Source organism: Chenopodium album, chromosome 13 (genome assembly GCF_948465745.1).
Source record: "Chenopodium album chromosome 13, dcCheAlbu1.1, whole genome shotgun sequence".
Taxonomy (NCBI): domain Eukaryota; kingdom Viridiplantae; phylum Streptophyta; class Magnoliopsida; order Caryophyllales; family Amaranthaceae; genus Chenopodium; species Chenopodium album.
In genome coordinates, this window is record NC_137846.1 from 50,911,211 (window position 1) to 50,983,299 (window position 72,089).

Consider the following 72,089-nt stretch of genomic DNA (forward strand, 5'->3'; position numbering starts at 1 on the left):
ACCTATATTATTCATATTGACCAGTATTTCAAAATTTTCATTAAAAAAAATTCATCTCTTGTGATTTTTGTTAAAAAACACAATCACTTTTATATTAACCTAATAACCATTATTTTAACAAAGTGACTTTTTTTTTTTTAATTAATTAATTTATTTATTTTTTTTATTAATAAAACGACCATAGTAACTCTACTATTAGTGGTCCACAATAACATAATGTGAATCAGATCTATTTAAGAGTTTGTAATGACACATAGGATACTAATTTAATGTTGGATAGATTTAGATAGAGTTAGGATAAAAATTTAATGTTGGATAGATTTAGATAGACTTTGTAAGATAAAAAGTTTGTTTCTCAATAAAATTTGGATATATTTTTAGGATAAAATTGTTGGTTAAAGTTTTATTTTCAATAATATTTTATAATGTTTAATAAATCTATTTTTAGCCCAAGTTTCCTATATGAAAATCTGACAAAAGTGAGTATATGAAAATTGGAAAATATGAAAATCATGTTCAATTAAAATTAAAAAAATGTTTAATTTTGGATTAAATTGAAAAAAAAAAAACATAATTGATTATAATAAAATATATATTAAAAAAATAATAATAAAACTATTAAACTTAAAAAAAAACACACTTTTAAGTTCATCATATTCAACCATATATTTATCACACCCTAACTCCAGCAATTTCATATATATATATATATATATATATAAAGCATTATTCAAATATTGTCATTTTCCATGTCACCATATGTATTTTTTTTAAGTCCCAAAATATATTACTACGTTACGTATTAATAATCAACAATTACTAAAAATAAATAAATAAATAAATAAATAAAGTTCAAGCTAAAATTAAATACTGGGTAAAGATTGAGAAAACATGTCAATAATATTTACTATTGGTTTAAGATATATGTACATATTGGTATTTTGTATGATGTCAAAAACGATCTACTATAGATAAGAGCTAAATTTAATATACACTCCACATGCCGTCAGTGTTGCTCTATAGATCAGCTTACGGTAGTTTCCTTATTTATTAAGTCAGTTGTAAGTTGTTAATGTATAGGAAACTAGTTAGATTGTTGACCTACATTGGTTAGGAGTCTTCTTATTATAAATAAGGTACTGAATTTTATTATTTAATTTGAGAAGTCAGTGATTTCATATATATTTATGAGCAGGCCCAGGTTGATATCCGTTAGAAACGTCAATTGTTTATCTCCGTGGCAGATTTGTAAATAAATGGTGTTGATTTTCGCGCTGAGCAATAAAATATTATTTTGTCCCACAAAAGTTCTAACGTCCAGCACTTTTGATTCAAAAAGTGCACTTCACTTTGTTAGTGTACCTTTCGTCTACATTAACCAAGCTTAACCCAAGGTAACCGAGGGTGAGTTGTGTCTTCTTCTTCAACTTTCCATTGAATTTCTCTCTCCTCCCTCACAAGTACCCACCATTGCACCATGAAACACGAGCAACTTTAACAACAAGGAGGCAAACCTTAAAGCAAGCACCACAACTAGCACCTCAAAAGGGAAGGAAGGCCAGAAGCAAGTAGTTCGTCATTGAAATTCCAAGCTAAAGGTCCATAACCGCAACTAACACCAACCTTAACCCATCTTTTCCGGCGGCCATTTCGCGGCTTCGCCGCTATATTTAACGAAAACCCTAAGAATACGGGAGAAATTAAGGGTATGGTTAACCCTAAAGGATAGGCGTTTTTCGTTTTCTTGTGATTTCCCTCCTCCATTAAAGTTGCTAGATTTAGAAATTGAAATTCTATGATCAACGACTAATACTAAATTGTGAAACTAAAATTCGATAATTAACTGGGTATTTGACAAAATTCGATGGTGGAGAGGAAACTCAAAAGCCGCTTCAATGGGGTACTATGGCGGGGAGAGAGAGAGAGAGAGAGAGAGAGAGAGAGAGAGAGAGAGAGAGAGAGAGAGAGAGAAAACTCTAGGCTGCTTCAATGGAGTACTATGGCAGCCGCAAGGAGAGAGAAAAAGTGATTTTAGAGGTTGTGAAGAATTATTATTTGTAGATAATTTTATGAAACAGATTATTAAAATTGAAGAACAAGAATTTACCCTGAATTGAAGAACGTACAGTCAAATTGAAGAAGAAGACGCTACGTGTCGCACTGTCGCTGAAAGAAATCAATTGGGTAGGTGAGAGGTTGACAGCAACTAACCATGGTTACCTTTCTCCTCTTAACGCCCATGTAACAGCGTAAGACCGTCCAATAAATGTTGACAACATTACCCTTACTTTTACACGCGAAAAGACAAATTTACTTTGATATAAACATCCCTTGTTTCTATCAGATATTAACTTGGATTTTCTCTATATTTATCTCCCTCCGATCCAAATTAAATAGCATCACTAAGCTACATGGAAGATCTAAGTGATGATTTGATGATCGAAATCTTGATTCGATTGCCGCTGCGAGCAGCTCATCAATGTAAGGTATTCTCGAAGCATTGGCTCTCTTTGATTTCTAAGGCTCACTTCAAGGAACGTTATTGTAGGCATCGTGGTGACGGTAAAAACAACTACTCGTATATACTAATTGGCGCTCTTATACGTCGCCGTGGTGTTAAAACAGATTTAAAATCATAGAAGAGCGACATATAAAAAAATTTATGCCTAACGAAGATGTTAACAACAAGCTCCTTGGAATTGGGTTTCGAAAATCTGCAATGTTCGGTACATGGTTTGTTACATGTGTCCAAAGAATTGCTGTTGATGAACATTGACAAAATTGGTTTTGAACAAAAACTGATGATATATAACGCCTTAACAGAAGAAAAAATCATTCTTCCTCCGTATCCGTTACAACATGATAGAAAAAGCATTAGTCTTTTTAGTGGGTGCTTGTGTAGCGAGGATGAATACAAAGTGGTGGTTGCTTCTTAACCTCCGGTCCCGTTGTATGAATATTATCTGTATCAACCTTTAGATGTATCAGTCTTCTCTTCAAGAAGCAGCAAGTGGACACACTATAAAGTAAATGCCCCTTTCGATCATGTTGTGAGGAGTCCTACTTGGGGTGTTAGAAGTCACTACGCCGTGGATTGCAATGGGAAGCTCCATTGGGTTAGCAAGAAAATCATTATTGTACATGATCCCTTCAAAACTCCTGGATGATTTGACTACATCGACTTTCCTGATCAATTAAAGTTGTTAAAGAAAAATAATACATACTGGATAAGCAATGTTCGGGGCTACATCCGGCTTTATGAGGCCAATAAACCAACTTCTAATTCAACAATTTCATACTGGGATCTAAACGACTACACCAACGGTGTTTGGAGCTGGAGCGTCAACCAACACATTGATCTTACCGCTATTAACTGGCCAACTACTACACAACGACTTGTGATTTTAGGTTTCAATCATTTTGGAGATGTTGTGTATCTTTACTTGGATAATACTCGTTCTTTTTTAGCATTGAACCTAAAGACTAAATCTCTCGATATTCTTACCTAATTCAAACCTCCAGGCATTATGTACTGCTTGAGATTTTTCACTCTTACTCCACCCTCTTGGCCAACAACCTTTTTCACTGCCAAAAACTAGCTAACTTGGATTCATTCCTTTAGTGTTAGTTTTATGTATTGCAAATGCTATACTTCATCTTTAAATCGTCTACTCGTAATGTTTTGCTTCATTATTTTACATTCTTCCTTTGTTATATTTAATTTTAAGATTTGCAAATTAGTCGTATACATTGTGTAAAAACGATGCATACCATATTAAAAATTTTACGCCTAGGTTTGTCTACAATCCACTACGTTAACAAAATAGATCTTGATCATTGATATGCGAGTGATTAATCTAAGCCAATTTGTTAACATCCTCAATAAGTTGATTGAAGTTGCGTGCTAAATAACCTCTGGGAAAGAGGCTATGTTTTTTGAATATTCCTACTGCATCAAAGTATTAAGTGCTACAATCATACATTTAGGATATCATCATTCAGCAAGCAGATAAACCATCAATAATATAATTTTGGTTAGCTAACTATTAGTTACATGGAGCAAACCCTTTAACAAAAAGAAGATTATAACTAATGAATTTTCAATTCCTTTGGCATGTTTGCAAAGAAGAATAGTTGTCACCTAGAAGATGCAGTGTAAGCCAAGACCAACAACATCTGATGACCATGAGAAAACACTCTTCCTAACATCACTATCATTAGAGTATTACTGTATTGTTGAAAACAGGCACGTTGTGTTGCAGTGAGGTGCTTAAAAGAGATTTCTTTTACTGTAGGTGAAATAATAGTAACCAACTCCAATGCATCATGTAGTAGTCGCTCGTCAGTAGAAAGGTTAGATTGAGAGAGTGTTAATGATTCTAGCAATGGTGCACTAGTTAAAAAGCTCCTTAACAAACAGACAAAGGTAGAGTTGAAGGATTTATGTCTTTCGTCAAGTGCAATTACTAGATATATAATGAATCAAATCATGGAGATAATTAAGTTCGTTCTTTTGGGTCGTTATTAACTCATTATCTGTTGCTAGACGTGATCAATGATCTTTGGGCTAGTCAAATAGTCCAAAGCCCAATAGAATGGATCCTATAAGGTCACACAAAAGGGTGCTAGATTGAACAAAAGAAAGAAGCCCATTATTGTGCCTCATGGAGTGGTCGGCCATATGGGTTGTAAAAGGAGAGTATTGTGGGCTTGGTTTGGACTCTAATTATATATATGATGTATAAATAGAGGCTTTGTCTAGGGTTTGTTACAACACACTTAACCAGTCAATTGAGAATTGACTAATAAGCAACCAAACCCTAGCCTCACACAATATCTCTCTTTACTCCCTTCCTCACATCCGTACAACCGTACGGCCCCTAGTGTAAGGTGGCACTTGGTGGTGGTGTTCGTGGTCGGTTTTTTCCTCCCCTCTCCGTAGAAGGTGGTTCGAAGTGTTCATGTCCAACTACCTAGTAGTAGTGGAGGTTCAATCCTATCCTGTGGACTAAGTAGAGGAGCAACGTTTGGGGCTCTATTATCTCCCTGATTGTCAGTCAATCGCTTGTGGAAATCACGCGTCAAAGGTATGTATTATGTGATTCTTTATGTGTCATGCTTGTAGATCCTGTTTAGGTGCGAACGAATATGATTCGTGAAATTCCGCATTAAAGTACCTAAAACCCTACAGTGGTATCAGTTAGCCTCTTGCATTTACGCATATTGATCATAAATCTTTGATGTCCACAAATTTTAATTTAATTAAGAGGGAGAATTATTTAATTATGGTTCAATCTTTATTTTAAATGGAGATTTAAAGTTTTGAAATTGTTTAAATATGATTTAATTGCTCAATTATTTTCTATGCCTTAGCCAAATTATTTTAAACCCTAAAGCCCTAATTAATTTTCGAAAATTTGGTAGTGTTATGAACCCTAATTTTTCGAATTTAATGTGTCAATTTCATATAATTTGATTTATTTTTCATACTTAAAAGTTTGGTGTGATTAATTAATTCATGTAAAAGAGTTTTATGTGAATTAAGGATAAAATTTGATGAAAGCCCCAAATTAATTGAAATAGAGATTTTGGATTAATTTTTTAAATTAGGCATAAAAGAGTTTATGTTTAATTTAATTAGATCACCAAATTAATTTTACAAAAGTTGTGAAATTAATTTATCTAAAAAAAAGGGTTTTGGGAGGGAGCAGCCATGGCTGGGTGGCAGAGCCACCTGCTGGTGGGCCACGGTGACTGCTCCAGTGGTCAGGTGGGGCGGGGGCAGCAGGGATGGCTGCGATAGGGGAGGGGCAGCACGAAGCTGTCGTTCGGGCTGGTGGCGTGGCTGGGCATTCTGCCTGGTTCTGTGGCTGCAGCTGCGCGTGGTTGGGCGGATTGCACCAGTTACGGGGAGGCAGCTTAGGCATTTTTTGGCTTGGTGGTGGCTGGACGATGCAAGTGTTGCACGTCCTAGCTGCTGCGTGGCTGGGCTTGTGGCTTGGCTGCGCAAGCTACTGCTGTTGAGGCTGGGTTTCGGCCTGGTTGTGAGCCTGGCAGCGGCAGCGGCAGTGACCTAGCTGGGCAGCAAGCTCAGCCACGGTCAACCCTTGTTTTTCAAAAAAAAAAAAATTATTTATTTTAATTTTAGATAAAATATGATTTTATCTAAGATAATTTTAAAAGTTAAAAGATAATTTTAATATTAAATGATATTTTCAAATCTTAAAATTTGTTTTTATCTTTGAAAATATATTTTAAAAGGATAATTGAGCAAGATTCCAAAAGATAAAGATTGACTTGATACTATGATTATCCATAATTAGTTAGGTAATTGATTTAATTTTGTGATTGGCTAGTAATTAGGATAGAATTTCCTAATTTTGTTAGGATAATCTTTGAGGATAAATATGATTTATCTTCTTAAGATTAAAATAAGATTTGATTCTATCTCATGGCTAATTTAAAATATATGATATTTTATTGATGGTAATGAATAATATATGATATTATCTAATTGCAGTAATTAAAATATGAGATATTTAGGTGCCGTGTTTCCTTAATTATGAACATTCGATGTTGTAGTTTAGGAAAGCATGATGAGCGATTTATTATGTGGCAATTTTATAATATATGATATTATGTTGCTATATAATGACTAGTATGGCCCAGTAGATTGCTAAATACGATCTGTGCATCGTGATTTTTTTTTGTAATCTAAAGTACGGTCTACGTACCAATAAAGTATTTTTGTAATTTTATTTATTTTATTTAAGTAGTAAATAGAATAGAGTAGAATTACAGGTTGCAGTTAATCTAAGAAGCCCATGAAGTGAAGGCCCAAATGATTGAGGTGGATGAGATCCATGAAGGCTCAAGTGGGAGCATTTCCTTTATTAGTTTTCTTAGGATTAGGGGCCATGCTATATCTTGTTTATGTATTCAGTGTTTTATGCATGTTAGATTTTATTGATGTTTATGATGATGAGCGAGAGTTCACTAAATTAATCATAACATAATAAATCTAAGTCCCGTTAATATTGAGATTGCTTTTCCAATTAGATACCCAACAATCCTTCGATTGTGAGTGATGGGTCGGCCTCAGCAGAGTGTTACTTGTTATCTTGGGTAATTTGGGGTAGATCACGTTCTACGCATTTAATTGGTTATGCTCAACAAGGTTACCTAAAGCGTTTAGAACCTTGAAGCAAAGGGTAATAATTAAGCATGAGATGGTTAATTATTCAACCAAGAGTTACAGGAATCGCAATCAGTAAAGAGTTTACTCACCTTGAAAATGTAATGCTTGACGGTAGGGCCTTAGTCCGGTCAACTATTACACGAATAAAGGATCTTGAAATAACTTAATTCAATTAGGACACATAAAGTGTTGAAGTAACCTATAACTTTAATTTTGGTACTTCAAAGATAAACATAATTGAATTTTGCGTTTATTTATAAGTAATATTTCGTTCTAATTTTATTTTAATATATATAATCTCCTCGATTGAAAATAAAGTTGAGAAACATTCTCAAAAGTTTAAAAGATAATCCATAAACCTATATTCCAATTTTACTAAGATGGTTCTAAAAGGTAAGTTTTAGAAACCAATGTCACATGTTTAAGTTGATTTTATTCAAAATGTTTGAATAAAATATCAACATCATCTTCATTTTGAAAAGTGTTTCAAAGGTTAGAATGAGATGGGAGGTGCAAATCCTCTAAAACACAAGTATAGATGTCCAATAAAGTCTCTTATCTTCAATATGATTGAAAATAAGAAAGTGATTGGAAGTCTCTATGTTCAAAAGTTGATCAAATGACATTATTCTTCATCCATTTCATAGAGTTAAATAGTAGATTAAACTTAAATATGAATAATGAATTAATATACTTAGCAAAATCATGAAAAGTGCTTAAAATTTAAGCAAAGCATCACTTTGAACCTAAGAGAAATGTTCTAAGTGGCTCAAATGGGAAGGGTTTAAGAATATATGAGGATTGCATTAAGAAGTTATAGGCCAAAAAATGCAAATAATTTGCTACTTCTCCAACCTAGAACTACTTACATGCTAAAAGTTGTTATGAACAACAAATGTTTCAAATTAAATGGACCAATTCCAATTGATTAGAAGCAACCTCATACAGATGGAAGGTAAAAGAATGGAAATATTCCATTTAAGAAGTATATTATAGAAATTGATTTAGCATATTACTACTTCTTGGATATGTGATATCATGTTTAGTTCATTTTCATTGAGAATGTGGTAGAACTAAATGAAGAAGTATGGCTAAGGGAGAAATAAATCTACAAGTTTAGAAGCAAAAGTTGCAACTTTACAAGAAGAAGCTTATTTTCACCTTACCTAGTTATTGGTTAGAATTAAGTAAATGTTATTTATTCTTTTCATTATCGAAATACCATTCAATTTTAGTAATGACTAACGTTGAAGATTCAAAAACATGGACTAAATGTTATTCTATGCTTTATTGAGTCTCAATGTGTTTTGAAAAGCTAAATAGGTTTAAAAACTCTATATGGTAGATATAGATAAACCAGTTCTATATATATAAATTGTCTCTTTATGTCAAATGATTAGAATGAAAATGAACATTGCATGCGGAAGATCCAAAGGGATGGACTTTCAATATAATTAGATTGTGAATCCATTGATATATGCAAACATCATTCTAATTTGAAAATTTTGACGAAGTCATCATTTAGAGAAATGATGACATGAACTCAAGGTCGAATACATAACGATGTAAGAAAACCTAAGGTTCAACAATTGGAGATAGACAATGAAACTTCATTTGTGATATGATCACCAGTGCTTAGTTGAAGCATAAGTGTGAAAACTTTTGAAAAGTTCAAAAGTGCAGTATGAAGTTCAGAATCAACTTGACAAGATAATGATTACATTACAATATGATTGTAATCGTGAAAGTTTGAGTCAAGACATTTACTTGGCATTATATATTCAATTTATTGCGATATGATATTGATAATGAGAATTTAAGCCAAAACCTTGATAGACATCCAAGAGTTGTGAAATCGTTTTACAACAAACTCCAAAGGAAAACCTTGTGAAGTGTTTGTGAAAAGGAGCTATCAATCTATATAAGATATATTTTGATAATGGATAAAAATTACCTATCTTCCAACCATTATTCTAGGGATATACTTTTAAGATAAGCTACAAAACTAAACAGAATACATAAGTCAAATCAAATTGTAGCAAAGGCTTCATATGTGATATGGATAAGAAAAGTTCTTATAAAGTCTTTCTTCAAAGCAAGGAATAAAGTTGTATTAAATCGTTTAATGCACGTTTAAGTCCTGTATAGAGCATGGGGTACTACTACACAAGACATACTTAGCACAAAATGTTTGTTGCTCAAGTAGATGCCCTTATGGAAAACATGTCATTTCCAAAAGGTAGTGAGAGTAGTGTAAATCTCGAAAGAGTTCGAGAAAAGCAACAAACAAACATGGTTCAAACCATGGTTGGTTCACCCTATGCTAAACATGCCTCTTCAAAAGGTGAGTGGGAGTATATGAATCTCGAAAGAGTTCGAGAGTCTTGAAAGAGTTCAAGAAAAGTTAATTCGAAATCTTGAAGAAATTCGAGAAATAATCGAATAAAAACAATAATATGAGCATGATTCACCTCATGTTACAAATGACAACGCGTGGTCTCATTAAATGTAATGGGATTAATAACCATGTGTCGAAGGTAGTACATTCCAAGTGCACACCCTCAACTGTATTTTCTCATTGAAGACTAAACAAAATTGTTGTATAAGTTTCAATTGTTGTATAAAAACCCACAATGATGACTAGCATATATAAAACTTAGCAAAGAAATATGATTTCATATTGACTAAGAGTTCTAAAATATTGATTTTGGAACATTATGATTATACAGGTAATAAAGATGATTTGACAAGTTATAACTCCAAGTGGTTTAAAAACCATGGAACTCTTAAATAGATTCTAAGTCTGTGAGAAAGTGTATGACACTTGATTAATTTGCCTAGTTGGGTAAGACTCGTTATAAGCAAAACAGACAACAAAGAAAAATGTTTTCTAACCAAAGCAAAGACTTGTTAAAGGAATTAACAAGTTCATAGTATGATTATGACTACGATGAAACCTTTACATTAGTCATGTTGCCAAGATCTATTAAAGATATTTTAGTGATTTCTACCTTATGAAATTTGGTAGATTATGGATTTCAAAAACATTTTCTTGAAATGGTTCATGAAAGAAGACTTGTATATGATACAATAAGAATAGTTTTGAAAATCTAATAATCCTAAGGATGTATAAGAGGTTCATTTATGGATCAAAGAAAGCATCATGGAGTTAGCATTCTTAATTTTGTGAGTTAATCAAAATTGTTTGATCTTCTCATAAAATGAAGATGTTATGTATACAAGATTTTAGTGGGAGCTATGAAGTCTTCTTGGTCTAGTACAAAGAACAATTATTCATTGCTTGAAGGGTCAAGTAATGGCTAATGCATTTTGTATGAAAACCCTTAAAGAGGAAGATGAGTGCAGTTGGGATTCAAGATCTATTGAGATAGGTCTCGAAGGATGTTTGAGTTTGGTTAAGAAGCTTATATTGATAAGATTCTTATGAGGTTCAGCATTATATTGAAAGAGTTACAATCCTATGTAACATGGCACATTGCTTGATGGTTCAATGCTTTGAGAAAGGTTGATGAAATTAAGGTTTTGAGTGATGCTCCTTATGCATTTTGCAAAAGATGCATCTTGCATGTCATGACCTATACTCGTCTATTTGATTCACATGTTTTAAGAACAAGTGATGATAGATTTCAATCGAAATCCAATGTAACATTGGAATACAATTAGAAATTCCTAATTCCTAGTAAAAGGATGAAAGAAAGTTCTTAGAGTATGGAGATGAATATTATTATTATTAAAATTTAGAAGTTGCAAAATTCATATTTATGAGAATGTCTCATGAATTATACTTACTAAACCCCTTCCATAACAAAGGTATGAGAGTCATACTAAGGTTCTAGGATTGAAGCAAGTTATGTAATTTAAGTTGTATATGTTTTGAGAAAACATATTACATAAGTAATACATTAGCTTGCAGAATTATGTTTATCAATTGAAACAAAGTTTCAATCTTATTTAATCATGATTTTTGATATTAAATAAAATGTCCAAAATAATTATGAATTAATGGGCTCATCAGGTTGATGACCTGGTGAATGAAACCCCACAGGTGAACTAAATTCATACATTATTTAAGTTCCTAGTTCAAAATCATCAAAATGGACACAAATGATTTCAATAAATGGAATAGCATGTAAGATTGATTGGATAGCGCAGTTTCATGGGCTATAGGGGCATAGTGATGCTCGGTCAATTACATGGATATCCATGGATGATGCATGATTGAACTATTGACCTACTTTGAAGTTCAAGTATAGAAATTCCGGATATATTAGTGGATTCCTTTGATATGAGTGGAACATTGATTTCATTCAATGTTTTGTTTGACTATGGTGCATTCAAACGTCTTCCCGTAACTGGAGATTATAAAGGGTGTTTCCTGGTTACTTCAATAGTTGAGTGGGAGCTTTGGTTGCCACAAGATTGGATTGAGTCTACCTATTTAATTAGGAATGTGTCATCGCGACTTGAAGAGGGAGAATTCAGTGAATGCATGGTTGAGCTCAAATGTATTACTTAGTAATAATTTGTTTTGTAATTCTAACTCAGATTTCAAGAAAAGATTTGTAGATTAATATGATCTCGACATGTGATGCAATCATATTATCAAATCGACACATATTGAATTAAGAAATTTGAATATTGCACACTTGTCTCAGACAAGTGGGAGATTGAAGGATTTATGTCTTTCGTCTAGTGCAATTACTAGATATATAATGGATCAAATTATGGAGATAATTAAGTTCGTTCTTTTGGGTCGTCATTAACTCATTATCTGTTGCTAGACGTGATCAATGATCTTTGGGCTAGTCAAATAGTCCAAAGCCCAATAGAATGGATCCTATAAGATCACACAAAATGGTGCTTGATTGAACAAAAGAAAGAAGCCCATTATTGGGCCTCATGGAGTGGCCGGCCATATGGGTTGTAAAGGGAGAGTATTGTGGGCTTGGTTTGGACTCTAATTATACATATGATGTATAAATAGAGGCCTTGCCTAGGGTTTGTTACAACACACTTAACCAATCAATTGAGAATTGAGTAGTAAGCAACCAAACCCTAGCCTCACACAATCTCTCTCCTTAATTACTCCCTTCCTCACATCCATACAACCGTACGGCCCCTAGTGTAAGGTGGCGCATGGTGGTGGTGTGGTGGTGTTCGTGGTTGGTTTTTTCCTCCCCTCTCCGTAGATGGTGGTTCGAAGTGTTCGTGCCCAACTACCTAGCAGTAGTGGAGGTTCAATCTTATCCCGTGGGCTAAGTAGAGGAGCAAGTCTTGGAGCTATATTATCTCCCTGATTGTCACTCAATCGCTTGTGGAAATCACGCGTCAAAGGTATGTATTATGTGATTCTTTATGTGTTATGCTTGTAGATCCTATTTAGGTGCGAACAAATATGATTCGTGAAATTCCGCATTAAAGTACCTAAAACCCTACAAGAGTGTGATCCCTTGTTTAAATAAAAGGTCAGATTTTTGAGATTTGTCATTTTGTGCAGTTTCTCTTCTAGCATTACATCTTTACTCATGTCTAGGATTTTCAGAGTAAGAGTATGGATGTGTTAGAAGTTAATCTAGAAAAATCTAGAGGTGCAATCTAGCTAATGAGTAGTTTAGAAATGTCTAGAATAAGGTAGAAAATTCAAGAGAAGGTTTGTATCTAGAAAAATCAAGAGAAGTTTTGTATCTAGAAAAATATTGTAAAATATCTAAGATATTTGATCTAGAAAAATCTAGATACATGTAATATGAGATAATAGTAGAAAAATCTAGAAATGGGGAAAACACCACTATAAATATGTTATGTGATGTGTATGCGTAAGAAGTGAGCAAATTAAGATAGCTTCTATTGATGTGGTGAGGGAAGTACTTACCGAGATAGTGAGAGACATGAGCTCTCACAAATTAGATATGAGTTGTGTATGTGTGGAGTAAATCTTCACCAAAAATATTGTTGTATAATTTATGATGTAATTTATGAAATCGTAAAATTGTTATATAATATTTGAGTCCATTAAACTTCCACGTGCGTCCAAATTCTATGAAAAACTGGGAAATATCATAAGAAGATTGCTGAGAATTCTATAAAAGTAAAGCTTGCTTTTAAGATAGACTCAACCTTAATATAAGAAAAATATGCCAATTTTTCATAATATAGGTAAAAGATGTGAGATTATGACAATCAAGACATATTAGTTTCCTTGGAATATACTTAGGAGGTAGAAAATAAGATGAAAAATCAAAACTCAACTGAATTAGGGAGGAGGAATGAATGAACAACATTGTATTGTCTGCCCACTCATTTTTTTCTGTAGAGAATGTGTAGAGAAGGATAAACAAGAAAAAATTTGATAACGGATTTATGATCAAAGAACGACACATTTGTGAAGTGAGCATTTGTAGGAAATAGAGAAAGAAATCAGATTTTACATTAGTATAGTAGAAGCTGGTGAGTAGGCTAGGTAATTCCCTCCATCTTGTTGAAAGCATAGAGGTTGACACAGCTTGTGGTAGCTGATCAGAGATGATGAGTGCAAGTAAATCGTCATGAATATCTGATAGATAATAGGTTAATATTATCTTGTAAATATTCTGTAAAAGATATATCTTGTGTAATTAGGTTTCTCATGATTCGTGATTCGGGTATCTTTTCTAAACTGTTTAATTTGAGTTTTCCTCTAATAGGTGTTTACAAAACTAATCATGAGAAACCTAATTACACAAGAGTTTTCCTCAATATATATAGGTGTTTACGAACCTATTAACTTATTATCTATCAATATAATTGATGTGCAACTGAAGAAAAAACAATAGGGAAGCAAGCTAAATTGAGCTGTAGGTGGTTACAACTCCAGTAACAAGATTGATCTTTCCTAGAAAACATCAGTAGAGTTAACCAACCAATATTGAAAACAAGAGTTGCAGTTTTATTAACATGGGAAACTAGAAAACTTTGAGGCTCAAAGGATCCAAGTCTCATCAAACCAATCTTCAATAGAGGGAGATCAGGGTGTTAACCTAGCCAATCAACTTATGTTCTATATACCCAAGTTAGGTTCTTATGACCTCTATATCATATAACTAATATATAAAACTAAACTTTTAGCCAGGCCACGAGATAACGGCACTTGGCATTCCAACTTTATTTTCGCCAAGTGTCGTGCCATGTAGGCGACAATTAATTATAATTATGACACGTAAGATTTATTTGAATATATTTTTTTGTAAAATTATGATAAAAAAGTCTGATAAAAAATTAAAGTTATTTAGAGTTTTATTTTCAATGAAATTTAGATAGATTTAATAGGATAAAAAAGTTATTTTAGAGTTTTGTTTTCAATAGAACCTTTAGCTTAAAATTTTATTTTTACTAATATATCAATATTTCTATGCAAATGACGGATCCATAGACGTATAGAAGGAAAAAATAAAATATTAAAGACACGTGTAATTATATATAACCGTTTTCTTAAGTCTTAACATGCAACCAACCTTTCACTAGATATTCATATAAAATTAAAAGAGATCACAACTTTACTCGACCATTCTTTTTGGTTGTTCATTATTAATACCCATAAACGAAGAAGTATGATTGTCAAGTGATTATTAATCCATGAGTAGAAATTTCATATAACATATACTTCCTCCGTTCTTTTTTTATTGCACCATAAGGGGTTTCACGCTTGCCAATGCATTACTTTGGCTATTAATATCTTTAATTATACTTTTGTAAAAATTATAAAAAAACTGATATTTGAAAAGTAGATTTCAAGACGAATGTAACCAGATCCCACATGACTATATTTTTCCTAATGGATAAATCACTAAAGATGGTCAAAGAAAATTAAGTGAATAGTGTAAAAGTCCTTATGGTGCAATAAAAGAAAAACGGAGGAAGTATATTTTACATACTATGTAAATTGCTTTATTTATTTTAAAAATTGAATAAATAACCCGACATCGCGCGGGGCACAAAACTAGTATACATATATATATTAGGAAGAATAATTTTAAATTAGCCCAAATTAACAATTTTCAAGCTCACATTCATGATTAATTAATTTTTATAATTCAAATTTTAAGACAATTATGCCTCACTAAGGAGAGAAAACCGAGAGCTAAAGCTTGAGACTCAATAATTTGGAAAATGGTCATGTTCGTATGAAAAGGGCCATGCAAAAATTTCGTTCTCGGAAATTTATGAGCTCTTTCTCAAAGAAGCTCGGCAAGCTAAGCTTCTTCGGACATACTTCTTCCAGAACATCAAGTACGTTCTCCTACTCCTTCGAGACAGTAATATAATTATTCCATCTAAGGTTATTGTTTGCTCAATCAATGATTAAATAAGCAATAATCATCAACAAGAGCGAAAAATTACCCTTAAATACACCAATATATCTGGGTGTATATAACAACCTTTGCATTGAATTTGATATACTTGAACAATCTTATCAAATATTTTACCGATCAATATCGAATTGAGGAGCTAGTACAATATAGGTAAAGGGTTAAGAAAGTATGATCATCAACTTATCTACGTACGCCATTTTACCTTTTTATAGCTATAAAAATCTTACATCACATACATAATTTTTCACAAACGTCTCATCAATAAATCTTCATTTGATAAATAATTATTAACAGCCCAATAATGAAACTTTCAAAAAACTTTGCATATGTTATATGCATCATCGTCATAACACTAGCCCTCGCTCAAAGATGCCGTGCACAAAGTTTTCGGTTTTTAACAAGACTATGTCAATTCCCACAATTCTGCTAGGACCGCGGTGGGTGTTGGAAACATACAATGGAATACAACATTGGCGACCTATGCCCAAATTATGGCAACCAAAGGATCGCCGATTGTGCTATGCAGCACTCAGGTGGGCCTTATGGAGAAACTATCGCTGCAAGTAATAGTGCATCCTTGACTGGCACGGCTTCCGTACAACTATGGGTGAATGAGAAGGCCAATTATGACTGATAAATACTTGTGCTCCTAACAAGGTCTGTGGACATATACTCAAGTAGTTTGGAGTAAGTCGGTTCGGCCTGAATGTGCTAGGGTTCAATGTAATAGCGATTGGTATTTTATCACATGTAACTACTATCTATGTTGGCCGGAAACCTTACTAAACTATCCCTGGTGCTTGTTCTACTAATATGTTGTGTGATTTATCTCACTAGAGTATGTGGTATTAATTAGCTCGATCACTGGATCATTATTTTATATTGTCGTAACTATTTATTCCACTGTTAATAAACATGCTCAACTTTTTTAACGTTGTGATGGGCAAGTCATTGTGATCATATGCGAATCATAGCTCAAGTTAAATGTCTTTCAATAAAATCATTGGCTACGATATCATGTTAATTAAGTGTGAAAAAATTGTAAAATTCAGTAGAAACATTTACAATATACAGCAAGTCAGCAACAAGCTTGAAGGCCAAGCTTTAGGAAAATAAACCTAATAACACTACACAATGTGTAAAAGGAAACAACTATCTTACCTAAATGGTAGCGCGCACTTGGATTCATATATAATCCTAACGATTTACACATTTTCAAGAGGGTCGCCTCTGGTTGAGTTCTCTGCCCTAACGATTCCCTGGAAAGAAAATAAGTTGGAATAATTAAACAGTATGTGGGAGAGAACAATTTCTCAAATAATTCAGCATGCTACAAACACAGTAAAAGCATGTATAGCACTTATACGCGAACTGTGAAAGCTCAAAACAACAATGAACATAGCAGGTTGCTACTGATTGTCACGATTTTAGTATAATACAGGGTATATGTCAGTGTATATATGATAATTGTATAGATTCAAGAATAGAACATCGATCCTAGAACATTAGTTATAACATGAATCAAATTGTATAGTTTGAGAACATTAATACAAATTAATTACATCGATATGGATGCAAGTTTATTTTTAATCTAGTAAGCGACATAATTGAGCAAATGACCAAATACAGCATGCATTATCGGGTCATGGTCACAAGATACAAGCCATTATAATCAAAGATAAGTAAGCAATAGTCTGAACCACAAAGAAAGAAGATATACATAATGCATACCCTTGTAAAGAAAATTCCTTTTCGTCTTGTGAGCTTGACCTTCTTTTGTTCCCAAATCTGAATAAGTGCATTCAAAAAAATATATTAATTCAAAATCACACTTATTTTGATTCAATGTCTAAGACAGAAGGTAACTTTTCACGAATCTTAAATAACAGGCCACATTTTTATTCACGCCATTATACAGTAATGTCACACTTTTAATTTACTAAGTTGAATCTCAAACTTAACCACATGAAACCCTTGACTATGTATTCCTATAGTGAAATAAAATTGTTTTTAAACCCGATTCCTTAAAGAGACTCAAAATAATTGAATAATAGGTAAGTTTCAATGAAAAACCTGCCTTGTTCTTTGATCGTGATTCATCTTTTCTGTCCAACTTATCTAAAACTCTGAACAAAATACTCCTGTTAGTTGAAATTCCTACGAGCGAGCACATGACACAGATAAGAATAGCAGCCCACAAGGATTTGTGGTGCACGACAGTGTAGACTCCAGTCATAAACGCCACCAACGTGCCATAAAAAGACTGGATGAGTACTAGCACACTTCGATCAATTAGTAGTTGGGATTCATCTTGATCACAAACCATAGACCATATGAGGCAGAACAATACGAACATGGCACAACACATTGCATATGTGTCTGCGAGTATGAACACTGAAAACGATACCTTCCTTACTAAGATGATTTCTCCTGTGCTTTGGTCAAAGCCTCCAGGGACAGTGAATGCTGCAGCAAATGTAAGGGTTGCTAGAAGGGCTGCCACAACGGACAATGTAGTTCGCATTTCTCCTGCTGATGACCCCAAATTCCTAAGCCGAGGATTGATCCCTACACGTTGAGCCATCTCTTCCTAGAGTGAAAAAACATTGCAACACATTTCAGTTTCGTATATCTAAACAAGAGAGATTAAAATGTATCAGTTAGAGCAGTAATTCAAATAAAGAAAATAACTAGGCGTACCCATTCGTAATATTGATCGCATAGCTCTGCCAGCAATTTCGTGGCAGTTTTATTCCTTCTGTCTCTAATGCTGCGATTAACACCTTTATGGAGTAGTAATTCTGCAAATAGTATATCTTCACGTTCAAGTGCTTTATGCAAAGGTGTTTTTCCGTCGTAATCACGTCTATTTTTCATCTCCCAAAGCAATGGGATTTCTAGAAATTTCTCATACTCTTGGTAAGTGGTCAGCTTGATGTTGTGCAAGGGCGAGTCTTCTTGTTCTATACAGAGCTGCCTAAAATCGTCATAATGCATTATAAATGCTTCAATAGCTTCTAAGTGGCCTCTCCTGCAGAGTTCTATCCAAACATTGGGAGAAATTGCAATTGATGAAGGGTCTTTTATTATCAACAATTTGGTAAGCCATCCAGCACCAAATTCGGATGCTATGTCAATAGGCCTTTTGCCATTTTGGTCGGGTTTGTACATCAGCTGTGGAAATGTCTTCAACAACAACTTCGCAGTTACTTCTGCACAGACATAGATGTTAATATATAAACATAATACAAAAAAACATTATGGTACTCTCAATTCAGATTCTTACCTGTGCAATTAGACAGGACATACATGATTGTCCGGCCATCATGGTTTTCAGTGGGAACGGTATTTAACTGGGTAGAGTCTGCAGCAACATAATCACAAATCTTTTGCACAACTCGATCCATTCCTTTTTCAATGGCGATGAAGAGTCGGCTTTCACCTCTACTAATACGCACATTACATATCCAAGAATCCCTTGATATAATATGCAACACTAGATTTTCTAAATTCTGATACAGTGCCAAGTCAAGAGGTATAATTCCATCTTTATTCTCATATCGCCATTGTGGAGAATCTCGGATTGTACATTTTTCCAGCAGGCTCAATGCAAACTCTTCGTTATCATGTTCAATTGCAATATGTAGAGGAATATCACCATCATCGTTTGCTAAACAGCTTAATTGGTGGAAAGAGTCAATGTCAACCTCTTCCAGCAACAGAATCGGCCACAATTCGCCTCTTTTTGCCCACTCATGGAGCATTGAGGTTCCATTCTCACCAGTAACATGAACAATGTCTGGATGTTTCCTGTACAACAACCTCCAAATTTCTTCTGGTATCACAAACAAATAATACTTCATATTACTATTAGAAAATAAACCTGGTTCAGGAATCAGGATTACTTATATTGTTTACTGTTTAGATGTGTAGCTATTAAAATTTTCAAGGGTAACTTATAATCTACAATTCTACGTATTTGTGTTGGTTTTTCCATTTTAATTTACAAAAACACCTGTACTAGCTTAGCCTAGCATAGTCAATTCTTGCATAATCTCACCTGTACTGTAGGCAACTCTAAATCTCACCTGTGCAATGTGACACGATGTAGAAGACAGTCCGGCCATCATAATTTTCAGTAGAAGTACTAAACTGCGAAAAGTTTTCATCACCAATCAACTCTAAAGCAGCGTTGCAAATTTTGTTCACAACTTCACCCATTTGCTTTTCAGCAGCTATTAAGAGCCGCCTCTGCCATCGACCAATAGGCTCTTTATAAGTCCAAGAATCCTTGGAAATGAAATGCAACACTAGATTCTCCCAACCCTTATCCAGTGCCAAATCAAGAGCAGTAACTTCACATCTATTCTCATATCGCCATAGTGTGGCATCTGAAGCCCTACATTTGTCCACTAGACATAATGCAAACTCTTCATTATCATGTTTAACCGCAACAAGCAGAGGGATATCACCATCAGCGTTTCTTAACAAGCTCAGTTTCTCAAGACTACTAGTGTCAACCTGTTGCAGCAACAGGAGCAGCCGCAGTTTGCCTTCTTTCGCCCACTCATGGAGCACTGAGGTCCCGTCTTCACCAACTAGGAGTAGGAGTTCAGGGTGCTTCTTGTATAGCAACCTCCAGACTTCTTCTGTAATCACATGTAGTTCATATGAAATTCTAACTTTAGATCTATTTATCTATCAATTTGCTATTGTATGATACATTCAAGGAGTCTCAATCCACCTGATAGATGATAATAAGTTACTTCATATGCAAGTAGAAAATTAGGAACAGAATGTAAATTTGTTCAAAATTTACATGTGTAAGTGTTTACTCTATGCCCAAAATTTAACTCCACATAAATAGCAAAAATAATTTAAAATGACACCGTTTATGAAATTTAATATTACTCATTTAAAACTATACGTTGTTAATATTGCATCATCATGTAACGTTTTTTTATATAGATTTACAAATCAAAATCTACATATGAAAAAAGCTCAACTGTAATGTATTCCCTTCGTCCCATATGTATAGTTCCTGTTTGTGTTTTTTCACGGTATTTAAGAAATAAGAGGCAAAAGTGGATGAAATACACTAAAAGAGGAAAAAAAAGTTAGACAAAATACAAAATAAGTGGATAATTTAAAGAAGAAAAGGTGAAAAGTTCAATTATAAAGTTAGAGAGAGAAAGTGGAAAAAAAATACAAAGCACGTAGATACTTTATGGGTAAATTAGGAATTTTAATGAATAAAGTTAAAAAAAATGAGGGCATAATGATCTTTACATACTATCCAAAAATAAAAACTAGAACAACATTTTGGATCTCGAATATAGGAAAACAGGAACTAAATTATGGGACGGAGGGAGTAACTATCTTACCCTTCAATGTTTATAACTAGGCTTTATTTGCACGTGATGCATGCATGAACATATGAATATCAATACTGATATAAATAATATATAAAACTAAGTACTACTCTGTATAATTTTATTCTATTAGGTAATAATTATTGTTTTGTAGATGAAAAATTCGATTAATGGAGGATTGGAGGGAGTAATCTATAATCTATAATCTCTAATCTCTAATTAGTATTTAAAAACACAAACCATAAATTTTTCACATGACACATGATCACAAGTCATTCATTACCCCATATGCCACATGTCACCTCTTTTAATATTTTTGGTTAAGTTTTTATGCATTTTATAACTTGCAAATTCAAGGAAGAAAATGAATTGTTTCATTTCCACCATAATTAGTACACATTGCATAAACATATGAATTATAATAAAATTGTCTTTTCATCTCCTACACTAAAAATATAACTTAAACTAATATAACATTTCATATCCCACAATCTTCATGTATATACTGTATGACTAACCAAATTCCTTCGTCTTCTTTCACAGTTCTAGTCTGACTATTTTTTTCTTTTAAGTTTTAGCAATGAAACAATTAATTCGTATATTATATCAAAAGTTTCAACTTTAGAAAAGCATACCTATAAATGTAAATAATTAATCCAAGTAATAACCCGTGCATCAAACGAATCAAAAGGCTAGTTTTACTATAATAGAGAAATCATTAATTGATTTTACGTGTTTATTGATTTGTTAACTGCATTGATTGTGAATCTGATGAAATACGAGGAATGATTGAAGATTATAGAGTAAATCATGACATAATCTTATAAGATCAATTGATTGAAGATTAAAATCAATTGATTGAACCAATTAAAGGCATAATTGATTAATGTTAATACACAAATTCTTTAACGTCTTTTTAGTATAAGCCAAGAGGGGTATTAAAGTATTTTTAAAGGGACACTACAGCCTCCTCTTATATAATAGAGATTATCATCTTTTGTAGAATCTTGATTATGCGACCCAACTTAAGAAAAACATAAAAAGAGAAATGTGATCATAAAAGGAATGAAGAAACCAATAATTTTCAAAATTTGAAACTTAAAAACTTTTTTTAAAAAAATAATCCAAGTTTTTAAAACACTTAATATGGAGGAGAAAGATTGTTAAGAGTATAATTTAGTGGGCCATGAGATTATAATAAGGAGTTAGTACAACTTTTGACATAGAATACTTTTCAATTATAGTGTTGCAACTATTGTGACATTTTTATTTTAGGGACGTGTTGCAAGTATAAAGAAACGGAGGAAGTAGTAGATATTGATAGGGAGAGTGACAATTGCCTACGGGCCAATTGTGGGCATTTTTGAAGCTAGTTGACGACAATTTTTTTTTGGCATTGTTCCAATAAAATTCAAATAGAAAAGAAGCGTTCATACTAAACAGTAAACAGCAATCATACAGTAATATGAAAATGACAAGTAGAAGAAAACTCACTCACCTGAGCATTTAGAAGCAACATGGAAAGGGTTGAAACCGTGGCGGCCGCTAAGACTATAACAGCAATCAGATCTCAAAATATTCAGAGCAACATTGTTGAACCCATAAGAAATCGCGAGGAAGAGGGGACTGTTCCCATAATTATCAACTATACTACATAGCAATTTCAAATCCATTAACAATATCTCTAATCCACATCTCTCTTCATTAAATTCAAGGAACATGTGCAACGGAGTTCTCCCATCTTTAGCGCGTGTTAACCATGGTTTTCCACCAGGAGGATATTGTACCACAACATGATGAAGACCAGATGATGACAACGACGATGAAGGTTTTTTTATAAACGCTAAGCATTAGCTGGAGCAACTCAAAATTGCCCCATATTGCTGCTAAATGAAGAGGGTTCCACTTCCTATAGCTTTCTTGTTGGGAGAGGAGGTTATGCAACTCTCGAGTCGACAGTATCTGAACTGCTCTGACGAATGGTGTACTCATAATGCCACGCGTGGCTAAGTGGAAGATGTTATTACCGTTATGATCTGAGGCCAGGATGAAGTGGGTGGGTTTAGCTGATACATATTTTCCAAGGAACTTCACATCACCTCTACTAGCTGCTTCCTTCAACTCCCGGTCTAAAATCATGAAGGACGACGAAGTTCCCAGCTAGATAGACAACTGCAACTGGTGTGCTGATCAACAGAGTTCAGCAATCAGCAGTATCTTAGTGTGTTAGAACATTGACAGTTTTTCGCAGTCGTTATTGACTTGAGAAGCTCACGAAGTTGCTGGGAAATATTATATATGTGGGGTCATCCATGTCAAAAACATTCTAGAATAAATATAAAATCTAAAAACATTCTCAGTATAATCTAGATATTTTTGCTTATTTGAATATTTTGAACACTCCTAATCCTGATATTTACTGAGAATTTCCAAAAATTATTACTTCACTGTATCAACCTAAGCAATCGACTTGAGAAAGCCCATATCCCCACTTCGGAATTCGGGCACTAAGTAAGGCTCAACCTCATGACTTAAAGCTCACGAGTTCAAACCCATTAGGGCCTTAGAGAGACTTTTAGGGTAGGGACTCCCTCATCTTTTTCCTTCACTCTTAATGAATTTAACTAGCAATTTTAAATTGAATTGAATCGAAGGAGGTGTTGGCTTAGTATCGTCCTCTTTTTAATATACTTCATCCGTTCCAAATTAGATGATACTTTTGACTTTGATACTATGCATAAACATTGTTTTGACTAACATTTGCGATTTATAGATTTCAAAAAAAAAAAAAAAAAAAAAAAAAAAAAAAAAAAAAAACCTCATGTAACTCATGTAGGATCCTATTAGATTCATTTCAATGTGTACTTAAATAAAATTCAAGTTTCACTATTTTTTAAAATAGGATAATTAAAGTTACTTTTGATTAAATTTATGCATTGACAAATGTGATAAAAGAAACATGTTTTAGAACAGAGGCACTATGAAGGATTAAGAAATTGGGTGGAAGTTCACTAAAAAGTGCTACAAAAGGATGTATAGTATAGCTTTAATTAATAACAAGTTGTGTCTCCTGTTCCCACTTGGGCAAAAAAATTAGTTAGATATTTTTTCTTGATTATAACAAATGTTACGAGTATTAATGAACAAAGAGTCACTTAATGATGACAAATAAAGACATTATAACAACGCAAAGCAGTGAAAGATTACAATGATAGAAGCATACCTTTTCTATTGACTGGATTTGATTTCGCCTCTCCCTATTTACTGAAGGTAATAGCTTAACCAGAAGTTTATACTTCTTACAAAATAGTCTCCTTGGCAGAAACAGCTGCAACACTTACTAGTTACAAGAAGCCAGCAGCATCCCGCTATTGCACAAGTATCAGCACACTTCAATCAACCAAGTTGGGTGATCTATCTTAACCACAGATCATTCATTGATCACATGAGGTAGAACAAAACCAGCATGGACAACATATTTGCATTGAAGTATCTATCCACTATCTTGGTTAAAGCATCCAGGAATAGTAAGTCTAGCAGAAAATGTGTGTAAGAGCTGCAGCAATAGCTCTGTTGCTCGTGTTATATTTCAACTCTCATGTTATAAGGCATTAATAGGTCTTGTTTAGTTGTAAATTATACAAATTTGTCTGCCTCCTACAATTTTCAACTTGAAATAACTAAGGTATAAAACAACAAATGGTAGATCACTAAAGCTCCAGTAAAAACATACAATGAATGGTGAAAAGCTCTTTGTAAGGTGTTGGTTCTTTTGGCTGAAAAAAAAAAAAAAAAAAATCAATCTTAGACCATGTTCTGAGTCATTTTCTAAGGATAAATTGACTAGGAAAACTCTTTGGCAACAACATTCTTATAGAGACCAATATAATTCAAACATTCCTATTCTTACCACTCACTAAGTCCCCAACCATCTTCCCTCACTCCTCACCCTCACCCCATCCACCCATATTAAACATGTATTTATAACTACCCTACAGGTGGGGCACACTTAACACATAATTTGTTTAAATAAGACAATAATTAGTCAGTTAAATGATCCCTTAGGAGCATAATTTGATATGATCTAATGACACACAAGAAATAACCTTATTGATAACAATAAGATATAACCTTGACAAAATGAATCACTCAGAAAATTTTGTCTTGTTAGCATCCATGAACAGATTACTGATATATTAGATAGTTTTTAGCCTTTCAATAACCATACCTAAAGAAAAACTTCTGATCCTCACTACTAACCATGCAATACAAAGAATATCTAATAGCAGTCCTTTGAAAAAGGACTAACCACATGATTAACTTTGTAGAAAAAAGATGAGCACATAATTTTGAGAAGATGAATGATGACTTCTTTGCTGTTAATGGTTTAATGGAATGTCACTTGACATACTTCGGCTTAATTGGTCAAATTTCTCATTCTGAAGGAGCTTGTTTAAAATCGTAGATATATGTTGGAAGGGTAGAAAACCCAAGCTTAACAATGGTTCATGATCAGACTTTTCAAGATGCCCCTACTCAACTGTTAGTGAGGATGAAAATAAATAGTCCAACTACTAAAAAATGCTCTTCAAATAAAACCATGATATATACTTACACTATAAGAAAGTAATATGCGACCGCAGCATTCCCTTAAAGTTGAAGGGAAAATTCTACAGGACTGCCATAAGACCAGTGTTGCTCTATGGTACAGAATGTTGGGCTTCTAAGAAAGAGCATATTAAAAAGATGGAGGTTACGGAAATGCGCATGTTAAGGTGGATGTGTGGAAACACTTTAAGAGATAGAATCAGAAATGAGGTTATTCGCAAGAAAGTAGGTGTGGCGGGCATTGTAGATAAATTAAGGGAAAATCGTCTGCGTTGGTTTGGACATGTAAGACGGAGACCCGAGGGTGCACCGGTGCGAAGAGTGGAAGAGTGGGACCATGGAGGGATTAAACGAGGAAGAGGGAGACCAAAGATGACTTGGTTGGAAGGAGTGAGGAAGGATATGAAGTGCATGGATTTACGTGAGGATGAAGTTTTGGATCGTAAGGGATGGAGGAGAAAGATTTATGTTGATGACTACACGGAATAATCAAATTTGGTTCATGTTAGCCGACCCCACTTTTGGGATTAAGGCTTTGATTGATTGATTGATTGATTGATAAGAAAGTAATAAAATTTGCAAAGCATTTCCATATAAAGGCAGTACTATCTTATATAGAAATGACCATCAATTAATCTGATAAGAGATAAGCTTATAGCAAAATTTGCACAAAAGTTAACCAAAAAAGAAAAAAAGGGCAGCTTATCAGGTTTTCCCTACTGTGAGGACTTTGATTAGGAAAAGTATAGAATTATCAATGATCAATAGAATTAGAATGGAAGCATAAACCAGTTACTGTTCACCTTGTTTTAAAGGTACACAGGTACCATGTAGGTAAGAGACACGTCCGTGTATACCAAGAAGGATGCGCTAGTTGTCATATTACAACATGTCTGATTCACAGGAAAAATAGATGGTGAGCAGTCATTTTATTAACAGTACGCGCAAAGAATTTCACCAAGAAGAACTGGAAAATAATAACGGGTGTAATGGCAGAAAAGCATACCTGTGCTGTGCAAGGAAAGAGATCCTCGATCGATTCCTTTTCGCCAAACAAAGAAGTCCAGCAAGGTTAATGATTCCATTTAGGTAAGAGATCCTCGATCGATTCCTGTGCTGTGTAAGGAAAGAGATCCTCGATCGATTCCTGTGCTGTGTAAGGAAAGAGATCCTCGATCGATTCCTTTTCGCCAAATAAAGAAGTCCAGCAAGGTTAATGATTCAAGAGATGGTTATGCAAATAAACATATAAGTAAAAAGTGACGACCGGCATTATTTAGGACTGCAGAACCTATAAAATCCTACAAGTGAAAACTGGGCTATAAGCAAGCACCATATTTTACAGTAATCGTTGAGGAATCACAATTTTGAAAGTATTTAGTTATCACAAGAGGAAATTCACAGATGAGGGAGGAGGACGAACTAAGGATGGAACCCCTTTGGTCACCAAAGTTAGAAGGTATGCCATTGTGAAATATATGAAATAATACATATAATATACTTTGTATAAGTTGGGAGAAGTTAAGAAAAACAAGAGAACAATTCCATGATGAGAAATTATAAAACTCTTTCTGAGTTCCTGGTATAATGAACAGGTCAGCTAGCTCTCTAATATCCATTACAATCATCTGATTCAAATCTACAGTCTTCCTAGCACTGACCCCAAACTGACCCAGAACCCCACACTAAAATAGCAGACGAAAGAAGTATCCTAATACACGGTACAACATTGCTACCCTGATACAAATAAGATTCAGAACATCCTCCGATTGAGCTACCTATTCATGACAGAATCACAGTAATATCTGCTTATACATTTTGCCTCCACAATTGTTGATCTACCGTCACAGCTCTGCTAGCCTTTGGTGCTGCTAATGGCTCTCTTCATTTCACATAAGTGGACATATCAGACTTCATTCAGAATCCTTCACATAAACAGTAAATATAAGTTTTAGTCATACGTGCAATGTTCTCTAAGAACATAGAGAAAATAATTTATCAGAAGTGAATAAAATAAGGTTTACTATGTTGAAAACCACCTTATAAAATATTATAATGATTTAAAAATAGAAACAATATATATATGCCCCCTCTAGCAGTTGTTTCTAAAATAACATAACATATATATTTTAATGAAAACCATAATTTATGAAGGAAAACTTTTACTAAAAAAATTAACAAACAAATCCCAATTAACAGTATAGAAAAGAACTACCATCATTAAATCTCAGACTCCTGTTGATAACTTCATGTAGAATGGGAAATAGTTTCTGCTTTAGTACAAGTATAAACTTTAAAGACTATTGATTATCTCCAGCTCCAATACAACTCAAAACACCCACCCCGCTCAAAGATGAGGTTGTTAACTGTTTGCAGATGACCATTGCCTGTCCTATAAATAGCACCATAACCTCATTTCCTCTTCATATCGTTGCTTTATTACATATTAACAGTTCAACTCTAAATCAACAGTAATGAATAATCATTCCTGCAAAAACACTTTAGCACCCACCTAGGTATATATCACATTCGCATCCTTCCCAAAATTCAAGCCACAAATCCCAAGTCTTGAACCATGATGTCAATTCCTTCATGTAGACTTTTGTAGATGACTCTCAGATTACACATGCATGAATGCATTTCAGACTGTGATGTGTCCATATACTACCAGACATTGCAGATACTCCTAACCAGTGTTACCTAATTCGTAATACACTCTAATACGTGGAGCAAATATGAATATGCTATACGCTAGTTGGGAGTATTATAATGGTTTCACAGTTTTTTGTAATACGATATTTTGGGGCCATAATACACAAAATAATAATACTAATTCGCTAATTAGTTTTTTTAATAAAATTTTTATAATTCCAAAACTTTTAAAATATACCCAACAACAATCATGGCCTTGATCCCAAAAGATGGGATCGGCCAAATTCATGTTTTTCTCAACTTTTCCCATCTAAGTCAATTTTGGTCTTCCTCGGCCTCTTTTAAGATCCCTTGCTCCCAACTCTTACTGGTGCGTCTTCCAACTATGAAATATCCCTAAATAATCAAAAATTAGATTTCTCTCTAAGTCATTTGTTTCATCTCCACTGTAAAATGAACATAGTTCAACAATGGGTTATGTAAAACCCTTGCTATATCCTCCATTCCTTATTTCAGGATGTAACAAGTCAATCAAGGCAAGTGTATTACTTAGGACTAGGAGTATAGTTGCATACATTTGACATCCCCATCCAATTCAATTCTCAATGTAAGCCTAGTGACTGAATTAAACGCCGGTTATGATAACGGAAATAATACTTACCTGTTGTGTTACTTTTATATTCAGCATGTATCCTGATAAAAATACTCTATATTGCCACATTTTTAGGATATTTAGGTCTGAGTACCATAACCAAATTATTGCATGTACACTTCTAATCACAACCATAAACAGTACAATCTTATAGCACATGAGCAAGTAATACACAGGTCATATGCACCGGAAACTTGGAAAGCGGGCTAACCTTTTAACTTTTATGGTAGATTGGAAATATTTTGACAAACAGCTCGCTTCAAATCTAAGAAGATACTGCATCCCATCGCCAGATTGTTCCATCTTCACAGCAAGCTAGAATAGTGCTGCAGATGAAAGATCATTTTCAGCATATTTCATACAAAAAATATATCAGGAAGTCAATTTTTACCAAAGATTTGACTACGAAGTCTTCATTACCTTCCATCAAATGACATGGCAGTTTGTCTAATAGGTGATTTTGATTGGAGATGTGAGAGCCTGATAGAAAAAGAGAATGTTGATGATGATGAAGACCCAATAACTAGCACGATAAATTCATCCTAGAAAAACCAACATCAAATCTACAGAAAAACATACTTTGCAATCAGAACAGGGGGGCAGGATTGCAGCTCCCAGATGTAGATCCTCCCTTCCCTATTGCCTGGAAAAAAATAGTATTAATGACCTAGAAAAACAGAATATTGATACATAAAGATTATAATAGAAATAAAATTAATTTTTTTTTAAGCTGCTTTTAGTTCTTCCTTTATTAAGTTAAGGCAAATTCCCGAGGAATATGAAACCCGAATCTATTCAAAACTATGCAGGGAGCTTTTCCTTGAGACTGAGAGTAAGCACCAGCGGGAGATATCAAATCAGCAAAACTGTACAATCTATCAACAGTAAGCACTTGAGTTATCATCTGTTAATTTGTAACTATTATCCTACGCATCCCCTCCACTTCTACCTCCCCCCACCCCCACCCCCCGGCGGCAGGTGGGGGAGAGGGGAGGAGGTGAATTCAATAGGAAGAGAGGACAAGACAAAAACTTGTTAGATTTGATAGGTAAGGAGAACGGTTCAAGGCATAAGGATGCAAAGATTTGAAGTTAAGCTATGGGTTGATTGCTTGATGCTAAGCAATGATGGATAGGGCAAAGGGCTGACTAACTGACTTCAAATTAGCATATCTCAAAATCTAGAAATGATGTTGAGAAGATTCAAGTTGGAGGTGATAGCTTGTCTCAAGAGCTTTCCAACAATTGGTCATAAACTCGATTTGAACAAGAAACAAGAAAGTATGGCCGTTTTATGAAGAGTTGTCAGCCTGCCAAAAAGTTCGGCCCAACCTGTGGGAGTTTCGCTCAAACTGTAAGAGAAAAGCGAGTTGAAGTCACTAGAAACAGATTCGGCCGAACCTGCTTGGTGGTTTGCCCGAACTAAGCCAGGTTCGCCCGAACCCACCTGCCCCTGTTTTACCTGGTTTGCAATTTCGTTCTTTGCGATTAAAGGATGTAGATGCTTTACGACCGTAGGGATGTTTATTATGCCTTGCACTGTATATAATCATGTTACATCATTAATTAGGTCATGTTGTTAGATTGATTAAGAGAAAAAAAAAAAAAAAAAAAAAAAAAAAAAAAAAAAAAAAAGCCTCTTGCATTTATTCATACTTTTAGGGTTTAAAAGAGATAATAGAGAGAGATGTGAGCTTTCATGGTTGTTTGGGAGCTTGTAATCATCTTCATCATCAAATTACTTCATACTGGATTAGTGGGTTTTCTCCCGACACTAGGGTTCCCACGGTAAACTGTTTCATGTTTTTGTTGCTTACTTTTATTCGCTCTTCGTTATTCTTGATTGTCATTAATCACATTCATGTTAGCACAAACATAAATCCTTTCAAAATTATGCTCCAACTCCACTAAAAATAAACAATCGATGAAAAGAGAGCTGAAAATACCTGCTGCTACAGCATTGTAATGAAAATCACATGAGAACTTTATGAACCAAATATCACAGTCAGGAACAGGATATTTCTGAAGAATGTCAACTGAACCCTACAAAATATTGAAAATCAATCATTAATAATTTTCATCAAAAGTCAAAATCAGGGTCCAGTCAAAGAACATCAAACTATTTTAAAAACCAAAGAATGTCTTGCAATAATGATAGATAATAAATGGTAGACAAAACAGCCTTCTGCAAATATCACATTACAAAGAACATCAGCACATGTACTGACCTCGCCCGGAGATTGCTCCTTCATAATTGGCTCCCACAATATAATCTCATTGTCAACACTCTGATCAACAAATAAACAACATAATCAGCAGAAGATTCACATTACGATATTACATGCCTATCCAGCCGAGATAACATTATAGTTGAACTTCTCACATCATGTATGATTGGCATATTTTAGAGAAGTTTGTCAGATCCCTTCATCCAAAAAGTCCAATCTCTTTTTGTTGTTTTTTTAAGAATGCAAAGGCTAATTAGAGAAGAGAGGGAAAAGCATTAAAATAAATTAACAGAATGTACATCTACAGTGTCAGCAATACATAATTTCAGGACAACACTATTCATTCATCCCTGTAGAAGATTTTTTTTTTTTTTTAAATTAAAAAAAAAAAAAAAAAAAAAAAAAAAAAAAAAAAAATTACAGTCAAAATTGACTAATCAATATTCATAAAATTTACAATTAACTTGGTACTTGACAGAAAGGAGAGGGAACTGCTAAAAAAAGAGAGGAAAAGATGGGAAGACTCCTAAAACTCGTAATTTATTTCTTTCCAATTATATGGGGAAAAAACCTTCATTTTCCTCCGATTTCTTTACAATTAAAAACCAAACAACGCAACCCTTTCAGTTCCTAGTCCTTCTAACTATACTAAACAATTCACTTTCTTTCCTTCGCTTCACTTTTATATATCCCATCCAACATCCAATTAAATCTAAACAAACACAAATTGTTAGAAAGATGAAAATATATGACATATACAAAACATTTACCTTAGAAAGGACAAAATCACCAAGCCACCTTGTACAGTCAACATAGTTTGTATGAACTGAAGCAATAAAGATCTGAGAAAAAAAAAATGTGATCATGTTAGGTCAAGATGGAAACATTCAGAGAAGACGGGGAATAAAGCAAGGGAGGACACATATAAATAACAGCAGGTAGATGAAAGACAACAGGGATTGGAGACTGGGTATACAGCAATGATGGGAGGTAGGGAATCATCCACTTACAGGGAATTGCACATATTTTGTAGGGAATTTTGATGGAAGATCTGTCCATGTGAAAGATTTTTCCACATATGTCCAAAACTCTGCAACAAAATCAAAGGAAAAGAGGGTAAAAGGACTAAAAAATAACAGTTGTGAAACAGCAAAAAATATATGCAACAGTTGACAGACAGAAAACACCACACACACTTATGTTCTGGTTCCTTCTATTTTGCAGAAGCACAAAAGACTTTGTGAAAGTAGATTACTATCATTATTTTGAGCAGGTTCTAGTTCTAAATTTTCCTGTCCTTCCTTCTTCACCTAATAGTTTTAATTTTATCAGCCAAAAGTACAAAACACATGCCCAGCAGACAAAACTAAAGATAACACCAGGCCAAGCTGGCCCAAGGTATGGCATGGCACGTTACTGAGCATGTTGGGCTGTGGGCACTTTTTGTTGAAAAGTTCAACATGGCACAACTATGCATGGCAAAATAAGAACACCGCATGTGCTAAACCTAAAATTAAGCATCCAAGCCCAGCATAATGGCATATGCCTTTCAAGGTAATTTGTCTGTAAATATATCACACACATACTTCAGGTTAACTTGATATCCCATAATTTTCTATTCACCCTCCTAATCCTTTTACATTATTTTTTTTAACCAATAAATGGTTCATAATAATGACATACCCAGCAAAATCTCACACCCTTGTCCATGTGTCAAATGTCGCACATATATTTAAGAGTTGGGAAACCTTATCACATTTTATAACTTATTCGCCTATTGGGGGAAGGGGAAAGGGAAGAGACACATAATAAGACTATATTCGTGCTATAGATTACAGGAGATGCACGTGCTTCCATATTACATAGCGTCAAGAACATAACTGAAAGGAACTGGAAATGAAGAAATAAAATGGATTATCAAAGTAAGGATGAATTAAAGAATGCTGTCCATGTTTTGCAGAAGGAGGTATTGAAACTGGTATAATGTAATATGCATCATTTGCTGAAAACATAAAAGTTGGATGAAATAGAGAAAAACGTGGTTCTTTTCTAAGGTCAACAACCATAAATGACCAAAGAGCAAGCAAGCAGGCTACAAGTGTGCTCAATAAAGCAAATTTACAGTGGTAGGTCAGCAATTGTTTGTCTCAAATACATCATCAAAATATCCTTGGTCAGCACAACTTCATCTACCACTATCCACTAAATACCAAGGACCTGTTTCAAACAGACAGATTCTGAGAATGCCGGTGCTCTGGAGGAAAAGTATGCCCTAAACCAGCTCTAATTATATCATAACAGAAGAAATAAACACAACCACAGTGCTCCTACAGTCCTACCACAGAGAACAAACAGTAAGATACAATGTGAAAAGAGTATGCGATTTTTCTCTATTATTGACTCCTCTCTTCTTTCCTTCCCCCTTCTTATATCATTATTTATCCTAAATTTTGATTTCTTTTCTTCAAATTTCAACTATCATTACAGGTGGAGTGCGAGAGATGAGGAAAAGCTCCATTACCATTCAAGAAAATTGGTTCAACAGTTATACACTTATACTACTTAAAATTATTACCACAATAATGTCATGAAGAGATAATATCAGAGAAAATTCCATTACCCTTCATTGACCAGATCTTAATAGTGTTGTCCATTCCACAACTTGCAATCCGATAAATATCAGAAGGGTGGAAATCCTAAGCAAAGAATAAAAGAAAAAAATCACTACGAGAATCATTTGTTTCATCATCACAACAGAAACTGCAAGCCAATGAAAGAGGGAAACATGTGCAAAGAGAACGGTCCAGATCATCACACCAAAAACTCACCACACTCAAGACTTCATTACGATGACCCCCAGCTCCAGCAAATACCAAAATGCATATTCCAGTATGAACATTCCACAGACGAACTGATTCATCCTGATTCAATTTTATAATAAATTATTAACTCTAACCAAGTCAAAAATTTCAACTTTCCAAAGTACTCACTTTGCTGGCTGACAGTATAAGCGATGGTTTCAGGGATTGAGTCTTGATTTCATTAATGGAGTCTCCATGACCAACGTAACTCTGTAAACATTCAAGATCATTGAAAAAATGAGCTTGTGAAGAATATCTGAATGAGAATGTCTAGTGGGATAAACCTAAACTACAAACATACCACCCCAACACAAATAATAGCAAAAATTAGATATATAAAGGAAAAATTTACAGATAATAAGGAAAATTACAAAGAAATCGGCATCACTCAATCCAAGCAGGCAAATTTTCACAGTTGAAACTGTAGAGAAAAACCAATGCCCAGCATCTAACAGATCATGATCACTAATCCTTATAAAGATATCTTTCTCCAACTCCTAGTACAAATCATAAATTAAGACCAATATCAAAAGCAGCACTTCATGAAATCGAGTTAATCAACCCACAGCATCTAAGGTTAATTATTGTTACACAAGGTCAGGTTCAAGTACTAGAGTACTACAAATATAAAAAATAAAAATAATAAATTAAAAAATAAAAAGCCTCACATTCAGTACATAATACCTTATGTATCTTCTCATGTGCAACATCAATTACACGAATTACGCCATTGCTACCACCAGCCACTAACAGTGGAGCACGATCAACATCACAAGCCCAGCTGACAGTATAGAAAGACTCCTCCTTCTGATCAATATGGAATATTAGTTGAGAGTTAAAGTGGATAAATATTCAAGTTAGGTGCAAAAGAATGTTTGTTCTTACATCATCGTCAACATAGGATTGGAGAACAGCAATTGTACCACCTTCAAGGCATCTATAAATAGTTACCTGGAGAAGTATATGGATTTCACATTCACTGTTAATAAAGAATAAACTACAAACTGCAATTGTGAAGTGTATAAACACGGAGTTTATGCTCCAAATTTGACTAATACAATTAATATAGAAGACCAACTACAAAGATTCTCACAGTGGTCAGTGAAAAATAAATCTTGTATAACATTTTAAAAACTAGTTAAAATTACATAAAAAAAAAAAAAAAAAAAAAATTAAAAAAATAACTTCCTATTTATTTTCCATACTCTTCCTTTATGCTGAAATTGCCTAAATATATTAATTAACAACCAACAGATTAGAATTTGGCAAATGTGTATTCCTATGACAAAGACTAAAACTTTATGATCAAATTCATAACAAAATATCCTAAATGGAATTTTCATCATGAATCACACCATAATTAAAGCTTTACAAATGACTTAATATTAATTTTAGAGTAAAGGCCTCTCTCCATTATTACAATTTATTATCACCTACCAAACAGGCCGTCAGTCCTCGAGTTGATTAGGCCATCCATAAATTCAACCCAAGTGGTAAAAATAACCTCCCTTCCTTACCACCATTTATTACCGCCTACCAAACACTCAAACCGGCGCTAGCACCGGAGTCGGTGTTGCCATCATAATTTAAGCTAAAAATAAATCAAAACAACCTATTGTCCCTTACATTACCACCATATAATACCGCCTACGAAAAGGGTCAGTTCAATTATCAATAATTAAAGGTCACAAGTATCAACCAACTCAATAATTCAATCAAATCAATCAAACTTGGGTAAAGGGGTCTAATTAATTACAAGAAAATACAATTACACAAAAATCAAAATCAAAATCAAATTTTTAAAAATCAAAAAAAGTAAAGGGTTACCCTATTGCCACCAACAGTGGCGAAGACATTGTAGAAGCGGGAATCGATGAAGTTGAAAACGACGGCATATAAAGGGCGTTTGCCTTCTTGAAGTCTGTTAGTGACTCTGTAATCTTTCTTCTTGGGAGTGTTGAGAGAACCCACCACTGGTTCACACCCTACTGGAATTTTAGCCATCTCCAAATGCAATAATTCTGATTATTACCTTTAATTTTATTTGATTTTTTTGTTAAACCCTTTTTGCAATTTGTTTTTATGAAATTGCAATTGGGAAGAACAGGGAGGAAGGAGAGAGAAAGAGGGAACTAGGAGACGGAAAAAAAAAAAAAAAAAAAAACAAAAAAAAAAAACTTTGAAGAGCATGTATTTCACTTAATGGTCAATAAAGTGTCAATTCGGGTATTTAAGTAATTGCCGGCGCGGATTTTACTCCTTTTAGTTCTAGAAAATCGGTCAAATTTATTACTTATCGTACTCATACGTTTTTTTTATTAGAGTCTTATTTTTCATTTTTTACGGAAATTCTTAAACCATGTGATTGGAAGTATTAAATTATATTAAGTGTATTAAAATCTTTTATACTACCTCCATTTTTTTTTAGTTAACACGTATTTTATTTTAGGAAGTTTTTTTAGTTGATACGTTTTTTTTTGGGGTAAATTTTTTACCTTTTATTTACAAGCTACCCCACTTGTTTTTTCATTCTCTCTCACTATCTCTACTCTCCTTAATATATGTGTCTAAATCAAACGCGTCAACTAAATAGAAACGGAGGAAGTATTATTTAAGATATGTTTTCTCAACTTCTCACCACATCACTCCAAAACCCAATATCTCAATTCTCATTCACTCCCCTTTTTTCCCTTTTTTTCCCTTTTTGCCCTCCAAATAACTTCCACCTGTCTTTTTTCTAAAACAAAAAATAAAAAACCCTCCAAAAAACCTTCCACTATTTCCTAAGAACACACACTACCCCCAAAAAATTACCTACGTAGTATTTTATTATTTTACCCAATTTCTTTTTAAAAACACCAATATTACAATAATTGCACCTTTTTTTAATAATATCACCATCAAAGTTCCACTATTTTACTTTTTCAAAATTCTTCCAATTGTTTATTTATATTTTTTAAAATCAGTTAACTACCTTATTATAAATTCAATAACCATCGAAACAAAAAATATATACATAATGTTTTTTATGCGACAACACGATTTTTTTGCGACAAGCAGTGTGAGTGGAGTAACGCCCATAATATATTAATATTGACGGAGTAACCCCCTATAACACAAAACACATAACCCTTATAACACTGGTGATGACAACTATAACGCTGAACGGATAACCCCTATAACACTGACAAAGTAACTTCCATAATAGCTAGCTACACGGAGTATCCAGCCACATAAAAGAGTAAGTTACTATATCACAAATAACTTCACGTATTTAAAATATATTTTTGTTATTAGATCTTTGTAATATCTTTCTAAATAACAAGGTTGAGTAAAAAACAAAAAAAAAAAAAAAAAAAAGGTCAAAAAGAAGAAATACCTATAAAGAAGAAGAATGAGGAGAGAGAACATATGATTTCAAAAAAAAAATAAAAAAGGAAAATTCTACATGGTGGCCTCCAAGATTTAAATTTTCTACATGGAAGACGAACTTTTTTCTAATTCTCTTAGGTTGGGGGTTTTGGGAGTTCAAATTGTTCTGGTAAAAGAGGAGGCCTCTTGCGGTTGTGTGGTTGTTAGGGAAGGGAAATAGAGTGGCTGCGGTACGCTTGGGTTGGTCGGACGGCCAACGCGAGGGGGAGGGAGAGGTTTGGGGCGACGGCTGGGCTATGGCCTGTGGGGTTAGAGTTCCAGCGAAGTGGTGGTGGTCGGGTTTGTGATTGGTTTTTTTATTTTATTTTATTTTAATTTTATTGTTTATAAAATAATTTTTTCATAAAAAAAAATATCAAAGGTTAACCATTTTAATTTTAAAGGTTAGCCATGAAACCAAAAAAAGGGCACTATGGTTAATTTTTCAAAACTTGGGTGCCACTTAAGAGAGTCGGAAAAAAGTTTGTCTTCCATGTAGAAAAATTGAATCCTAGAGGCCACCATGTAGAATCCCAAAAAAAAAAGGAGAGAGAACATATGTTGGTGGATTTATGAATGCCAAAAATATTTAGAATAACTTTTGTATACATCCGGTGTACAGTAATTTATTGTACATCGTGGGTCACTTTTTATCAAATTTAGGGTCGCTTTTACAATTTTTTGGATAACTTTTATCAATAAAACATAAATGTTTCGTAACTTTATTTATGTTATGGTAACTTTAATTCATATTAGGGTAACCTTTGCTCATTTTAGGGGTAACTTTATAACGGATGTACAATATTTATTGTACATCCGATTTATTTAAATGTTATAAAAAATCAGTAAAAATTGAGGGTCATTTGGGGATTAATTAGGAGAATGAAGTTAAAATTGTAAAAAACCACTTACTATAAAGGGAAAATTTTTAACAATGAGACTTTAATTTTGATTTGCCAAAAGAGAAATAGTGGACTCTAATAAAAGGATGGAGGGAGTATTACTTTTTCTGTTCCTATTTTTAGGTTATTAATAATGTTTCCTTCTTTTGAGAGAAACTTTTCTCCCTAGAAAGAAAGGGATTCCAATCTCCTTCGAAAGATAAGAGTTTTTTTTACCTCATTCGAAAGATAAAGTGTATCTCCTCTTTTCGAGGGAGAAATTTCTTAGTTTTGAATCCATAAATTAGATCTAATGGCTTGTCATGAAATTATTTCGTTGGTAAAAAAGTTTCTCCCTCTGTTTTTTTTTTATTATTATTTGCATCACTTGCAAATGCGCGAAGTTTTAGGAGAATGAATTAATAATGTGAGTGGATGAATAATTTATTATGATAAAAGTAATGTGGGGACCATGAAAGTGAAAATATGTGAGAGTGTAGTGGGGACCATGAGAGAGAGAAATGATAAATTAATGTGAGTAGGGTTTAAAGTAAGAGAGAGAAATAATAAAAACGGAGGGAGTATTAAGTTTTCGAATACAGACAGATGTATTAGAAAGAAAACATCGTCACGGCTACAATGGATTGTTACATTGTCTCTCCAATAAGGTTGTATTTTCCAGCGATATAAGCGGGAGATGTTCCACAATGCAAGATCTACTCGACGATCGTATTTATGAAGGAAAATTATATATGATTCAATATCTTATGTACTCGGTATTTGTTACAATGAATCTCTATAGTAAATGTCGTATGACTTTTAATTAATGAAATATTTTGCTATTAAAAACAGAGGAATAGATGGAGTAACACATCTTTTGTGATATGCAGGTACTTATACGAAGATTTTTTGTGAATGAAGGTAGCATTACGTAATATATATTTAGAAGAATGAATATACACCCAGTTAATGCATCTTCTATGATACTACTACAATAGTATTCTGTTTTTAATAGCAAAAATTTCCCATAAAATTTAGAAGAATGAATACTAATACAATAGTATTGGTTAATTTGAAAACATATCAGTTTGCAATTAACCCTTGGCCCACAAATAAAAGCATTGGAGATGTACAAATAAACCTTATCTTAGCCAATTACTATTATGTTTTGGTGCATTTCAACAACAAACAATGGCTTCCTCCATTCTCCAATTTATCTCCCAAGCATCCACTCTTCATATAAACCTCTTTCACCACCCAAATCAAATTTCCCATAAAATTTCACAAACATCACCTTCATTCCCAATAATAAATCAGAAACTTCATTCATTTTCAATAAAATGCACTACAAACTCCTCACCATCACCACCTGAACCGGTAGCAGCCGATGACTTTCCAACACCAAGCCCAGAGAATGAGGCCACAACTCCTGCAGACAAGTTCCCCATTGAGAAGAGAAGACGGTCCGAGATAATCCGTGATCGAAAGGCTCGAAAAGAGCTCGTAAAACCGGAACCTCCCAACTTTGAGATAGGGTGGAAGAGGACCAAACCCATCGACCTAGAGAAGCCTACAGGATATGTGATCATGGATTTTTTGGACAAGTTTGAAGGGTTGTTGAGTCGAGAATTCGGGTCGACAGAGCTGCTGGCTAAGGCAGGAGATATAGTAGCAGAAAGAGCAAGAGAAGAAGCAGAAGACTTGAGAGATGAAGGCAAAGTTGAAGATAGGATGGTCACTGAACTTTTCAGAGTGTTGAAGTTAATGGAGATGGATTTGGCAATGGTTAAAGCTGCTGTTAAAGAAGAAACTCTTAATGAGAGGCTTGAACAAGCTAAGGCTAGGTGTAGGCAAGCTATTCTGGTTGCCAAATCTTTTTGATAATTGTTTCAATAGCTAGAAGAAATTTTGTAAATTGACAATTATAAAATACAGTTTGTCAGTTAAGTTACAGGAAATTGTTGCTCCGATTTTAATTTCCTTTGTTTTGGACAGTAGGTAATCTTAGGGAGTATATTGCATCTCGAGATTTTAAGTCAGAATATGAATTAGGCAAATATAGTAAGATGGAGATTTGAAGAGTTACATACTTACATGCCTGTTTCATACCCAAAAGGGTTGAGGACCTTTGAGGTGGTAGAACAGCGACATTGCTCTTCCCACCTAGGGTCCCTTGACCGAGCAATGGAACCTCGTTAGAATCACTCGCCAGGGGGGAGGGGGTGACCTGTACAGATTTATGCGAAGAATGTAACAAATGATAATTTTTACTGATCTCAATATGATGTTCCACTTGCCATATTGGCTTCAAGGTTACAAGACAGGAACGTTAGCTTGGTGACCAACTAAAGACCTATTTGGCTATTTCTGTATTTCATCATATGTTCATGATGATACCCCAAAAAATGAAATTGCACAAGTAGAAAACACTTCAATTATCCTATGTGTACCTTCTTCAGGATACTTGGACAGAAGCCAAGTTCACATTTTGGGGGCTTCAACAGAAAATAGTCCCAATCTACAAAATTACTGTAAGGATTAGTATGTATCATTTTCTGTGTGCAACTGTGACACCATTTGGAGGATGAATAATAGTATTAGTTCTCCACACAATTGAGGCAGCCTCAAGCTGGAGCTAACTCAAAATCTGGAACAGAGCTCTTCTCAATCAAATCAAGCCCTGGAACCTCTGTAAGACCAAACAGGACAATAAACGGCCTCGTGTTATCTTGACCAATCACTGAAATTTTGGTAACTTGAAATGAGATATTAACAAGCCACAGAGCTTGACCTCATGCTGTATTATTTCAATTGGACATTTTTTTATGATCCAATTCATCCCTCTATTCTTCCTCTATGTTTTCTTTTTCTTTTTCTTCTTTTTCTTCTCCTCTTTGGGCTTTCCATAAGTTATACGGCATGCATGGAGCACAGACCGAACATGGGGATCATCTTTTGGTATATTACTCAGAAATGCGGTGGCTGCTTCCATATCTCCTGCAGCTAGATATGCCTGGTACATCCTGTGTCAGTCAAACCATTCATTAGATGCATGATAAGCATAAAAACGTGTATAAAGCTAGTAAAACTGGGAACTCTATGTAAATAGTCTGTTAAGAATGGGGCAGGAAACTGTTCTACATAATTTTGCATGGCATCAGAAGGAATTATGTTGGGGCAGTTTGATCACTAATTGCCTTCTTGATACATGATAGTTCTACAAACACTGCTCAGTGATCATCACCATTTGCCTGTCTTTCTCACCTTCTTGAACTCATACCACCCTAAATGCGGCATGTAGAACATTTGGAATGGATCAATACCATATTTTGAGTGCAAAATGGGTTACACACTTGCACATTCTTCAAATAATCATTGGTGGAATTACACAAACATAATGCTCTTTATTTTATTTTATTTTTCTCAAAGTTGGACATTGGATGCATCTGATCCAAATTCAATTGGTATAAATATTAATGACAAATCAATACATAAATTGACAGAGCTCAGCAGTTCTCAGCAAAGTGGACAATGTTACCTTAAGTAACTTAAAATGTTGTAAGGTAGGCCAGTTATCTCATACTCCTTCCAAACCAAATGAGCTTTCAGTAAATCCTTTCCCTTGACACAAGCACTAAGGAGAAAATCCAGACATTTCCGTGAAGGGTGCAATTTCAGATCTTCCTTGATAGCTTTAAGCAAGCCTAGGCCAATCTTCAAATTGGGACTTTCCATGTCAGCAATTTGTGAAAATACCTGAATAAACATAAACAAGATTAATAACATCAGATAAACCCTAGGGTCTGGTGTTTATGTGATTGGTTTCACACTCTTTTCTAACAAAGTTTCTATAGGGCTAGACATTTTATTTTCAGCAAGATGATTATGGAGGAAGAAAGACCTCATCGAATATAACTTCTCTAGCAATATCATCATCCCGGAAATCATTTGAGAGTTTCTTTAGCAAATCAACAGCAGGCCTACGCAAGAGAAAAGGAATTTGGCCATTAATCACAAGTTTCCATGAGCTTGATCAGAGGAAGATAGTAATTCGGCATCAACTGACCTTAAAGCCTTGTTCCTAATACAGTATAAAATAACTCTGCAGCAACCATCAGTCCAATAGTATGGATCATTCAATTCCTCAAGTAGCTGTAGCAATAAATCCAACTTTCCTTTAGAATGCTGGCGTTCCTGCAATAGTATGCAAACAGTAAATTTTTAGATATAGTCAACACTTCAGAGGCCTTAAAACATCGTAACAAGAACCAAATAAATCTAAGAACTTACAATGAGGGCTATAACAGCCTTTGGCTCCAGAGAACAACCATTATGTTTCATTTCCTTGTAAATATCTAGGGCATCAGATATTTGGCCATGTAATGCGAGGGCCGAGATAAGAGAACTTTTGATTTCATTTAAGTACTTTACAGGTATTCCTTTGTCTAAAATAACCTGACACAATTAAGACAACGAGGAGTCAGCAAGTATAGTTAGTAAGAAGTTCAAGTCGCAGGAGAAAGTGATACAAAAGTGCTGAAATCCTTATCATTTGCTTGACAAGCAACAAGAAGACTCCATAACTCAAGTTTACATTTGAAAATCACAGAGAGAGAAACTGGTAGAATGAGATAAGAGTCACAAGAATCAAACCCTGCACACCCACAGGGATGATGAAAGAACACCATCCTTTTGCTCCTGAATATCAGCAGTGATTACCTATTGCCCAATATGAGACTGTCTAAACAACAATGGAATCCTATTCTTTCTTTAATTTTTGGGTCTCCAATCCTAAATTAGTTTCACCTATAGCAGAATTTTAGATAACCATTAATATAACAAACATGCCCTCAAATCCAAGAGCATCATGAAGACATGAATGACAAAATATACAGTGACATCTGACATGAACCAAATTATTACATAATCTGGCACGTTCTGATACCTGCTCAAGGAACCTTGCAGTATACTCTGGGAAGCCAGCCGCTGTAAAAAAATTACCAGCATAATGTATATTTCTTATTCATTTTTCTTCCAAATTACCCCAATGAGAAATATATATATATATATATAGGATCAAATGAGAAGTTCCTTAAAATGAGAAGAATGAGAAGGATTTTTTGTGCATAATTTTTGTACTAAATGTGCATATTTTTTGAACAAATGTGCAAAAAAAAATTTAACTCAAATTTGATGTGCATATTTTTTGAACAAATGTGCATAATTTTCGTTTTTCCAGAAAATTAAAAAATTTTATCAGTTTGAAACACAATTATGCGCATTCAATATAAAAAAAATGCACATTTAGTATAAAATATATGCACATTTGTTCCTTCTCATCATTCTCATTTTAAGTTCCTTCTCATTGGATCTCAACCCTATATATATATATATATATATATATATATATATATATATATATATATATATATATATATATATATATATATATATATATATATATATATGTACATACTACCTCCGGATCGTATTATATGCAACTTTGGAATTTTTTATATCTCACAAATAATACCCCAAAGTTGCATATAATGTGATCCGGAGGTAGTATATAGATTTAGGGTCAAATGAGAAGGGTCTTATAATGAGAAGGATGAGAAGGAATCTCATTCGTTCAAATAGAATGATTTAATGGCCCTCATTACATGCCTCATTAATGGAAAATATGTAAATAATATAAAAACTTCTTTTCCCCAATTCCTTTTCTCTTTCCCCTGTACCTCTCCTTCTCTTTCTGCCATATTAATTACTCTTTTCCATTTTTTTCTCCCAGTGGTTTAACAGAAGATTTAATAATATAAAAAAATTTCCCCAATTTCTCTATCTCTCTCTCTCTCTCTCTCTCTCTTCCCTCCCTGATCATATCTTTCAAATTTTCTATTTTCCATAGTTTTCTTTGTTGCAATTCTTGAACTTTTAATCTCTTAATTGTTAACTTATTTTGTGAACTCTAAATTTAGTGAGTAATTTCTTGTCCTTCTCTGTAATTAAACATAGGAAATGGATATGAAAGAAAGAAAGTTGGGAAAAAGCTTGATGGAGTAGAAATGTCTGCCGTGGAAAAGAGCAATAATGGGGGAAACTTGAAAAATAATTTGCATAATATTTAAGTTATTTGTGCATATTTTTTCAAGTAAATGTGCATAAATATGTAACTAATAAATGTGCATAAATTTTTAACTAAATGAGCGATAATTATATTTTAAAGCTAAATTTGCATATATTTTTTTATTAGTGTGCATATATTTTGTTCAAAACGTGCATAAATTTTGAGTCAAAGATGCATAATTATATAAATGAATTCAACACAAAGAAGAGGGAAAACAATGAAAAAAGGAAAGTGAAAAATGAATGTGCATAAATTTTGAGTCAAACATGCATAATTTTTAAGTCAAATAATGTGCATAATTTTTAGGAAAGAGAAAGAGAAACAAAAGAATGTATATGAATCTATAATCTATAGAACAGAGATGTCGGGGAGGAGAAAAAAAGTTTAAAAATATCATATAAAATCTGGAAAATAAAATGTGCATAATTTTCGAATTAATTGTGCAAATTTTTTAGACTAAATGTGCATAATTTTACAAAGATAAAATTTGATGGTTGGATTAAATGCATGGTCAAGATTCCTTTTCATTCTACTCATTTTAAGATCCTTCTCATTGGATCTCAACCCTATATATATGTGTGTGTGTGTGTGTGTGTGTGTGTGTGTGTGTGTGTGTGTGTGTGTGTATTGATTTGCTAAATACTTGGTTCTTATATCTCACCCTCAAGCTGTAGTCTCTATGTGCAAAAAAAATTATAAGCTAGCACCATAGCCGACTGCTAACATTTAATACTTAGATGTTCTGATGTTCCTAGGAGCACTCATACTAAATGTCCATATGTTCAGAGATCTCTCTAAAACAAACAGTAAAAAACTAATATTTAAAAATATGTAAGTACTAATATTCAAATACGTATCACTGCAAATAACATGCATTGACATTATTCTTAAGTATACAGAGCAATAGTCAGTTAATTAAAGGTTGACACCTACGTCAGGGAGTTCATGATTGCATATAACCAAAGTATATTACTTTGTATAAAATTAACAATAGAAGATCAAATTAAAGTATAAGTTTACCTCCTTGGCCTTCTGATATTGACCAGATGCAGCATATGCATTTATTAGTGCCATAAAAATATGCTTTGTAGCTTGAACACCAGTGCCCTTTAGCTGTTCATAATACTGTAGACAGAATAAATAGATAATGGTGAGCAAAATCAAAGTTCAGGCATACACAATAAGACAGGATAAGATTAATCATCTTGGCAAATGTTTTAAATTCTCCCTCCCCCGCTCCTGTCTGGAAGACTTGAATGTAGCAAATGCCCGTAAAATGGACAAGGACAGCAGATGAAAATATCACATTAGACAGTGAACTGTTACCATTACACAGAATACACACCTAGATCTAGATGCTCTTAATCGACAACTGTTTCTACTGAAGCTCCATAAGTCCCCACTGTTAGGTTTGACTAATGTAGATTTATATCAGACTAAATAAGTTAAGATAAATACAGATATATTCAGATAAATGTAGTCTAAATATGTTTTTTTATGACAAGATAAGCTTTTTTAGACAAAATAAGTTCACACAAGATAAGTTAGGACAATATAAGTTGAAAAGGCAGAGCCTAAGACTCAAGTATATGTCAAAACAGATTAAACTTAAAATCTATGCTCACATATACAGCTATTTTAAATATTAAAAGATGAAAACATGAATAAATAACGTTATATGGGACAGCGAGAGAAAAATACAAACACACACATATACAGGAGGAACATTGTGGGAGGATAGTTTGCCATCTCATCATGTCATATCTACAAATTCATGATAATAAAATTACATCGATTGAGGGAAAGATAATAATTTAACACAAATTCACATTTTAAACTACACAACACATAAGGCAAGACTAAATCTTTATTCAACATTCACATTTTAAACTACACAACACATAAGGCAACACTAAATCTTTATTCACCCATCATGCCAGATAGATCACAAAGCATAAAATAGCACAAAGCGGCCAAATTCTTTATGGTGATATGTGAGAAAATCAATTTTTGCACTACATAATGAGACAACCTTCATAATATCTTCTTCACTTGAGCAGTTGCTTATCAGATAGCCAAAAGTCTGAGAATCTGGTTTGACATCTGCATTTTTCATTTCTTTGAGGACCCTCAGCACACCATCCATGTTTTTCTGCAGAGACATAAAAGAGGGTTATTGGCTTATTGCTGACATCCTTCTGTAGTAGATGGACATCCATCATAAAAGTTGTAGCTCAACAACCAAAGAGAGATATAAATTCAAAGGAAAGAAGGTGAATTTGGTCAAGTGATGCATACAAAGAAATTACCATTCAGGAGAAGGGGGCTGGAAGATAAGTCACTTATAAGTCAAAGACAAATCAGATAATAGAGCACAAGCATCATTATTTCTACCTCCCCACAATACACTTATAGTCAAGACAACTCAAATTATTTCACTATCAGACCCTGGTATCTTCACCTTATTATTATTGAATAGACTTTTTTTTAAAAAAAAACAAAAACAAATCAAATGTTATCAAGTAAATATTGTTGGATTCGTCTCATATTTTATAATATTAACTACTTTCTCCACTACTTTTTAGTTGTTATGTTTGACTTTGGGCACAATTCACATAAGTTAATTTGACTTCTTTTCATGTGAGAGGAGGGGGGGGGGGGGGGGGGGGGAGGGGATCTTGTTAGATTTATCTCAATGTCATGATTTACAAGAAAAACAGAAAAACAAATTAGAAGATCGACTCGGCCTCCCTTAACTATGTAATGCATCTTATTCTATATGGATTATTCATAAAACCCTATTACTTGTGTCAAGCACTTGGGCATTCACACTTCATTTCATATGTATGTTACATTAATTCTTCTATTTACCGTAAACACTTATGTAAGACACTCTAAAAAGGGTACAAATTTCGCCAAATGGTTCAATTTTCACCCAAACACCTCAACATTATCTACATCCACACATTCTTGAAAGAAAGACTATCAAAGTAGAAGGAAGGAGAAAAGTAGCATATGTATTCACTGTTGGCCTAGAAATAAAAATAACAAGGTGTAGCAATCAGGTCAGCCTATATCATACACTACGTGTCCTTTAAATGCAAAGTGACATATAGGTCTTTTTTATCAAGATTGGAAATATGCTCCATCAGATGTCATGTTCTTACAAGTTACAGCCATGTCCAATATTGGGAAAAGGTCAACATGTCCGAAAATCTGAGCCTTGGCATGTTTTACATTAGATATCAACCCATATCCAACACTTGTAAGTATACCTACCTGCATACCAAGCAGACAGCAGTCTGGAACGTAGGCAACTAAAAAGGTCACAGAAGCAACTTGAAATAAAGGAATTTTGAAAAAAATATAAAGATATAAAATAGGTAAAATGAACACGGCCTAGATTGAAAGAATTCGGGTGTAATGAAACTAAGCTGAGATATCAACATAATAATCCAAACTCGTGCCCAAGCTACATATGCAGATAGAGCAAAAACAAACATTACTTTCTCCCATAATATTTTTCATGCCCACATTACATTACCTATACGCCAATTGCCAATCACAGTATAGTGGGAAAGCAAGCATGTAAAAGGGAGAAACGAGAGAGGGGGAGGGGGACCAAAGACTGGAAAATTCACCTCTCTGTAATAACCAGCCAATATAGCATTGTACATACTTGCTGAAGGAACTATCTTAATCTTTTCCAAATCCTTCAACACGGCATATGCATTATCAAACTGCAGAGAGCAGCAAAAGAGGAACTGGTAAATGAAGCAAAAGTAGACTGAAACAGAGAAATGAAAAATGGAGAATGGAGTGAATTTTAAAAACTCACATCTTTCATTCTAACATTCATGTTGATAATGCTTCTGATTGTCTCATTATTTGGCTTCATCTCATGACTACCGAGCATTGAATAGATCCGACGAACCTATTACAGAAACATTGACAGGAAAAAATACTTTCACATTCATGTACAAGATCAGGAATTAAAACCAGACGAAGTTATGCAGCATGTCAAATCCCGATAAGGCAATAAAATCTTTGGTGCAGCAACCACCCCATGGCCCATGCAAATGGCTCTGACCATCATGCACCAACAATTGCAGAGAATTGTACCCATTATACCTTTAATGATAAGACTTCATTAATGCTAAACGAATAAATAAAGCAATGGCTTTTAAGATACAATCATAGCAGTGCTTGAAATTACCAAAAATAGTCTCTAAAACCTACAGATGATCCTCCAAAAATTATAATGTTCTTCCACACATTTCACCATAAGGGTCAACAATCAAAATGATAAGGTCAGCAGCACAGAAACCACTCTGTACTACAACAACATCATTACCAGATCCAACCATTACATTACTTCACATAAACTTAGCAATGAATTAAATGAAATGACCATAGCTGGCATAAAAACTACAGCTTGAAAGAAAGCATACCAATATAAATTCACAGCTCTCCTCACAAGCATGACATATGGCATTGAGTGCTCCCGTGGATAAAGATAAACCTGCTTCACACACCTCATCAACTAAATCCAAAGCCAAATGGACCTATAATTATTTTTCAGGGAAGAAAGGCAGGAAATCAGACAAGCTGATTTTATAATACAATGCTCAATGGAGATAAACAAGGGATTGAGAAAAGGCAAAAGTATACAATTGCAGCAGGACAAAATTACTATAAGAAGTACCATCTCAGTACTCTATGGTTTGCGCGTACCTTAGTGGAGTCAAGACAATATTTAATGAGATTCTCATATGATCCGGGCAAAAGTGCAAGATCCATTTTTCCATGCATCTCTTTGAATTTCAGAATAACATCCTCAACCTTTAAAGAGAAACATTAGGCATCTTAGAAAGAAGTCAAATCAGTATATATTCAATCTTAGCATTTAAGGATCAATAACAGCAATCACTTTAAGGTTAAAAGCCATGAGTTTTCATCTTTATGGAGGAATTTAAGAGCACAGCTATCACCATCAAAGATTAGGACTCATATTCTCTACATTGTATATGAGGATAAGTTGTCATAACACAACAAATTAAGCTACATAATACATTAAGTCTCAATTAAGGATGATATTTTAATGTCAAAGTAGTTTTCATGCCACATAGGCTAAGATAATGAAAAAAGTAAGCAGCCTTTGCCCATACAGAGACCGTAGAGAGCATGATCTTCTAGTTGAAGTGTTTGTCTATATGAAGTTAAAAAAGTCCTGGCATTACTCTCCATCTAAAAGCCCCTCACTCCCACATATGACCAGTAATATATTCGGCATTCACAGCTCTTTTATCATTGATCCTTGTTATATGTGAATAGAACATTAGGTAAGGGACAAGCAGAGGGAAAAGGTGAAAGCGTTGGGCTGGAGAAATATAAAAAAAGTTCATGTGATGGAGGAAAAAAAAAAAGTTTACTTGATGTATAAGTAAGAAATTTATTTTGGGGCAGCCCAAAAAGAAACATGTGAAATATATTTAGGAACAGATGGAGAATTCAAAAGCACACAGTGCATGCAAGATACAATGCAACCCTCCTACCTAGCGATGTGTGTGTGTGTGTGTGAGAGAGAGAGAGGAGAGTGTGTGTGTGTGTGTGTGTGTGAGAGAGAGAGAGAGAGAGAGAATAAATTTCTAGCTATCTCAAAGGCCCAATTGTACCCAACTAGCACAACTTTGCATCTCCAAGTGAGAGAGAGAGAGAGAGAGAGAATAAATTTCTAGCTATCTCAAAGGCCCAATTGTACCCAACTAGCACAGCTTTGCATCTCCAGCCTTGCCACCAACCTTCAAAGGAAACTTTATCTTTGTCCTATGTGCAGCCCACATATCTCACTGGGGCATGATCAAAAAAGCTCCAAGTAGAGCAAGCTTTTTCCTGCATTACCAACCAATATCCTCCATAAAAACTTAGCAACATCCAACTGAAGGAAGAGAATATTTCCACGATATTTCTATCAAGAATAAATAACCAAATAACCAGTAATTTTTCATGCCAACAAGCAGCCTATAAAACTGGATTTTGAAGAACATCCACCCAAAACAATGGCTTTCACCTTTTGCAGAACTATTACTTCCAAACTTGAAACAATTTGGGTAAGAAGTAAAAAGTGGGAAATAGAAAATTCTAGAGGAAAAGGCACAAGATGAATAAGGAATTTTAGAATGAAGAATATCAAGCAGAGCAACATTTTTCTTAAACTCATCTCAAAGGAAAACAGTATCTTCTCAAGCTACACTCTAAAAAAAACTTGAATAAGGTGCCCATGTGTGTAGTAAGAAAAGAAAAAAGTGTGAACAGCTTCTTCTAATCAAAGGGATAAGAATCATAAGACCACATACATCTTTATTTCCATGCAGAATAAACCCCCTCCCCACTCCCTCCCCCCCCCCCCCAAATTCCAAAACCCTTAAAACAGATGAGAGCCTCATGAAAACAGAGTTTGGCAATGGTGTGGTATGCACAAAAGCACAGACATAGACATTCTAAGGAAAGGGCATAATAGGGAAAGTTCTGTAACAATTTGGGTTTCACCTTGATCTGTGTGTGCCAATTAAAAGTACTGGAAATTCCCATATTAAAGTTTGAGCATTCGAAAGTAGTTGATCTCCTCACCATCAGGTAATAGTGAGGTCAGGTGTAAAACACAAGTTATCTTCAAATAATCAACAATCTCAAATGGATGACTGTTGCAAAAGAGATACTTCAGCCCAGTGGACAACTTAAAATATAATTAAGGTTTATTTTTAATATGACAGGTCAGGAGGTTTTAAGGTAGAAGCTCAAGTTTAAAACTTGAAAGCCAAAATGACCTACTAATACAGAAGCAGATTTTAGCCTCAAAATTTAATAGGGAACATTGACAAAAACACACAAAATTCCTATGATAACACACATGAAATAAAGCCTGAATAAATCAAAACCTAGTAATGGCAGATAGCCACCAAACCCGTTTTGTAGTTGGCCCAAGGCTCCAGACAACAGGTGGCCTTTTTATTTAACAACAGGGATTTAATAATGCAAATTAAAGTTAAGGATGGACAACATTGATGATGGAAGCTAACATTGAAAATCCACAGAGCTAATGGCAGGTAGCCACTTTAATGTTGGTTGGCCCGAGGCCCCAAACAAGCAAAATTTAGATCTACACCCTGTCCCGTGATGTGCTCCCAAAAGCACATACAGTGTAAAATAAAAGAGCATATCCCATGTTCACTCATCAACTTAAGATAAAAAATAACATATAGTAAAAAGCATGGAAGTATTAGATATAGGACAATAGGAGAGCCATCCCCAAAAGCTAGCTCAATAAATCCTTTCTTTCTCTCAGGCCTTTCAACAAACAGTTTGAAGGCACTCGAGCTTCAAGAACTTGCTTTAATGGCGGGCAAGATAGAATTAAGCAAAAGGTGGTTATGGCTCTGATACCAAGGACTCAAGTCCCATACCTTGCAATGGACAGTCCTATAACAGTATTATGAAACAAAATTAACAAGGGAGCATCATGCATATCACGCAGATAGGTGTTAGAGGTAGACTCCAAGAATGATGGGAGGCAGCACTAAAATCCAAAAAAGTGATCACAAGAGATGCTCGAAATCCAAAAGGAAGTTTTTCTTCAGTAATCACTAAACACCATCAGCAAATAGCAAGAAAATCAAAGCTTTCTATTTGAAGGTAATGAAAAACTGTTACTTCGACACCCTCATTTACCTCAAAAATTGAGTGTCATATCGTGTCGTGTCCGACACGACACTCTACTTGGATACTTCATTTTTAACTAAAAACTAGATTTTTTTTTCTACAAAATGGCTGAGTCCGATACTTGGACACTCGTATCCAAGTAGACACTTAATCTGTATCCGAATTGAAAAGAAAAGAACAAAAAAAACTTTAGAAAAAAGTGGTTTAACTATGCTTTTTCTACCTGTGCAAATAGTAAAAAGTCGTCCTTGACTATCAGTATCAGAATAGAAGAGGTCACTAAATACACAAAATTTTACAAAATTGCCCAACGAACGGACCCAAAGGAAATTACCAGTAAATTCATGAGAAGTTCCTCACCGCTGTATTTTTTAAGCTAGACGCATAGGAGAAGATCAAATTTGAAATACTTTGGGCCTTATGACCTGCAAGGAAAAAAAATTATATAAACATGACAAAACAGAACACACTCTACAGAGTCTACACAAAATAAACAGCTCTAGCAGTGATTTTTTATTAATTAGACAAGTGTTTAACTGATAAAAGATGAAAGGAAGACACAACTTAATAGTCAGGAAAGCTAGCATCTGAATAAAATTCCAACAGTTGTGAAGCTGAACAACAATAAAGTGCCATAAACCACAATATCAGCAGATTTTCTACGATACTAATACATATGTAATCTAGCATACATAGTTCTCTAAATTCACAGATGCAATATCAACAGTCCATAATTTGTTAATAGTAGCATGGTACTATGGCATAACTAGTTCACAAAATGTTGCAAAGGAACTGCCAGAACTCATAGCATAAAAGAAAGAAAAATGTCACTACCAACAGAACTCATTTCTATCTATACTTGGTAAAATCACAAACCTTGAGGGACAAGTGTCATCATTTTTTACTTAAATTTCATCTTTTGTAACTACTGCTTCCTCCGTTTTTTAATACTCGCAATACTTCCCTAAAATAGAAATGTCACGATACTTGCAACATACTATAATTGGAAAGTTTTTTAAAGTAAAAGTTGTACTATTACACCTTATTTAAAGCTTATGGCCCACTTAATTATACTCCTAACAATTTCTCAACCACATCTTAAGTGTGCTAAATCATGTGATACCCACTTTTCTTAAGTACTGTAAAAAAGTGTGTGTTGCAAGTATTAAAAAACAAAGGAAGTATATTTTATTAAAAATATCAAATTCATCCAAAAACCCTTCATCATTCCCATTCATGAGCTATCCTCCAACCTTTCTAATATCAATTCCCTTATGACCTTACTTTCCACTTTATTTCACAAAAACACTTTTTTTTCTCCCCTCTTCATTTAACCTTGAATTCTAATTCAACCCTAAAAGCTTCTCCCCTTCTCCTGGAGCCTTATATTATCCTCAGTTTATAGATTTCCTTTCCCTTTCTAAATTCACATTAAAGGACAATAAACAATCAGACAATTTAATTGAGGGAGCAAATTGAGCAATAATGAAAAAAATATATGGACAGGAATCTCAAGAGGTAAGATTACAAAATAAATTTTAATTCCTTGGTAATTATGAAGTTATGCTCCTGATTCTCTGTATAAATTTAGTGTTCAAATATCCATCAAGTCATTAAATTCTAAAACCAAAAAAAAATTGAGCAGCTAAATTCTCTTTGTTCTTTCAGAGCAAACAAAGCTGCTTTCTTAATCAACATCCCCGCAAATATAACTCCACGTAAAGTTGCTTTTACAAGTGCAACAAGGAACATACAGAGGTAGTTATGTGCTTAGCATGCTTAATTTTTCACCCCAGAAAATATATCTAAGTTGTTTAATCTGTTTATAAATTTCAAAGACTAAATGAGAGAAAAGAAGGAAGGAACCAGTAGAGCATGACATGATGATTAAGGATAAGCAAGTGAAGGTAATGACTACGGACCATTGCATTTTATTACCCATTATTAACCTTGAGGCTTGAATATGGTATATGTGCACCTTTTGGATGACAAAATTACATTGCAGGAGCCTTAAGACAACATAAGATAAAGGAACAAGCTTGCGAAAGATTTGAGGTTGCAAAAAAAAAAAAAAAAAAAAAAAAAAAATCAGAGGCAAATTATATTGATCTCCACTTTCGTTTGTTCTATCAGGGGAAAAAAATTAATGTCGCTTGACCTTTTGTAATTATTTATTTCCCAAACGATGTTAAGAAAAAAAACAATGTATCATGGAATTCAAACTCAGCTGTTATGTAACAAATTTTGGATTCGTCATTCCGCGAAATCCTTTTACGTAAAGCAGCGACAAAAAAACACCGCCTTCTCCCCACATCATTTGTTATGTAACAGTGACTCGACACATTAAAAATTGACCAAACAATGATTCCATGATACAGGAAGGCATTGGACCAAACAGTAATAGGAAAATCACTCTGAGTTCGTGCTGAAAGCAGGCAGCCATTAGCCCAAACAGTAATAAAAAACAACTCAGTTTTAATTCAATGATTGAAACTTAATCCCCCTTCCCCCCTAAACACACAACAAACCTACATGAAGACTATACTAGAGAGTTCTTAAGTAAATGAATAACAGAACAAACGAAAGACCAAAAAATCATTCCACTAGGAGTCTAGAACATACCACAATCTTTCAATACCAAGACAAACAATTCCGCAAAAGCTTCCAATGATAATCGCCCCAGAGATCTGAAAATACAAGCTACATTATCCAATGATGAAACTCTGGTTATGTCTATGACATCTAGCAAGTGAAGAAGCTCCTCCTTCTTATCTCTTTCACACAGTGCCAACAAATAATTTTCTGCAGCACAGGGCAATATAATACAATTAGAACCACAGAGAAAGTCTAGATATCTTGTTAGTAAAAAGAGTTTCAAAATGAAAAAGTCATCACTCTGAGTTCTTGCTTAAAAACAGGCAGCCATTGGCACAAACAGTAATAGATTAATCATTAAGACCAAATCACTGAAGACGATAGTACATCCTTTCAATCAGCAAATAAAAATTAAATATAAACTACAATCATGTAACTTCATATGTCAAATAACAAAAAGATCCTCTCCATTAGGTGACAAGTAAGAATAACTTGCATAATTCTATAATACAACTTCCTACAGTAAAGGCAATAAATAGACCTCATAGAGGGTGTATTAGGAATTTATGATTCAATTCAACAAAGTCAAGCAAGAAAGTTGACAGCTGTCACATCCAAATGCAGGTAGGCAGTAGGGTTTTTTTCAAAAAAAAAAAAAAATATATATATATATATATAATAAAAATCAGATTGGAGATAAATGAAAGAAGCCAAAACCAGTGAAAGTAATAAACAATGCCATGAAATATTTTAAGGAAAGATGCTCACCATGCAATTCAGACCCCATTTCACTCTCACCAGAAGCAATTTGCTGGCAAAACTCATGAATCTTTTCTTCATTATTCATCTCAATCCAAAAAAGCATCTCATAGTAGCCTAATCGTGGATGTAAACTAGGATCTTCATCTTTGATGATCTCAAGAAGAATTAAAAATTGGTCATCCATATGCATGTCAATCAGAAACATTAAGAATGGGCCAAATGCATCCTCTTCTATCGGAAAACCCCGTTCCTTCATTAATTGAAGCAGCCGGTATGCCTCCAAAATCTGTTCTATCTGGAGTTTCTCATCTTTGAGACTTCTAGCTGTCTCTATGCAACCTTTAATGAAAGCATTATACTCTTTCAAACCTGTCCCTCGGCCTAATTTATATAACACGTGAAAAGTTGAACCTGATCCCACTTTATCCAAGCACATATTAACCAACTTATCAAAACGCAGCTTTTGAGTGTTCTTAAAGACCCATTTATTCTTTCGATCACGAGATAACTCTTTACGACGTAGTGGCGTGCTGCTATTAAACAATTCGGAAAACCAACGCACATCAGAATCATCTTCCAATGATGTGTCATCATTAGCCGCTTCAGAATCAGATGGGTCATCAAACTCCCAATCATCGATACCTAATAAATGAGGCATCACAAAAGATGTCTTTATAAAAGTAAACCAAAATCCACTTTTTTCTCTTAAGTTAGATGGTGAGACTGGGGAAGGGTTAAAACAGTAATCATTATTAAGGCCATTGGGTACACGAGATGGAGGGGTCCACATTAGACAAGGGTCACAAATTCACAATTAAGATTTAGAGACCATACATTTCTCAAATCAAAAGAAAGCCACTTCTGCCACTATCACTAAGCACAGTACATGCTGATATTGGGCAGATGATCAATCTTTAACACAAAATCTCTCTAAGATTTATGGTAGAGTTTCAGGCTTTCAGCATAAAAAGAGCAAATAAAAAAAAATAAAATAAAAAAAAAAAAAGCATAGTTGTAGACTTGTGGTTTCCATTGCAGTGACAGTAAATAGTGTTGCAGTAGCGCCATATAAGCTAATTCACACTTAAAGGATATCATGGTATTTATATTTCAAGAATTTGAACAATTCCGCTTCATAAGTATAATTCAAGAAATTTGAATGTATTAAATAGATTATATTTGAAGTCTTGAACATGTAGAGTTAGCATCTTTTTTATTTTGTAACACGCAAGCAATAAATCTGTTAGGACTCAACATGAATAGCTTTTATTATAAAGGAATCTAAATATTATCAACGACTCAATGCACATAACAGCTCTATGAATTACAGCAATGCTGCAACTTAGGGTCTAACGAATATGGCGGTATATCTTGTAAAACACATGTTACAGAATGGCTGATCACGAGAAGGGTTTTCCTTACCTTTACAAAAATAATAGTAAACCACAAAAAATTATTGTAGAGTGAAAGACGCATAGGTGAGCAACCAAACTTCACAACACTTGTAGAAAAACAATAAGTAGAAATATTAAAGTACTAGTTCTTGATCAACTTTAAGCCTAGATGTGAATATATAATGTAATGGTACTAACTTGTCTATTTCTCTAAGGTATCAATGTTTTGCATATATTTATGGCAAAATTGACTGATTCACAATTACCTTTAAAAAAAATTGGGTTTTTCTAAGCTATGCCCCTAAGGTAGTCGAGTTTCTAAGGTGTACCCATGCTTTTTCAAATTTCTAAGTTGTGCCCCTCAACTCACTACTATTAATGAATGGTACCCTCCTTGGGATTTCCACATCACCTAAAATTAACTATAAATTTAATAATAAAATGATAAAAGGTAAGAAAATGATAGGAGAAAGAAATCTTAGCCACCGCAACCCTAATAACGAAAATTAAAGCCAAAAAATCACACTCTCAATTAACTTTTAAACAACTAATAAGGCTACATTTTAGTATTGAAAGCAGTTGAAGGGCACGGCTTAGAAACTTGAAAAAGTATGGGTACACCTTAGAAACTCGACTATCTTAGGGGTATAGCTTAGAAAAACCCAAAAAAAATTGGCAAACAAGTCAAGCCATGATATAAACATCATATGGGCATCACATATTCACATCAACTCTAAACCCATGAAACTGGAATAGTTTCTGAAATTAACAATTCTTTAATATGCTAAAATCGCTAATAAACTGAACGGCTGGTCGGCTGCTAATAGCCACATTGAAGACCTAGTAAAGACAGTAACTCAGTAACAAAAGAGCACTAATTATATCACAATCGGGCATTGAGTAAAAACATACCACACAATATAGAAGAAATGTCCTGCGTTACTTCCTTAGCTGAATCCCCTGAACAATACAAAACAAGACCTGGATTAATACAAACAAGATACACACCTTATTTGAAAGCAGTCTAGACTAACTCATCATAGCTTCTGCCAACTTCATACAAGAAAGCCATCCATTGCATGTTTCAGTCTTTCATGCGACCATCAAATATCACGCAAATAAACCAAGCAGGCTTAGTTCCACACATCAACCCTTCCACAAAGTATAATACAAAAACTATGTTACTCAGATTCTTTATTCTCGCCTTAAACACCCGTGCCAGATACTTGACATTGACAAATGCATATGGCTACTTAAAGTTTAAACTCTTAATTTTCACCCAAAACAAGCAAAACTTCCACAAATTAATCAAGTCCAACACATGAAGTCATGAATACATATCCATGACATTCACTAGATTGGCAACGAGGCCGAAACAATGCTTGCAGGTTTCAAACCTAAGTCGAGTTACCAATTGTACAAGCCTTGCAACGATACAATCATAATTTAGAAATAACAATGCCTAAACAACACGCCTTGTCGCCGCATTATATTTCCCTCCTCATGTCCAATAAATTAACCTTTTTACCATTTTATCAATCCTAGTTCATCATATAAAAATATCATGAACTGGTAGCAACATTAAACAGTATTAAGAGTACATTACAATCATAATCCATACATTTCAGTAAACCTAAAATAAAAAATATTACATAACATCACATTTAGAAATGCATAATAAAATTACAACACATTATATAAACATCAACAACTCAATTAAACTTACAATAATAACATTAATTACCATATAAAATGACATAAACTTCACAAATATAAGTTAAAATTTCTTTATATAAAAAACACAATTTCTAACAAGTAGAGGAGAGAGAAAAAGAACCTTCAGCAGCAGTATCTTCGACAACGGTGGCCGGAATATTCTGGATGCGAGGCTGCTTGCGCAAAGACGATTTTGCCCCCGAAGAAGAAGGAGTAAGAGTAGGAGGAGAAGAGCGTAATTTCTTCTTGGAGGAAGAAACGACGGCGTTTCCGACGACGGCAGCGGCGGAGGAGGGAGAAGACTCGACTTTAGCGACGGAGCGGAAGAGGGAGCTGAGATTCTTTACTTTGATGCGGGGCATTTCCGTCCTTTCACCACCTTCTTTGGTCGTGGTGGTGCTGTTGTTGGTTTCAGGCACACTGAAATGGTGGCCGTTTTTATTTATTTTGAAGGGGGGTTTTAAGGAGGTTTTATTTTAAATTATTTTTTTGTGGCTTTGTTATTGTTATGTTTATTTTGGGATAGTTTGAGATTGAAGATGATGGTATTGGGCATTTGGGCAAGGCTTGGCTAATTTGGGCAAAAGGTTTGGTATTGGATGGGCTTAGGAAACCAACTTTTAAGACAACAAAACTTGAAAAAGAAATGATGGATGATCAACTTATATACACCTTTTCTGTTCTATTTTATGTGGTGAATAATACTCGTGTGGCATAAAATATACAATAGGGCTTCGGTAAAATAAACGGATTGTTTATGACACAATAAAACACAAACATCAATATGAGGTATAATTACGATTTAATGGTTTTAATGCGAGGCATTTTCGACCTTTCACCACCTTCTTTGATGGTGGTGGTGCTGTTGTTGGTTTCAAGCACACTGAAAGCCTGAAATGGTGGTCGTTTTTATTTCTTTTGAAGGGGGTTTTAAGTAGGTTTTTATTTTCTCAAGTACTAAAGGGTTCTTTGGTTTATTAGGAAAGTGAAAATTCTCATGAAATTACATGGGAATTCATGAAATTTATTTGGTTAAAAATGGAGGAAGTAAATTCCCATAGGAATTGTAACTTACCAAGAGGGGATTGGGTAAGTTAATTCCAATGTTTCGAGGGAAGTCAAAATTCCCAAGAATTGGCATTGCCCCCATTTTTACTTTTTTATGTCAACCAAACAATAAGTCCAAAATGAAATTCATGGGAAGTTTGAATGCCCACAAAAAATTAAGCCAACCAAACAACACCTAAGGGTTTGTTCTCTTTAGCTTATTTTCAGTTCAATTCGGTTCAATTTAGTTCCTAATTTCTCTGTTCAATTCAGTAAATTAGAACAAGCCCTAAGAGCTTGTTCACTTGTTCAATTCAATTCCAATCAGTTCAGTTCAATTAAGTTCATTTCAGTTCAGTTTCTAATTTCCTTCTCTCATAAAATATTCATTTAAGCTCTATTCAATACAGTCCAGTTCAGCTCCAATCACTTCAGTTCAGCTCAGTTCAGTAAATGTGAACAGGCCCTAAATACAGTACAAAATAACCTAAATGCAGAAATTAATTAATGATACAAAAATAATAAAAAAAAGGTTGAAATACCCTTTTCCAAAATGAAAAACTAATTCTCCATTTCACCGGGCTTTCATTTTTTTACATTTTTCCTTTTGCAATTCATTTCATTCGCTATTTTTTTCCATTTCATGCACCATTTTAGTCGCCATTTTTTTAAAAATTCATTTCATTTCACCATTTCCCTCAAAATTCTTCAATCTGAGCCCTACAGATGAATAAGGGCTTGTTCTGATTGACTGAACTGAGCTGAACTGAACTAAACTGAATTTATTGGAGCTGAACTGAACTGAACTGAACTAAACTAAATTGAATATTTTATGAAAGAAGGGAATTAAGAACTAAACTGAACTGAACTGAACTTATTGGAACTGAACTGAACTGACCTGAATTGAAATAAGCTGAAGAGAACAGGCCCTAAGTTGTTCACCGTCGGCTATGATTTCTGAGGGGTACTATTTACCCCTGACTATGATTTCCGGGGGGGTATCGTTTACCCTCGGAAATCTTATTCGAGGGGTAATAGAGACCCCCGGAAATCGTATCTGGGGGGTGTTGGAGACCCCCGAAAATCTTAGTCGGGGGTACTATTGACCCCCGAAAACACAACCGGCACCGTGATACATGCCCCTGGATAAAAAGTTCTATTTAAGAAGGAAATTTTATTCTGTTTGATTGTTCATCTATAACTTAGATTTTGCGGGAAAAAAAAATTTACATCACATAATTTTCATATCTAAAAAAATCGTTGTAGTACTATTGATCAGAATTTTCAACAGTCCATACTTCTTTTTTTTCTTCTCTTTTTTCTTGGCCGGTTGCTCAGATCGAACCTCCTGCCTCATCTTTGTTTTATCAATCTTGGTTAATGAGCATTTCTCAATTGAATGGATTTAGGCCTTCACCTTATGGAAGACTTCTTGAAGTGTACTTACCCCCTTCCTCACAGTATCAAACTTAAACCGAGTGCTCCACAATCCTTTGATGAAATTATCAAAGGTCACTTCATTTGAGATGTCGGCCGGTATCTGGAGCTTTTCCAGGTTGAACCTTTGAACATAAGACCTCAAGCTCTCGTCTTTGCCCTGTTAAATTTTGCAGAGGTGCATGCTTGTTTTCCTGGCCAGCTTATTCGTGAGAAAATTATGGGAAAATAACACGCTTAACTCAGTGAAATTCTTAATGCAATGAGCCGACAATCCATCAAACCAAGTTTGGTCTATGCCCTTCAAAGTGACCGAGAAGTAGTTGCACCAAGTGGCATCATTTACCCCTTGGAGGTACATAAGATGTTTGTAGGACATCAAATGCTCATTTGGGCATCCGGTCCCATCATAGGCTCCCACCAGAAAGTTCTTTACCATCCCTACTTGTGGGGCGTTCAAAATTTCTCTCTTCTCAAGGTGCATGTAGTTGAATTGACGAGTTAGGGGTTGTACTTGTAATGGCCTAACCTTATTTGTCGCCTAAACATGTGGGATGTATGCTTGCTAAACCGGTACGTGAGGTGTCATGAAAGGTGGGATTTGTTTTATCGGTTGCCTTGGCACCTGACTAAACAACGGCTTAGGTGTGGGAGTTTGATACCGACTGGACTGATTGCCCGCTTTAGATTGACGTTGGGAGCTATGTTGAAATCGTTGCTCCTACGTAGTTGGAGTGGAGGCGGTTTCTAAAAGTTCATGTACTTGGGAATCCCTCTTGGCCCTCAGCCAATCTCAAGCATCCATGAATGCCTGAGCCGGCTGGCTAGGTAGAGGGATGTTCCGCCTTGTGGTGTAGGTGCACTAAGCGTCTTGGACTTCTCGAGTAACCTCCTCCACTACAACTCTGGTGACTTGCCGAGCATCACCTTCGACTTCTTTTGGGCACTTGATTTCTTAGCTTGTCCAGCTTCCTTAGCTAGATGGGTTTCTAGCTGTTTTTGCTTATCCTTTTAGCTGACTCTCTCCCTTTCCTTGGTGGGCTCAAGCTTAGAGGGGGCATAGTTGCCTATCATTTCCTTAACCTGATCGATCAGTGATTGTTGAAAATCCTTAAAGAAGGAATTCAGTTGGCCGACTGATAGAGGAACAAGCGCCTCATCATTCAATCCGTCTAAGGGGTCAGATCGCCTCGCGTGAGGGCCGTCTCTCCCTCTAGGGGGCGGTCCTCACTACATCCATTACGATCCAAGTGTGTTTTGTCTTGGACGTTCCGTCAAGTGAATTAGGAATGTTGGTTGCTATTGTAACGTGTCTCCCCACAAACGACGCCAAATGTTTTAGGGTTTTTTGGATATCCCTTGGGAGATTGCGCCTCCAATGATGCAACGACCGTCCAAGACTTGCAAAAACAAAGAATATTTTGATATTGGAAGATTCTCCTTTGACGATCAAGTCAATTACCGAAATAAGAGTTTTAGAGATAGAAAATAGAGAGAAGTGAGAGCAAATTTGGGCAAAACCTTGCTATCAGTTGTATAATAATGAATATGTCGCATCGATTAGTAAATGAATGGGATATTTATACTATCATGGAAGAATGTGCTCTGTCCTAGGTTTTGTAACAAAAATTGACGCGATTTGATTGGTTGACCAATGCGAAGATGACACATGTCTTCGGGTAATTGTCGTTTTGACGTTAGGTCTCTTTCGTGGGCTTTCTTAACCTTTTCTCTTTCTGATTGCAATTGAGTCATCAAAGAAAGACACGTGGCAGGCTAGTATTGGGCAGTGTCACCTTATAATTCGCTTAGATAGAGGGGTATTATTACCCTAATCAGTCTCAACGTATAGTTTTCAAATATCAACCTTTTATAATTTATACTTATCTATAATTAAAAATTTTATTAGTCAAAGTTCAACATTGACATGTGTGCCTAGTTAAAGTAGGGAACTTTAAAAAAAATAGAGGGGGCATATAAGTACAAAGTACGAAGTATATAATATTTGAATTGGATTTGGATCGTTGATATTTGGATTGAAATCTACACAGTCCAGCCCAATCCCCTAATTCACACCCCTATATATCGAATCGAATGAATTGGGTGATCGTTACCTTATACATATCGCTGCAGAAATATCTTTTCTGATTAGGATTTGTTTTCGGGAGAGAGAGAAAGAAAGAATGAAGGTTAAAATCCAGGGGTTAGGAACACCTCGAATCGAGATTGAAGTCAACCCTAACGATAAGGTCTACCTTTATGGTGGAATTAATTTTCATGTTTATTTGTTTGTGGATGAAATTAGTGTTTTTTGTTTGATGAATCTGTTGTTTTTATGCAAATTGGCACAACTTTGAATTTGATGAATGGATAGTTTATTTGAATTTGGAATTTGTAGTTGTTGTAGAATCTAAACCCAAAAAACAAAATAGAATCTTATTTTCTATCTGATCTCAAGGACTAGTTGAGTTATCCTAATTTCAAGTTAGAATAATAAAACCATCTACTACATCCGTTACATATAATTTGCAACGATTAGACATTTTTCCTCTCCATTTTATGTCAAATCGTTGCAAATAATATATAACGGAGGTAGTAATTAATTCTAATATGATATAAATTGACTTTTGAATTGTATATGAATGTAAAAGGCATATATTGTCTGTTTCTGCATCAATGCATATTGCTTAAAGATGTCCAAGCAATTGGAATATGGTGCTTTGTGCCTCTTTCAATCTCAAGAAAAACCATATATCAACTTGTTTCAAATTCCTGATCTCAAGAAAAAGTTTGAAGGTGTGCTTGGAGCGGAAGACTTCCCTGCTGCAACTCAACTTCTTGTTAACCGGGGACGGTATTTAATGTGTGAACACGACACCTTGCGGGAACTAAACGTTGTGGAAGATGGAAAAATTGGTGTTATTGCTGCTCCGGTCATCTCGTCTGCTGTGTGAGTATCTGTCTACCCTCTTGTTTTTTATCATTGACTTGTATATGTGAAACTCTGGTAGTACTTAACTAGGGTTGGATTGGTGTGTATTGTGTAATTTTGCAGGCCAAAACTAAATGCGCAAGAGCTAGTCTTTCTATGTGCAAGGACCCAAGACTTGGCATTAAAGTCTACACTTGGAAGAAGAATTTGAATGGGAGGCTTGTGAAAACAAAATCCATTGCCAAGTAAATAGATTGTTTGTTTTAGGTGCATATGCTGGTTTTTGGTTATGATCTTGCTTATAGGACATCCAGGTTACGTGGATTGGGTTGGTACGAAATTGAAGGCAACTTTGTTTGTGGATGCTGAGCTTTTTGTAAATGAATGCAGTATAGACTTGGTTTTTTGCTTGGCCAAAATCTCTATTTGGGCATCTTATCTTGGTCTCACACTCTAGGACTGTTAATTTTGGAGAATCACTGAAGTATAATTACAACTTGTATTCTGTCAAAAATGAAAATTCCACTTCATGCTCCTATTGATTTACATTTTACATACTACGTACATGACATAGTAATGTTGCACTACGTATATGCTTTTCCAACAACTTTTTAATGACCAGTCATCCTTGAATAATTTGTCCACTTTCTGATTATATAAACTTGTTTGATGACTTCCCTTCCCCTGTGAATGTATGATCGATCTTTTAAGAATCATCTACGTCATTTATTTCATGTTCATTTACTCCCTTCGTTTTTAAATACTTGCTTTATTTTTTCATGCACGGAGTTTTAGGATAAATTGGAAAAAGTAATAAAATATGGAGGTAGTGAAGTATGTGGAAGAATAAAAAAAAATTATAAAAAGCAAAAGTAATAGAGAGAATTAGAGGAGAGAGAACATGAAATTAATAAAATATGATTAATGGTGGGTCTATTAGGTGAGAAAAATTGATTAAATATTGTAAAATCTTTCCAAATAAGAAAATAGAGCAAGTATTTAAAAACGAATGGAAAAGAAAAGTGGGACAAGTATTTAAAAAAGGAGGGAGTATCAATTAAGTGTTCAAACTTGCTGAGCCGCTCAAGGAGGAAGGACTTCCAGTCTCATTAACTACGATTGAATTAGAAAACTTGGAACATACAAATTGGCAATTACAATGATCTATTAATCTTGGGCGATTTGGATTTCTCGTAATCAACTGAGGTTTGGGAACGTTGTTTGGTCCCTTGGGACAATCGTTGGTTTAGCGACAGATTGGCTTCTTCGTAGTACGCATGCTCTGGATTGGAAGAGGTCTTCGCAGTCTTCTAGTTTGGTTCAATTTGAAAGCTAGGCAAGATGTCCAGTGGCTTTGTCTACAGAAGTTACCTTATATTTCTCCAACGACTTGTTTGATTATAGATGGGGCTTGGGATTGTTCTACTTATAAGGCTGGAGCAGGCTGGATAGTTCGGCCTGTGTTTGGGTTTGGAGTTTGCTATTCTTAAAGGCTTCCTGAAAATCCGGATTTATACAAATTGTGCTGCTCTCCTTACTTATCTTCCTCCTTCTGATTCAATGGAAATTTCTGCTTGGTGGCTCATTCAGGAGTTATGCGTTTCGGATCAATCTCTTTTGGTTTGCCAACTTCAAACAGTTCCTCGTTTGTGGGTGACTCCTGCTCACTGGTTGGCTGGTTGTGCTAGGCATCGTCAGTTATTGTATTTTTCTATTTTAGCTGTTTGTTGATGTACATTTGTTTTTAGTTTTCCTTTTATTTGATAGCTCTTTTGTCAAAAAAAAAAAAAATCTATTAATTGTTTAATCTACTACTAATAGCTTAGGGAATGAGATCCTTCTTAGTCCTATGTATTTAGGGTTGGTATTTCTCTCATTCTGAAGCGATTTGTGTTGTGTTGTGTTTCACTGCCACTTTGGTAACAAATGTTGCCTTTCTCCCTTTTGAGGTTGTTTCTTCTGTGATGTAAGGAGCAATATTTGGACCTTTAATAACAACTCTTGTCATCGCCCTTAAGGAAGTTGGTGAATAATGAATGAATGAATGGGATTTGAAAAGTAAAACAAAAAAAAGGGTTTTTCTAAGCTATGCCCCCCAAGTTCTTCGGTTTCTAAGTTGTACCCATGCTTTTTCAAGTTATAAGTTGTGCCCTCCACCTCACGATATTTTATCAACAATACCCTTTGACAGCCATGTCTGTTAACGAAAGTTAAGTTATTTTATCAACAATGGTGTTGTGGCGTTATTAATTTGACACGTGTCCCGTTCTAATTGGTTTAACACTTTACAAAAAATTTAAAAATCAGAAAATAAAATAATAAAAAAAAGGTTATTGTTAATGTCAAAGGTTATTGTTAAAAAAAATTAGTGAGGTTGAGGGCACAGTTTAGACGTTTGAAAAAGTATGGGCAAAGCTTAGAACCGAAGAAGTTTGAATTGGGGGCATAACTTAGAAAAACCCAAAAAAAAATCTCTATTATATAAGCTAAGATAGGGGTTCTGGTGTCCCCTGTTAGACTAAACTACTCATTTTCCTTTAAATATGGAATAGAAATCGGCAAAAAAAAAAGGAAAGATCAATCAATCAATCAACAAATAATAATAATAAAAAAATAACAATCAATTTCTTGAATTTACATCTAAAATAAATAAATTATATTTTTTTATTTATGTCAATTAATACAATCAATCAATTAATACACAAATACTCATTCCGTTCTTTTTTTCCTACTAACTTTCTATTTTAGGTCGTTTTTTTTTATACTCACTTTGCTTTATTCAAATTTTGACATACCCCTTTTACCATTTTACCCCTTCAACCCCGCTATAATTACACATTTCCATACTCTCCCTCTCTCTCTCTTATTTTTTTCACCTTTTTTCTTACACAAACCCACCTTTTTACATTCTCTCTATTACTTTATCTTATTTTATCTTATATCCACTCACATTATTCAATTTTGTTTAAATTGTGTATCTATAATATTGAGTAGCTAGAACATAAAAGAACGAATGAAGCATAAATTTTCAATCAATCAATTAATTTATATAATCAAAATCGAGTGGATCTCAGCGCATAGCTACTATGCATTTACTAAGCATATAGAAGCAAAAATGTAAATTTGGCAAGCATCTAGAAAAAAAAAATTGATTCTACAGTTGTACATTATAATGCACCATTATGTATCATTATGCATACCATTAAAGTATAAGTTGTCTTAATAGTATTTTTTGTGTAATATCTATTATGCATGTAGTGGTACTTTTTACCATCCTATAGGTTGAATATTTTCCCCAATATACTTACCACATGTCACCTATTATGCATGTAGTGGTACATTTTTTCATCCTATATGTTTGCTAACAAATAATAGCTATGCGCTAAGGGTTAACCCACAAAATTGATTGTAAAGTTCTTTTGCCATAATTGTGTAAAATTATAATCGCCGGTAAAAATTCATATATGTTGTCCTCATGTTCTATTACTGCAATTACAATTACAATTACAATAATTGCAATACAAAGCTAAAAATTCGCGTGTTGTCCTCATGATCTATTACTGCAATTACAATTACAATAATTGCAATACAAAGCTAGATGATATAAATCAAAATTTTGTATAGTGCCAAGTTGATAAATGCTTCCTTCATTTTTTTAGTTGTTCCATTTTGACTTTTAATTGACATTATTCATTCATTTCACTTCAACCATCGTCTGTTTATTTATACATAATGAAAAATATAGTCAAGTCGGATCTCATCAGATTCGTCTCAATATATACTCCCTACGTCCCTATTTGATAGTCACTTATTTCATATTTGGTGCCCCAAAATGTTAGTCACATTTGTTTTTTTCAAGTACCATTAATATTAACTAAGAGGAAGCCCCATTTAATTTCTGAGATAAACAAAATTTGTTTGTCACATGGCATTTTGGTAAATAAATCAAAAATTTTATCCAGTCATCATCACTGTGGGACCTACTTTATTGAAAAAGTTGTTGATTTATTTACAAAATTGTCATGTGATAAACAAATTTTGTGTATCTTAGAGATTAACTTGTAACGAGGGCTACACGAAGATGGAATTCGTAGAATAAAGGCTCGCTTGGCTCGAGGAGAAGGCGGACAAATGGTCCCAACTCCAAGTCGTGGTACACGAGCAAGCCGAGCAAATTGTGAAATTAATGGGAGATAGAGATGCTCTCCGCGAACAATTGCAATTTGTTCAAGGTCAAGCTAATGAAGCACTTGAGAAATGTGCTACCCTTGTGCGCGTTGTGGGCAGAGACGCACATGGTGTTGGTGCAGCGAAGATCAATCCGCCCAAACCTTGCGACTACAGTGGCGCTAGAGATGCCAAAGAAGTCGACAACTTCCTCTTCGACATGGAGCAGTACTTCCGAGTATGTCGATTGAGTGACGATCAGAAAGTGGATACTGCAATCATGTACTTGTCCAAAGATGCTAAGCTTTGGTGGCGCACCAAGCACGCAGACATTGAAGCAAGAAGGATAAAGATCAATACATGGGTGGAGTTCAAAGAGGAACTCAAAGAACAATTCAACCCCGACAACACAACCTTTGTTGCTCGGATGAAGTTGTTGAAGTGCCGCTAGGACGGCTTTCTTCGCGACTATGTGAAGAAATACTCGACAATAATGTTGGACATCACAGACATGAACGAGAAAGATCGTATGTTTAACTTTGTCAATGGGTTAAAGGAATGGGCGCAGCGAGAGATTTTAAGGCAGAAGATTGAGACCATCGCTGCTGCTATGTGTGTTGCTGAGAGATTGATGGACTACTCAGTCGGGAAGGGCCGTCAATCCGAGAATGATTCAAGTGGGACGTCAACACGCTCCAATAGCCCGACTCCAAGCTCACCAAAGGATACAGAGAACGACTCTCGAGTATCGTCCAACACCGTCAATACATACCATAGAAGAAGTGGATGAGGTGATGCCCAGAGATCAACATCTACCCCCTCCCACAACTCCGGAAACTCAAAGGACGGCACCTCCTCGGCAAACACAAAGCTAATAAATTGCATTCTCTGTCAAGGCCCACAAAAATGGTGGGAGTGCGAGCATAAAGAAGAGCTTGACAAGATCCAAAAGAGATTGTTATCCATGTCTGTTCAGGAGGCCCCAAGAGAGACCATCAGCGATGAGGAGCCCACATGCAGGATAGGTTCCATGTACCGAATGAGTGCTAGCACCTGAGGAAGAACCAGAAGTCCAATACCAACTGTCACGGTCCGGGAGTTTGGATCCCGGAACGTGCGGCGTGCTCTAGCCTTTTGGTGGCAAGAACGCTAGCCTTGAGCGGAAGAGGGGCTTGTGAGCACAAAGCAACACAAGCGGGCAATTAAATCAAAGGAGCACTCACATCTATTTGGGCGACGGAGTGCGGGTAGTCGGGGCTTGTGACGGCCGATACTTCAAGGCGGGCACAAGCGGGTCCGAACCACAAGTTCTTAGTGCATCAAGTTGGTTTGGAGGGGAGCTATTATGCAAGTAAGACACAATATCAAATTAAAGCTCTTTAGAGGGTGAATGATTAATGAAATCTTAAGCCTTCTACCCATTAATTTCATTAAATTTTTTTACCAAAATTCTCTCCAATTTGCAAAAATATTTGTGCAAATTTAACTTTCCCATGTAAATTTTGCTTTCCCATGTACTTTAATTACTTTCTCTCTTTATTTTTTTGCATATATACCCAATGTATATTTACTTTTTCAATGTACTTTTGAAACTTCTTTTTCATGTTTATTAATTCCCGTAAAAATTGCCCAAAAGTGACTATCAAATAGGGACGCATGGAGTATTTTCTAAATATATAATTTTATAAAAACACAATTAAAGATATTTAGGGTCAAAGTTGCGCTGGAAAACGTGTCAAGTCAAAGTGAAACAACTAAAAAAATCGGAGGAAGTATATTAGAAATCAAACTTCAAAAGTTATTACAAAGATCATTAATAAAATTGTGGAAATTTTGTGTAGAACTACTCTAAAGATAGGGTCATTGTAGACACCCAAATGTGTCTCCCCAAAACCAAACCCAGTGATGAATATCTTTCACGTCATTTGATTATCGAACAAAGTGAAAGTGTGAAAAGTCTAGTGATGAGGATGTTTTTATTAAAATATCTCTTCTTTCTGTTTTTGAAAATATTTCTTTTCTTACCCTATTTTATGAAAACGTCCAGTCCAGTTTAATTTTGTCCATGATATGGGTCCAATAATGGTGTAGTTGGATGGGGTTTGAAAAGACCTTTCCAACGATATATTATAAGCCCAATTTCGATGAATAATGAGGAAGTTATGGCCAAAATACTAAATCGGGCTCAAACTGGATTTTACCTACGACCCAATGATCATGTGGAGGGTCCAAAGGTTTAGTCCCATTCCTAAAATAATTAGGATTAATTAGAAACTTCCATAAGTTTCTAAAAGATCTTAATTATCCTTTTTGAAAAGATAAAATCAAAGAATTTGAAATTGAATAAAACGTTCCTTTTTAAAAACTTTCCTTTTTTAAGTCCTAATTCTATTCGAATTTAAAGATGTTCAAATACAGTCAGATATTATTTTCGTGCCTCATAATCTTTATCCAAATCTTATATGGTTGGATAGATATTGAAATTATCTTTCCAATGATATATTATAATATTAATTCCGAGCTATAACGAAAAAGATATAAAAGGAATTCGAAACTCTATCCAAAACTGACACCGTCCCACTATTTCGGTCATATCTTTTTATCTACAAAAGATTTTAATCTTATTCTAATTGGGTTGGAAAGTAGACTTCAAGATCTTTCTAACGACATATTATATGCCTTATTTGGACTTCTTGATCAAAAGATATGATAAAAACAAAATTCGCAAAAACTGCTGACCGACGAGTTTTATTTCGATTCGAATTCAGATTCTTTTCTTATTCTTCGACTCTCTTTTTTCCTATAAATAGAGGTCATATCTCCCCTTTTTTCAATTATCTACAATCTACAATCAACAGTCATCAATCTCTCTCTTTCTCTCTCAAAAGCTAGAAGCTTTCTCTCTCTCTATTCTTTTTCTAAACCTTCCCTCAAACACAATTCCTCATACATTAGTTCTAGGCACACCTAACCAAGTTCGAAGTTGCCTTCGCCGTAGACGTGAAAGGTTTAATATTTCTGAGAGTTTAGTCCCAAATCTCTATTTCAATTATTTAATTTAATTGTTTGATTTTATACTTTTCCTTGAAGTTACTAACGCGTGTATTTTGTTGTTAGAAAGAGGTACGAGGCATCAAAGTATGTAATCTTATTGCTCTATTCTTGTAGAAAGCATGTTTAAATTTGTTTAATTCCTAGTATCATGTTAGGATGTTATTATTGCTTTTTAGTATCGTGTTTAGGGTGCCTTTTACTCTTTTCTAATATCATGTTAGTACCATGTTAGGTTTAAAGCTTTGATTTTTATTACTTAGTGACATGCTAGGGTTTGTTATTAATCTTGTTAGTATCATGCCTAGGATCTTGCTATTAATATTATGCTTTAACATAATTATGATTTATGATTATCATGTTGCTTGATATTTATTATTATTGTTATTGCTTGATCACGCCTTTTATGCATGTTTAAAGGGAATTAGTACTTGTAATCACGCTTAATAAGATAATTAATAATCTTGTTTAGGCTAATTTGATTATAATTCAAGTGATCGCCAATAATAGTTTTATTTGTGCATTAATATTCAACCAACATAGATAAACAGGTTTAGGGTTAACCTATTGATTGCATGTTAGTCAGAAAGCACACATGAATACGAGAAGAATAAAGTAGAGGCCTATTATTAGGGCAGGTTCAATCTCTTTTAGGTTGGATTTGTACCTTCATCCCCGAACCCTATTTGGTTCAAGACCTTTTGGAGTTGACGATCTCATGGATCGTTAAGGGGTGTAACCTTCACCCTGTGAACGGTTTACAAGTTCCTAAAACCTATTGGCGACTCTTTTGCTCTAGCTTCTTTCCCTTTGGACGCCACCATGCTTAAGTGTATGATCACAGTGGGGTTCAAGTTTGGGGTAATGCTTGAAATATTCCCTACAGTCATTTATGAACAACTACCCGTTTT

At 34.5% G+C, this 72,089-nt stretch overlaps 3 protein-coding genes and 1 pseudogene across 3 annotated transcripts; 1 reads left to right on the forward strand and 3 right to left on the reverse strand.

The window, feature by feature from the left end:
* Positions 1 to 17,355: 17,355 nt before the first annotated feature.
* LOC145576839 (uncharacterized) lies at positions 17,356 to 22,519 on the reverse strand. Its single transcript, XM_081634545.1, has 5 exons — positions 22,438 to 22,519; positions 19,656 to 20,216; positions 18,854 to 19,402; positions 18,268 to 18,779; positions 17,356 to 18,157 (listed from the first exon to the last, which is right to left on the reverse strand). The coding sequence occupies exons 2-5, from the start codon at positions 19,786 to 19,788 to the stop codon at positions 17,546 to 17,548; spliced, it is 1,806 nt and encodes a 601-aa protein (XP_081490671.1). The 5' UTR covers positions 19,789 to 20,216; positions 22,438 to 22,519; the 3' UTR covers positions 17,356 to 17,545.
* A 4,575-nt stretch (positions 22,520 to 27,094) lies between these two features.
* On the reverse strand, positions 27,095 to 36,082 carry LOC145576841 (polycomb group protein FIE1-like). Its single transcript, XM_081634546.1, has 14 exons — positions 35,767 to 36,082; positions 34,825 to 34,890; positions 34,624 to 34,746; positions 34,069 to 34,149; positions 33,907 to 33,999; positions 33,699 to 33,774; positions 32,089 to 32,168; positions 31,849 to 31,920; positions 31,079 to 31,138; positions 30,797 to 30,893; positions 29,431 to 29,494; positions 29,272 to 29,331; positions 29,063 to 29,177; positions 27,095 to 27,472 (listed from the first exon to the last, which is right to left on the reverse strand). Exons 1-13 carry the CDS (start codon positions 35,941 to 35,943, stop codon positions 29,117 to 29,119), a joined length of 1,110 nt encoding a protein of 369 aa, XP_081490672.1. The 5' UTR covers positions 35,944 to 36,082; the 3' UTR covers positions 27,095 to 27,472; positions 29,063 to 29,116.
* Positions 36,083 to 39,383: 3,301 nt separating this feature from the next.
* LOC145574910 (protein CHLORORESPIRATORY REDUCTION 41, chloroplastic pseudogene) lies at positions 39,384 to 40,207 on the forward strand (annotated as a pseudogene).
* Positions 40,208 to 40,492: 285 nt separating this feature from the next.
* Positions 40,493 to 59,114, reverse strand: LOC145574911 (pentatricopeptide repeat-containing protein At4g21880, mitochondrial-like). Its single transcript, XM_081632794.1, has 16 exons — positions 58,666 to 59,114; positions 57,741 to 57,788; positions 55,441 to 56,076; positions 54,700 to 54,879; positions 52,438 to 52,502; positions 49,093 to 49,200; positions 48,810 to 48,923; positions 48,197 to 48,292; positions 48,000 to 48,098; positions 46,391 to 46,510; positions 45,379 to 45,483; positions 42,522 to 42,686; positions 42,298 to 42,425; positions 42,133 to 42,211; positions 41,770 to 41,987; positions 40,493 to 41,254 (listed from the first exon to the last, which is right to left on the reverse strand). Exons 1-16 carry the CDS (start codon positions 58,904 to 58,906, stop codon positions 41,086 to 41,088), a joined length of 2,571 nt encoding a protein of 856 aa, XP_081488920.1. The 5' UTR covers positions 58,907 to 59,114; the 3' UTR covers positions 40,493 to 41,085.
* Between the last annotated feature and the right edge of the window lie 12,975 nt (positions 59,115 to 72,089).

Bases quoted from the DNA above. Each gene is read 5' to 3' on its own strand.
- LOC145574911 (XM_081632794.1), bottom strand. From the start codon at position 58,906: ATGCCCCGCATCAAAGTAAAGAATCTCAGCTCCCTCTTCCGCTCCGTC. The intron at 57,789-58,665 runs GTTCTTTTTCTC...TGTATTGTTCAG, and splicing joins CGAAGATACTGCTGCTGAAG to GGGATTCAGCTAAGGAAGTA. The intron at 41,988-42,132 runs GTCTTTCTTCCT...ATGTTTATTCAG, and splicing joins GAGAAGTTATATTCGATGAG to GTATTTTCACAAATTGCTGA.
- LOC145576839 (XM_081634545.1), bottom strand. From the start codon at position 19,788: ATGGGTGAAGTTGTGAACAAAATTTGCAACGCTGCTTTAGAGTTGATT. The intron at 19,403-19,655 runs GTGAGATTTAGA...TTGTGATACCAG, and splicing joins CATCGTGTCACATTGCACAG to AAGAAATTTGGAGGTTGTTG. The intron at 18,158-18,267 runs GTACGCCTAGTT...TTTTCACTCTAG, and splicing joins GCGATCAATATTACGAATGG to GAAGAGATGGCTCAACGTGT.
- LOC145576841 (XM_081634546.1), bottom strand. From the start codon at position 35,943: ATGGCTAAAATTCCAGTAGGGTGTGAACCAGTGGTGGGTTCTCTCAAC. The intron at 33,775-33,906 runs GTGAGTTTTTGG...TTCTTTGCTTAG, and splicing joins GTAATGAAGTCTTGAGTGTG to GATTTCCACCCTTCTGATAT. The intron at 29,332-29,430 runs GTATGTTTTTCT...TTTTTCTATCAG, and splicing joins CCCCCTGTTCTGATTGCAAA to GCTCTCACATCTCCAATCAA.